This window comes from Bos mutus, chromosome 13, assembly GCF_027580195.1.
Source record: "Bos mutus isolate GX-2022 chromosome 13, NWIPB_WYAK_1.1, whole genome shotgun sequence".
Lineage (NCBI taxonomy): Eukaryota > Metazoa > Chordata > Mammalia > Artiodactyla > Bovidae > Bos > Bos mutus.
Genome location: NC_091629.1, coordinates 22,957,242 through 23,026,764, shown reverse-complemented (window position 1 = coordinate 23,026,764; position 69,523 = coordinate 22,957,242). Strand labels below are relative to the sequence as shown.

The 69,523-nt window shown below is 53.1% G+C and overlaps 2 protein-coding genes across 4 annotated transcripts; one reads left to right on the top strand and one right to left on the bottom strand.

Annotated features, from left to right (window-relative positions):
* Positions 1-20,560: 20,560 nt before the first annotated feature.
* LOC138990483 (basic proline-rich protein-like) lies at positions 20,561-22,249 on the bottom strand. The gene has a single exon (XM_070382007.1). It carries the CDS (start codon positions 22,247-22,249, stop codon positions 20,561-20,563), a length of 1,689 nt encoding a protein of 562 aa, XP_070238108.1.
* On the top strand, positions 21,034-69,215 carry RRBP1 (ribosome binding protein 1). Of its 3 annotated transcripts, XM_070381118.1 has the most exons (25): positions 21,034-21,248; positions 27,606-27,713; positions 42,100-44,488; positions 53,459-53,607; positions 54,648-54,770; positions 55,323-55,475; positions 56,066-56,184; positions 57,024-57,177; positions 58,595-58,733; positions 60,215-60,384; positions 60,512-60,546; positions 63,116-63,206; positions 63,579-63,671; positions 64,035-64,127; positions 64,210-64,293; positions 64,415-64,504; positions 64,944-65,036; positions 65,373-65,444; positions 65,910-66,005; positions 66,428-66,511; positions 66,987-67,073; positions 67,596-67,679; positions 67,840-67,938; positions 68,268-68,411; positions 68,676-69,215. In XM_070381118.1, the coding sequence occupies exons 3-25, from the start codon at positions 42,121-42,123 to the stop codon at positions 68,709-68,711; spliced, it is 4,656 nt and encodes a 1,551-aa protein (XP_070237219.1). In that variant the 5' UTR covers positions 21,034-21,248; positions 27,606-27,713; positions 42,100-42,120; the 3' UTR covers positions 68,712-69,215. The 3 variants fall into 3 exon arrangements, with proteins under 3 accessions (XP_070237219.1, XP_070237220.1, XP_070237218.1); XM_070381117.1 differs by lacking the exon at positions 27,606-27,713 and having other exon boundaries at positions 21,035-21,248; XM_070381119.1 differs by lacking the exons at positions 27,606-27,713; positions 65,910-66,005.
* The last annotated feature ends 308 nt before the right edge of the window (positions 69,216-69,523 follow it).

Here is a 69,523-nt window from a genome sequence, read left to right as displayed (position 1 = left end):
AGGAAAACACACAAAAAAGGGGCCGAAGTCTCCAAGTTTTCTAGTGGTTCCATCTCCTTCTGCCTCTGCTGCTGGAGGCTGGGAGTGGGGAACAGTCTAACCAAAGGGCAAATGGCCTTGCCTTAGAGACTGTCCTCGATGTTAGAGTCTCAAATGGTAGATTTCAAAACTGGGGGGTGGGGAGTGGAATCAAATCAGCAGTGAAAGTAAAGTCTCTCAGTCGTGTCCAACTCTTTGCGACCCCATGGACTGTAGCCTACCAGGCTCCTCTCTCCATGTGATTCTCCAGGCAAGAATACTGGAGTGGGTTGCCTTTTCCTTCTTCAGGGGATCTTCCCAACTCAGGGATCGAACCCCAGTCTCCCACATTGCAGGCAGACCCTTTAACCTCTGAGCCACCAGGGAAGCCCTGGTGGAGGGCTTGTTAAATACAGATTCCTGGGCCCCACCCCTGACGATCCTGATGCAGCAGGGCTGGGGTAGGACTGAAGAATCTGCATTTTTAACAAGTTCCCGGGTGTTGCTGGCAGTCCAGGAACTACACTTTAAGAATCAATTGCTCAAAAACGTAAAGGGTACTGATCTCTGGGGTCTGGTCCTAAAGTAGTGCTGCTGGCTGATGGCCATACTGAGGGGCTGCAGGAGAATGGACAGGAGCTATAGCTTTGAGGGGCTTCCCTGGTGGTTCAGCTGCTAAAGAATCCGCCTGCAATGCAGGAGACCCCGGTTCGATTCCTGGGTTGGGAAGATCACTTGGAGAAAGGGATAGACTACCCACTCCAGTTTTCATGGGCTTCCTGGGCTTCTGTGGTGGCTCAGATGGTAAAAAAAATCTGCCTGTAATATAGGAGACCTGGGTTCCATCCCTGTGTTGGGAAGATCCCCTGGAGAAGGGAATGGCTACCCACTCCAGTGTTCTGGCCTGGAGAATTCCATGGACAGAGGAGCCTGGCAGGCCACAGTCCACGGGGTCGCAAAGAGTTGGACACGACAGAGAGACTAAGCACAGCACAGCACACATAGCCTTCAGACCTCTGGACTCAGCCACCCTGCCCCGATGAGGACCTCTTCCTCACTGGTGCTGAGCTGTACTAGGGAGGCACAGCACCACGTGGCCTCCTGGTTCTACTCCTTCAGTGTCTGAGGGAGCCTGACCTCCAGCTGCTAGCACCTGTGTCTCTTTGATGGGTGGCTTTCTCCAGCTCCTGGAGCCCACCCTGCCTGCAGGCGATGCAGCTGCAAGGCCAGGGATTAAAGTCTCCCTGGGGACATTCTTAACCAAAGACTGTTGGCGGTTGGTACCCTTCTGCTCAGGTGTGGTCATTTGGAGGACTGCTGTGTACCATCCTCCACAGGTCCCCCAGGATGAAGCCCCTGGTGCCTACAGCCTACAGGGAACCACTTTGACTATACATCCTGTCTTTTTGCTCCCTCTCCTGGCTCACTTCCACCCTCCCCCATCAGGACCAGCCCCCTAAATAAATGACTTGCCCTTGAATCCTCATTTCAAGATCTGCTTGAGGGGAACCCAGACTAGGACATCATGAACAAGAAATGGTTTTTGTCCTTGATAAGGTCACATTGAGAGGAGGAAAGACAAACTGGCTGAGTAGCACCGGGAGTTTTTGGGAATTGTTGGCAGGTGTCGGGTCTCAGGGCAGAGGCAGGTGGTCTGCTGGTGGCCCTTTGGGGCGTCATGAGGGTGCCCTGAGGAAGCGCAGGAGCTCAGCTGAGACTCTCCGAGGGAGGCCAGTGGGGACAAGGGGACTCGGCAACCTGGCCTGAGGTCTTTTTTTCCGCCCAGGGGGCTGAATGTGGTACCCGCAGGGGACTGAGTTGCTGTGTAAATTCCTCCTGCTTTTCACCTTCCTAGACAATTCTTCCTGAAAGAAGAATTTGGAAGGGGACCTGGAACCATATTAAATATGGCTCTTGTTAGGCTTGGACACCTTTCAGATGCTTGGAGGGGAGTTGATAAGAGTCTCTGCTGACCCAATGGGATGAATATGCTTTCCTGGGTGCCCACCTCATGCCGACACTGAGGCAGGATCAACCAACTGTTTTTGCAGGGGGCTGTGGTCCCCCCAGTTCCTTTCTCTCACCCCTCCGCATTGTTACCAGTCCTCCCAGGGTCCCCCAAACAAACATGTAGCCTGAATGAAAACACTGTGCCTGGCATCAAAATACCCTTCGATGCAAGTTCTCACCCCCTCACTCGAACACTTCACGTATGGAAATTCTGGAACTCCCACTGAGGAGCCCAGTGGCCGTTTGGCTGGGCAACTGCACAGATGGTTCTTAGGGGACGAGGCACCCAGAGTTCTTCTTGTCTCACATTTCCTTGTGGCTGGAGAGAGAACGAAGCCCATTGTACTGCCACGTGGGGTCAATGAGTCTGCACCTTCTCAGCATCACCCAGGACTCAAAACGTAATTGACTTTCTCTTTCTGATAATAGGCTCTGTATAATAGGCTCACTACGAGCAAAGCTAGTGGAGGTGATGGAATTCCAGTTGAGCTACTTCAAATCCTGAAAGATGATGCTGTGAAAGTGCTGCACTCAATATGCCAGCAAATTTGGAAAACTCAGCAGTGGCCACAGGACTGGAAAAGGTCAGTTTTCATTCCAATCCCAAAGAAAGGCAATGCCAAAGACTGCACAAACTACCACACAATTGCACTCATCTCACACGCTAGTAAAGTAATGCTCAAAATTCTCCAAGCCAGGCTTCAGCAATACGTGAATCGTGAACTTCCTGATGTTCAAGCTGGTTTTAGAAAAGGCAGAGGAACCAGAGATCAAATTCCAACATCCGCTGGATCATGGAAAAAGCAAGAGAGTTCCAGAAAAACATCTATTTCTGCTTTATTGACTATGCCAAAGCCTTTGACTGTGTGGATCACAATAAACTGTGGGAAATTCTGAAAGAGATGGGAATACCAGACCACCTGACCTGCCTCTTGAGAAATCTGTATGCAGGTCAGGAAGCAACAGTTAGAAATGGACACGGAACAACCGACTGGTTCCAAATAGGAAAAGGAGTACATCAAGGCTGTATATTGTCACCCTGCTTATTTAACTTGTATGCAGAGTACATCATGAGAAACGCTGGACTGGAAGAAACACAAGCTGGAATCAAGATTGCCGGGAGAAATATCAATTACCTCAGATATGCAGATGACACCACCCTTATGGCAGAAAATGAAGAGGAACTAAAAAGTCTCTTGATGAAAGTGAAAGTGGAGAGTGAAAAAGTTGGCTTAAAGCTCAACATTCAGAAAACGAAGATCATGGCATCCGGTCCCATCACTTCATGGGAAATAGATGGGGAAACAGTGGAAACAGTGTCAGACTTTATTTTTGGGGGCTCCAAAATCACTGCAGATGGTGACTGCAGCCATGAAATTAAAAGACGCTTACTCCTTGGAAGGAAAGTTATGACCAACCTAGATACCATATTGAAAAGCAGAGACATTACTTTGCCAACAAAGGTCCATCTAGTCAAGGCTATGGTTTTTCCTACGGTCATGTATGGATGTGAGAGTTGGACTGTTAAGAAGGCTGAGTGCCGAAGAATTGATGCTTTTGAACTGTGGTGTTGGAGAAGACTCTTGAGAGTCCCTTGGACTGCAAGGACATCCAACCAGTCCATTCTGAAGGAGATCAGCCCTGGGATTTCTTTGGAAGGAATTATGCTAAAGCTGAAACTCCAGTACTTTGGCCACCTCATGTGAAGAGCTGACTCATTGGGAAAGACTCTGATGCTGGGAGGGATTGGGGGCAGGAGGAGAAGGGACGACAGAGGATGAGATGGCTGGATGGCATCACTGACTCGATGGACGTGAGTCTGAGTGAACTCCAGGAGTTTTTGATGGACAGGGAGGCCTGGCGTGCTGCGATTCATGGGGTCGCAAAGAGTTGGACACGACTGAGCGACTGAACTGAACTGAACTGAATAGGCTCTAGTTTCATCTACCTCATTGGACTGACTCACATTCTTTTTCTATAGCTGAGTAATATTCCATTGTATATATGTACCATAAATTCAGTGTGCATTCATCTGTCGATGGATGTCTAGGTTCCTCCCATATCCTAGCTATTGTAAAACGTGCTGTAATGAGCATTGGGATACATGTGTCTCTTTCGATTATGGCTTTCTCAGGGTATGTGCCCGATAGTGGAATTGTTGGGTCATATGGTATTTCTATTCCTAGTTTTTTAGGGAATCTTCACACTGTTCTCTGTAGCTGGTGGGAATTTGCTGTGTGACACAGGGAGCTCAATCCAGGGCTCTGTGACAACCTAGAAGGCTGGGACGGGGTGGGAGATGGGAGGGAGTTTCAAGAGGGAGGGGACATGTGTATACCTGTGGCTGATTCATGTTGATGTATGGCAGAAACCAGCACAGTATTGTAAAGCAATTATCCTCCAATTAAAAAAAAAAAAAAATGGCTACAAAGCTGCCATCAGCTCTGCCTTTCGACAGAAGGATTGCATTCATGAAAGGGGCCCCCTTCTGAGACCCCAGCCCAGAGCTGAGATGGGAAGGGGGCTTAGCTTGTACCTTTGAAGACACTGGTCTTGATGTTCAGTTCATATTTTACACTCCCAAAGCCACAAAAATGCCTTGGACCTGGTCATTTTATTTTTTTATTAATATAAAATAAATAATTATAATATGGAGAAAATCTATGTACTCACACATTAATTTCAGTGTTATTCAGAAATGTGGGAAGCTGGAAGTCCTATAAATGTCTAATAGAAAGTGAAAGTTGTTCAGTCATGTCCTACTCTTTGTGATCCCATGGTCTGTATAGTCCATGGAATTCTCCAGACTAGAATACTGGAGTGGGTGGCCTTTTCCTTTTCCAGGGGATCTTCCCAACCCAGGGATCAAACCCAGGTCTCCCGCATTGCAGGTGGATTCTTTACCAGCTGAGCCACAGGGAAGCCCAAGAATACTGGAGTGGGTTAGCCTATTCCTTCTCCAGCGAATCTTCCCCACCCAGGAACTGAACTGGGGTCTCCTGCATCGCAGGCAGATTTTTTACCAACTGAGCTACTAGGAAAGTCCATAAATGTCTAATAGAGGAATGTTTAAATAAGCTGTATAAAATTCCCTTGTTGAAATATTAGAAGCCATTAATACAGTGATCATGAACACTATAAGGTAGCAGAAAAGAATGGTAATATTAAGTGTAAAGTTAAAAAGCAGCGAACACAAAGAATTACAACTATGAAAACACATGCCTGTGAAACAACGCTCAACATCATTAGTGATCAGTTCAGTTCAGTTCAGTCGCTCAGTCGTGTCCGACTCTTTTCGACCCCATGAATCACAACACTCCAGGCCTCCCTGTCCATCAAAAACTCCTGGAGTTCACTCAGACTCACGTCCATCGAGTCAGTGATGCCATCCAGCCATCTCATCCTCTGTCGTCCCTTCTCCTCCTGCCCCCAATCCCTCCCAGCATCAGAGTCTTTCCCAATGAGTCAGCTCTTCACATGAGGTGGCCAAAGTACTGGAGTTTCAGCTTTAGCATAATTCCTTCCAAAGAAATCCCAGGGCTGATCTCCTTCAGAATGGACTGGTTGGATGTCCTTGCAGTCCAAGGGACTCTCAAGAGTCTTCTCCAACACCACAGTTCAAAAGCATCAATTCTTCGGCACTCAGCCTTCTTAACAGTCCAACTCTCACATCCATACATGACCGTAGGAAAAACCATAGCCTTGACTAGATGGACCTTTGTTGGCAAAGTAATGTCTCTGCTTTTCAATATGGTATCTAGGTTGGTCATAACTTTCCTTCCAAGGAGTAAGCGTCTTTTAATTTCATGGCTGCAGTCACCATCTGCAGTGATTTTGGAGCCCCAAAAAATAAAGTCTGACACTGTTTCCACTGTTTCCCCATCTATTTCCCATGAAGTGATGGGACCGGATGCCATGATCTTCGTTTTCTGAATGTTGAGCTTTAAGCCAACTTTTTCACTCTCCACTTTCACTTTCATCAAGAGACTTTTTTAGTTCCTCTTCATTTTCTGCCATAAGGGTGGTGTCATCTGCATATCTGAGGTAATTGATATTTCTCCCGGCAATCTTGATTCCAGCTTGTGTTTCTTCCAGTCCAGCGTTTCTCATGATGTACTCTGCATACAAGTTAAATAAGCAGGGTGACAATATACAGCCTTGATGTACTCCTTTTCCTATTTGGAACCAGTCGGTTGTTCCGTGTCCATTTCTAACTGTTGCTTCCTGACCTGCATACAGATTTCTCAAGAGGCAGGTCAGGTGGTCTGGTATTCCCATCTCTTTCAGAATTTCCCACAGTTTATTGTGATCCACACAGTCAAAGGCTTTGGCATAGTCAATAAAGCAGAAATAGATGTTTTTCTGGAACTCTCTTGCTTTTTCCATGATCCAGCGGATGTTGGAATTTGATCTCTGGTTCCTCTGCCTTTTCTAAAACCAGCTTGAACATCAGGCCACAGGAGTGGAAAAGGTCAGTTTTCATTTCGATCCCAAAGAAAGGCAATGCCAAAGAATGCTCAAAGTACCGCACAACTGCACTCATCTCACATGCTAGTAAAGTTGAAATATTAGAAGCCATTAATACAGTGATCATGAACACTATAAGGTAGCAGAAAAGAATGATAATATTAAGTGTAAATTTAAAAAACAGCAAACAGAAAGAATTACAACTATGAAAACACATGCCTGTGAAACAACGCTCAACATCATTAGTGATCAGGGAAATGCAAATTAAAACTACCACACACTCCAAGGGGGCTTCCTTTGTAGCTTAGTCAGTAAAGAATCCGCCTGCAATGTAGGAGACCCAGGTTTGATACCTGGGTCGGGAAGATCCCCTAGAGAAGGAAATGGCAACCCACTCCAGTATTCTTGTCTGGAGAATCCCAAGGACAGAGGAGCCTGGCGGGCTACAGTCCATGGTGTTGCAAGAGTTGGACACGACTTAGCAACTAAACCAGCATCACCACAAACTCCAAGAAAGAGCTAAAATCAAAAAGTAGCCATACTAAGTGCTGGTGAGGATGTGGGGCGCTTAGATTCCATCCATTGAAGATGCTGCACCAGTTAGAAAATTGTTGGGTAGTTTTCCACAAAGTGATACATACAGGCCTACTCTATGTCCCAGCAGTTCCACTCCCAGGTGTTTCCCCAAGGGAAAGGAAAGCATCACAAAGAGACTGGCACAAGAAGTTCATAGCTGCTAGATTCAAAATATCTCCAGACCAGAAACCAAAAACAACCCACATGTCAGGTGAATGAATAAACAAATTCTTATGTATTCTTTAAACAGAATGTTAACCAGCAATACAAAGGAATAAACTGCTGGTGCATACATGCTAACATGATAATCCTCAAGAACACCCTGAGTGACAGAAGCCAGAGACAGAAGAGCACACACTTGACTGCATTTATGTGGAGTTCTGGAACAGGCCAAACTAGTTCAAGGCTATAGATGTGAGTCAGTGATTACCTGAAGGAGGGAGGGAGCCCCGGGGGGAATGGGCTAAAGGGTAAAAGGACCTTTGGGGGGAAGGAAAGCTCTCCAGTCTTTAGCACAGCAGTGGTTACTCAGGTGCATACTTGACAAAGGCAAAACTTATCAACCTGCACACTTAAAATATGTGAATTTTAAAGTACATAAATTATACATCAATAAAGGTGAGCCTATGTGTGTATTTGTACTCGTAGTGTGTGTATATACAACACATATTACATATAATGTGCGTAGTCACTCAGTCGTGTCCGACTGTTTGCGACCCCATGGACTGTGGCCTGCCAGGGTCCTCTGTCCATGGGATTCTCCAGGTAAGAATATTGGAGTGGGTTGCCATGCCCTCCTCCAGGAGATCTTCCTAACTCAGGGATTGAACTCAGGTCCCCTGCATTGCAGGTGGATTCTTTACCATCTGATGCAGCAGGGAAGCCCATACCACACACACACACACACACACACACACACACATACACACGTTCATATATAGGTATTCTCTCTATATATGTATAAATACATAAATACACACACACACACACACACATACACACATTCATATATAGGTGTTCTCTCTATATGTATAAATACATAAACACACACACACAAATCACTTCCCTGGGCAAAAAATCAGAAGGAACTATACTAAAATGTGAAAAGTAGTTGTTTCATGAATGAGATTATAGATGATTTTTTTTCCTCTTCTTCAGTTCAGTTCAGTTCAGTTGCTCAGTCATGTCCGACTCTTTCCTCTTCTTAGGTTTGCCAAAATTTTGCCTGTATGGTTCATTTTTTACTTGATAGAATAATAAATGCTCATTTAAAAAAAATTGGCAGCTGCTAGAGACCAGCTCTCGTGAAGGTCTGCAACAGACCGAGATTTCATTGCATGTTCATGTGGTGAAGTCCTGTGATTTTTTTTTGCCTATATGTCCACCAATCAAAATCTTCAAACCAGGTACAAACCTCACAGCCCCTACCAAATCATCCATAATGTCTTTGCTGGAACAAATACTGTCTATTACCCACTACCTTTTTATATGTTTTTTCTCTTCAACTACATCCTGTGCTCATCAACAGCTAAAATAATATTTTTTATTCTTTGTATTTTCAATAGCATCAGCACAGAAAAAAAAAAAAAGAAATTTGGAGAAAACAGACCTGAGCTGACACAGGGTCACAGTATACAGTGGCACAGGCCTGCATTGTGCAAGCTCCAAGCAGATACAAACGGCTCCCCCGGCTGCGTGGATAGCTCCTTTGGAGTCGTGCAACAGAGTCCTTGGTCAGAATTCTGTCCCACCACTTCCTAGTTTGTGACCGTGAGGAAGTTACCTCCTCAGCATCAGTTTCTTCATCTGTTTGGTAAGGAATATTAATAAGGAAAATGACTGAATGGAGATAGCATATGTTTAAAGCCCTCTGCAAACTGTAACACACTCTACAATGTTAGACGTGATGATTCCTCTAATAAACCTGGTCTCTGCCTGGTGCTCATCACCACCATTTCCTCATCAGCTCTCACTCAGTTCCCTGAAGTTGTCAAACATGTTGCTGCCTCAGGGCTTTTGCACAACCTCTGCCTGGAAAACTGGTGTGCCCGTTTCTTCCCTCCGCTGCTCCTTCAGGTGATTCTGATTTTAATGACAGTGTCACTGGAAGCTTCCACTGAGAATCCTAAGACAAGCTCCCCCCACACACCCTCTGTCTCACTGTCTTGTGCTATTAGTACCTGAAATTATTTTGGTTGTTTAATGCCGATGGTCACCCCTGCCATCCCAAACTTCCTTTCATGGAGGGTCTGTGTCTGTTCTGTTCACAGCTGTCTCCAGCCTCTGGAGCATAGGTGGTGCTCAAAAACCACATACTGAGAATGAACAAATACTTATTGATAACTAGGCCACACGTTGTGTTTATTCAGTCAGTCTGCCAACTGTTTTCCGAAAACCAAAGACTGTGAGGCAAACATGGCTTTTTCCTCCTCTGCTGAGAGTGGGAACCACCCCAGTGGCTGAAGGAATCTGCCTGAGACGTGCTGGCGGCCGCAGGTCTGAACATTTGCCGGGGAGGCTCCACGTCAGCTGTGGTGATGACCAGGGAATAAGGAGGGCATTGTGCTGCCTGCAGAGACGGATGGTTCCAGAACAGCTTGGGGAAGCACCTCTGTAGCCAGGTGCTTTGTTCCTCTCTCTTTTTTGTCTCCCGACTGTGAGCGAGGAAACCAGGCCAGCCAGCCTTACCTTTGTTCCTCCCGGCTCTCAACGTGGGCTCTCTTTTACGTCTTGGTGTTGGCGCGAGCCTTGCCAAGGCCACGGTGAAATTTTCTAACCCAGGCCAAAGATGGAGCTCATTAACTTTCGTGCCTGCAAGAAAACACTTCTTTAGGAATTGGCGGATTTTGCTTTCTGCTAGAGAGTGAGACGTTTCTGCAAGGGAGATGAATCTAGGTTTGTAGGTGGGTCATTCGAGGGAAAAACGCAGCGGACCCACAGAGCTCACAGGCTGGCCAGCGCCGGGCATTGTCCATACCAGAGGCTGCCCCCTGCAGTGGCCTGATGGCCTTGAGCAAGTGCCCACCTAGTGCATTTCCAGAAAGTCCTCTGCCCTCTCTTCCGTCCCCTTCTAAAATGTGCACAATTCCTGGAAGGCTCACACCTGAGGTCAGGTGAGCCATCTCCCCTGCCTGGACCTAACACCACTGTGTGAATTGCCAGGATCTTTTTACATAGCAGAAAATAATGTAAAACTTTATTTTATTTATATATAGATGAAATGTATATTATAATGTTAAATATTTAATATGTATTGAAACAAACTATCTGTATTCATTAATAGAAAATAGGATAGCTTCCCTGGTGGCTCAGTGGTAAACAATCTGCCTGCCAATGCAGGGGACATGGGTTTGATCCCTGATCCAGGAAGATCCCCCACGTGCCATGGAGTAACTAAGCCCATGCATGCATCGTAACTACTTAAGTCCGAGTGCCCTAGAGCCTGGGCCCTGCAGCAGGAGAAGCCACTGCAATGAAGACCCAGCACTGCCCAAAATAAATAACATAAATAAAATTTTAAAAATAAAAGAAAATAGTGTAGAAGGGAAAAAGTGGACAATGTCACACAGGGAGGGTTGTGTATTCAGGTGATTTTTTTGGGAATTCAGGTGATTTTTTTTTTTTTAATAGAAGATTCCTAAGTGCCTAGCTTTATTTTTAATTAATTAGTTATTTTAACTTCTGGCTGCACTGGGTCTTCATTGCTGTGCACGGCTTTTTGTAGTTGTGGAGAGCGAGGGCTACTCTCTAGTTGAGGTGTGTGGGCTTCTCACTGCAGTGGCTTCTTTTGTCGTGGAGCACGGGCTCCAGGGCGCCCAGGTTCCTGTAGTGAGGGCACGTGGGCTCATTTGTCCCATGGCATGTGGCATCTTCCCAGATCTGGGATCGAACCCGTGCCCTCTGCATTGGCAAGCAGGTTCTTTACCATTGGACCACTAGGGAAGTCCCTTCAGGTGATTTTTTAAGCATTCAATGAAACAATATTCTTGTTTAGAAAATCTGCCTTTGTGTATATGTTGTGGAGAAGAAGAATGCAAAAATCACATGGATCTTTAATATAAACTTGAATGCCTTCCTGATGCAGATGGGTTAGAGGCTGGTGCCCCATTCTCACTGCCTGCCTTCACTTTCCTCTGCCTTTAGGGGCATTGCATGGTAAGCCAGTAATACTTTAGTGTGAATTACTCTGAGTTCATCTCCTTCTCTTTTTCTCTCTCTCACACACAGGCATACACACAGACACACATGCCACAGGTGGCACCCAGAACTCTTGTGAGAGTCTGTGAACTTACAATGGAAGAAGGAATAAAAGTTGCTTAAATTAAACTGGCTAACGAAATTCTGCTGAGGACTGGATTTTTCTGCCCTCAGGGGCCAGCAGCAGTCTAAAGAAGAGTGTCAATGGGGCCACAGGCTCTGTTCTCATCCCTTCAGATCTAATTTGTCTGCTGCTCACATTCAGATTGGAGACTGTATGCTTGGGCTGATCTGAGACAGTCTGCTTCATCTATTAGCTGGTGGAAGGGCCTGCCAGGCCAGAGGCAGAGAGCCGAGCCCAGTCACCCTCATAGGCCCTTTCTGGATTTTCTTTTCTTTTTTGCTTCTGGTTTAAAGACGTTTTTCAAAACTCTCACTAATGATTAAAAAAGGAGAAGAAGCTGATTAACAGAGTTCAAGAAGAGCCACGTGATGATTAAGAGATTCAGGAAAAAACACAGGGGAGAACAGGCTTAAGGAGCTGCAGTTTTTAGGCCTGGAGAAAAGAACCCAGAGGAGGGGATGGAATAATGATTACTAAGGGCCAGGAAGTCACTAATCAACCAATATGCACTCCATGAACACTGAACAGACACTGGAGTCGCGTTGGCATGCCTTAGCTGTGCCCTAAAGCCAAGATGAATAAGACTTCAGACAAAAGTACGTAGAAGGGATTTAAGACAGACACGAGAAAGGACTTCCCAAAGCAAAAAGCAGATCCTTGGCAGAATCAGAGATCACAGTGGATTCAGCAGGACTAATACATGACTCAGGCCTTTTATAAGTTATACTAACAGTAAAGATTCCTGTACACAGAATCTGCCAGCAAACTAGCGCTCAGTTGTGTTGGGGCAGCCTCTCCAGGGGGCCAGTGAGAGGGAAAAATGTATTCAGAAGTTTGGTGGAGGAAGTAGTTCCATGAACTGTTCAAAGGAAGAGAGAAACCAGAGTTGACCCAGCTCGGCTCCCACCATGAAGCAAGGTCTGGAGAATGCAGTGATGGCTCCAGAATGAAGGAGTAAAGACAGCCTTTGAAAGGGGGCAGGAGGGGAGGGTGTGAGACTGTGCAGAGGCACGGCGTGGGCACAGGCAGTAAGGGGCAGGGCCTGCTGAATGTCTGGGGCACCCGGCTTTGGGGAATCCACACCAGTCAGGCAGAGAAAGGAAGACCTGACATCATGGGAACCATCTGAGTCTCCCGAAGGTGAAGCAGGTGTGAGATGGAGACAGTGGTTTCAGAAGGTTGCGTTTGCTCAAAGTGAGGGGATGGATTGGAAAGAGAGAGAGAGAGCAAGAGAGAACACAGTTGGACCTCTCATGGCTCTGTACACACTTCATGCTGTTTACTTTGGAGCATCTACCTCAAGCTGGACGTTAGTCTAATGAATTATTGATTGCCTGCCCCACGCCTACCACAAGCTCACTGAGCATAGGATCCTGCTTTTCTTGTTCTCCATTGAGTTCTCAGCCCTGAGCAGCAGGGCTCGGTAAATGTTTATCAAAGGAATAAAATCAGGTGGTGGGGACAAAGTTCTGACATCCTGAGCTCTTTGTCACTGGTAATCTTAGAAGAAAAGAATCAAGGTGTCTAACGAGCTAGGCTAGTTAAGGAGGCTTTCTGCTCAGGGAGAGCCTTTCGACTTGACGGGCCTCAGATTGTGAATCTGCATGTCCAGTGTGAGGCATCTAGTCAAGCCAGGTGACCTCACAGCCACGAGGTATTGCTTATGATTGGTGCATCCCACCTGAGACAGAGGGGTGTGATTCCAGGATTCCTAGGACAACGGACCTGAGCAGCTCAGTAGGGCAATGTTTGCTGTTCACCAAATGCTTGCTGTTACCTGAGGAGCAAGCTTAACGGGGAATGCATGGAATCCCAGAAGAATAGTTGACAGGAGGAAGGTTTCATTAATTCCTGTAGGGTCTGTTATACCTGCTCATTATCCCCCTGGCTTTTCCACAGCAATAAATTTGTCATTTATAAGTGCGATGTCCTGAGTGAGCTACTTAACACATCTCTGAACACGAGCTGCCTTACTGTAAGCAGATAGTAATAGTAACGCTTCCTTCTCGTGGTTCTAGTAAAGATCGCTTGCAAAGCACTTTGGAAATAGGAAAGTACCAGGCAAATATTATTCATCTATTTCCCCTCCATATTTTCTTTGGGGATTAAGCCAGCATCAGAACAGTCCTCATTTTCACAAAAGCTTCTATCTCTAAGCTCACTTCCAACATCAGCCACACAACAAACCAAACATTTTTGACTCAAGTTATCTTTTACTACCACTAGCCAGCATAAAAATTAGTAATTTGGGATCTCTCTTGCCATATATTTTCTTTGTGTAAGTTTTCTTTTGCCAGTTACTATAATTTATCTATGGGCTTCCCTGGAGGCTCAGTGGTAAAGAGTACACGTGCAATGCAGGAGATGTAAGAGATGCAGATTTGATCCCTGGGTCAGAAAGATCCCCTGGAGGAAGAAATGGCAACCCACTCCTGTATTCTTGCCTGGAGAATCCCATGGATAGAGGAACCTGGCGGGCTATAATCCATAGGGTCACAAAGAGTCAGACATGACTGAAGCGACTGAGTATGCTCACATAATCTATCTATTGAGGTTTTTTTGGTAAGTGTATAACAACATTATTCTGATTTTGAGTAATGCTGCTGCAGAATTTAAATCGTCTGGGATGTCGTAGGTCCCCTGCTCGAGATTTTGCAAAACTATAAGATAAATGTGCTGACTGTGGAGTGTTACTGTTTCAAAACCTTTAAATTCTAAATTCATGTTTAAAGGAGCTACATTCATTCATTCATTTGTTCATTCAAGAAATATTTATCAGTTTTGGATCAACTCAGTTGGTATGCTGTTCACATCTCCTCTGCCATTCCTTTGTATATTCATAGCCTCTGATTGCAAACGCCAGCAACCTTTCTCAGGTTTTTCTCTAGGGGCATGGGCTGGAAATGCCAGGAGCAGTCTTCAACCAGCGATGGGTGGGAGCTGGTGAATAAGTATTCTGGCTTCCTCAGTTCTCAGATTGGGTACCTCTGAGGCATAAAGCTTCCTGTCTCCCAGGGCTGTTCAGCAGGATTAAGCTTCAGATGCCAGGGGTGGAAATTTGCTGGTGACACACTGTTTACCGGCTGTCTTCCTCCACCAGCTCACTTCTCCACATACTTCCTACTGATTCCTGGGATCACCTTCCACATAAAATGCTTTCACTCGCATCTTCTTCTTAAGGTCTTCTTTGGAGGAGAGCCAATCTAAAGTGGTTTTTTTTTTTTTAAATACTAGAATCAAGGCATTGGGTTAGGGGTTCAGGGAACACAAGAATCCATCAGAACAAGCTATTGCCTCCAACAAGTCCACTGCTCAGAGAGGGTGTGAGATGTGTGTTGAAATGTCACCATAAGCACATGCCTTATTTCATTTCCTGACATTTTCAAATCTTGTTGAGTCTGTCTTACACACACACAAACACACACACACACCCTCCATTCCAGTCCAGGTGACTCGTTTCTTTTTCAGATTTTTTTTTTTTTTTTTTTGTGGACCATTTTTAAAGTCTTTACTGAATTTGTTACAATTTTACTTCTGTTGTTTCTGTTCTGTTTCTTTTGTAGGGTGGGGCAGGAGGCCTGTGGGAATCTTAACTCCCCCACCAGGGATCAAACCAGCACCGCCTGCACTGGCAGGTGAGGGCTTAACCACTGGATCTCCAGGGAAGTCCCCAGGTTACTGTTATATGCAGTGGTGTGAAGGAGTCAGCTGCCTGGTAAGAGTTGTTTGTTGCATTTTCAGAAATTTTTAAGCAGTTCATTAAATACAGTCATTATTAAACATTTTTATCATGTAAACTTACAATGACATAGATTATATTAAAAACAAAAGTAATAGATACCTATCCTCATCACATCCTAATTATCTGACTGCATTTTATTATTATATCTGCCTTTAAGATTATTTATGAGATTATGTGATTTATAATAGTACTTTACCTCGAATTTCTTTCCACTTTTGTGTTCCATTACTCAGTAGCTTCAGATCAAATCCAATGGGAGTATTCACACCCCAGAAACTGCCAAATGCTACAAATTAGGAATGCTTCCCTACCCACCACCTCCCATAGCCAACTGTTAAATATTTACCAGCACATCAACCGTATCTTGCCTGGAATCTCACAAAAGCCTTCAAACTGGTCCTTGAATCCTCTATCACACATCCTAATGATTCTGCCCTCCAGGGCTGAAGTAGATCTTTTTTTTTTAGAGTGTTTTTTTTTTTAACGTGGACCTTTTAAAAAGTCTTTACTGAATTTGTTATGGTATTGCTGCTTCTGTTTTATATTTTGGCTTTTGGTCAAGAGGCATGTGGGATCCTAGCTCCACAACGAGGGATTGAGCCAGCACCCCCTGCACTGGAAGTACAAAGTCTTAACCTCCAGGACTTCGAGGAAAGTTCCTTTTAAAATACAGATCAGATGACCTTACTCTTCTGCTCCAGGTTCCCACTCCCCCTGGCTGGATGGATCCTGAGGCCCCTTATCCTATCTAGCACCTTTCTGCCTCATGGCCTTTGCCTTCCTCTCCCTTCCTCCTTGAGCTTTAGTCACACAGCCTTAAATATATGTATGTATGTATTTATCTGGCTGCACTGGGTCTTACTTGCAGCACGTGGGATCTAGTTCCCTGACCAGGGCCTGAACCCGGGACCCCTGCACTGGGAGCACAGAATCTCAGCCACTGGACCACCAGGGAAGTCCCCACACAGCCTTCTTTTTGTCCCCTGAAACAGCTGCCAAGCTCCTGTTTCAGGGCACAAAACTGACTTTTTTCACTCATTCTTCCTTCTTTACATAAGATCAGCTTCTTTTCAACTCAGCCATCATCTCCCCAGAAGCATTTTCTCTGACCACCCTTTTGCATCCTCGGCACCCCAACTCCCAAAGGCCCACCCCTCTACTACATGAGCCCCCTCTCGTTCCTTGCAGCCTTTGGCACCATCTCTGTTCACCTTGCTTATTTATCAGTTGTCTTTTTCTTTTCCCACTAGAATGCGGACTCCATGAAAAGAACCCTTTGCCATATTCAAGGCTGTCTCCCCAGCACCTGGAATAGGACTGACATGTAGTAGGTACCGAGTTGAATTCATCTGTTGGATGAATGGATCATGTTTCATCCTCACTTTGGTTTCTCAGCCCCCACAGTTTGGTGGCCACCTTTTCACCTGCCCCTTCCTCTAAAGCTGTTCTGTGAAGGTCCCTCATGATTCCTGAGTTTCCACGTTTGATACACACTTCAGTCTTCATCTTGCTGAATCTCCAGGCTGCATTAACCATTCTTCACTTTTTAAAACTCTCTCTTCCGCAACCCCTCCTTCTCCTGATTCACCTTTTCCTCATGTTTCTTGGACTCAGTGGTAGGTTGCACCAGCGGCACCTTTTCTTCACCCTGTTCGTATTTATTCCTCCCTTGAACCTGGGTTTGTCCATGTGAGGTGCTTTGACCAACAGAATGAGGTAGAAAACAAAACAGCTCTAAGCCTTCCAGGGACCTTATGGAAGTGAACCCCCTCTCTAGCCTCTGATATCCCAGAAAAGGAGTGAGCCAAGTGGAGCAGCATCTGAAATGCTCCAGTCAAACCCAGACAAGAGGTGTACCGCTCCCCCCAGCCCACCCTACGCAGGAACCAGCCAAGACTAGCCAAGCCTCAGCTGACCCATAGACATGTGAGCTCTAATAAGGAACCGGAGGACCTCCCTAGTGGTCCAGTATTTAACAATCTGCCTGCCAATGCAGGCGATAAGGGTTCCACCCCTGGTCCAGAAAGATCCCATGTGCCGTGGAGCAACAAAGCCCATGTGCCACAGCTATTGAGCCTGTATTCTAGAGCCCAGAAACAGCAACTCCTGAAGCCCGAATGCCCTTAGACACTGTGCTCTGCCACATTTTTTTTCTTTTTTATGTGACATTTTCCTTCTGTTTGTCATTTATCACCCTTTTATAGTTGTTGATAAAGGAAAAACCTCTTTTTACACTGTAAGGTATCTTCTTCTCTTTCTGCCTACTCTTAAAAAAATAATTCCTTGCAAGTTAGAAAGCAAAGCCCTGGTGAGTTAATGGGCCATACAAGATTATTATTCTTGTATGTTTAGTTTTTCCTAATAAGAATGTTTGTTTTTAATATACAACTAAGATCCAAAAGGACATCTTTTTTTTTTTTTTCCTAGAGTTAGGCTGATGGCAGAACAATTTGCTTACAAACCAAATTCACCCTCTTCAGGAGCTCATAATTTGATGGCATAACTGTCACCATCACCAAGGTGCAGCATGTCCGAATCACCTCTAAATGGGTCCCTTGGGCCTGTGATGCTCCCTTTTGAGATGCATCTCTCTTGACCCTCTCCTTCACCCTCCAGGCTTTGGCAAAACACCACAGCTCGCGGGACCCCTTGTGCACTGTGCCAGGCTAGATCACAGGCCTCTGTCCTGTTTTCCCACCTTCTGGTCGGGCTGGCTTTCCGTTCTCTTTCAAGCTACGGCTGTCACCCTCTGCTCTTCTGTCTGAGTGCACCTTGACATCTCTCTGACTTGCTTGCATGTGACAGCCCCTCACTGGACTGTCATCCTAGGGGGTGGCAGGTACCTGATTCCTGAGCTCTGGCCTGGTGCTGGCCCTGAGCAGATAGGCCCCGGAGGCTGTGCTGTGCGATCGACTGTCTCCTCCCACGTGACTTGATAGTTCTGGGTTTGCTGCAGGGCCAGGGGTTCTGAGCCTGGGGAAGCCCCTGGCTCCCTCATAAGCACCCCCATCCATCAAGTTCTGGCTCAGTTCCTGTTTTTCCGCAGACATGCCACTGGGCTGAGATATACTGAGGAGGCGGGACCAGGCTGAGGCTAGGTCCATGGGCACAGCAGTGGCCGTGAGGGAAGGTCAGGCTGGACTAGGGGTGCATTGGGGCTTTGGGGTGACCTCCTTATGGAGGTTGGACAAGGGGCAGGGACTGAAGAAAGGAGAAGGCAAAGGCAGGGCCACTCGTCCATGCCGAACCATATGTTGCACTGGGGCCAAACCAGACATCAATCACAGGAGGGAGCAGACAGAAAGCTCCTTTATTTGTAAACACCCTTCACTCGCAGGAACTTTGTAACCCTGTGATTCATTTAACAACATTTATGGAACATGCACTTACGGAGCCCCCACTCTGTGCAGGCGCTGTCTCAGCCTTGGGGCCACAGCTAGTAGAAGACGCTCGTCTGGACCCCAGATGCCCCAGGCACTCAGACTCTGCCAAGGGCTTCTTGCTGCAAACAGCTGCTTCTCTCTGCTGAAAGGCTGTCTCTGGCTTTAACTCTGGGTGAGTTAAAGTCCTTCCAGAAGAAGCCCTCCACTCACAAGGACTGGTGGGAGTCCCACCCTGTAGGTGGGACACCCCTGGGCAAGTTCCACATGGCACCCATGTGCCCAGCTGAGCCCTGCTTGCCTGCAGAGGTCACTTGCTTGACACTACTTTTCATCAGCCCTTCCCATCCTGCTGTCCCTACTAGTGTTTCCTGGGATCATCCCCCAGGTGAGTCCCTTGCATCCAAACCCTCCCATTCAGGATCTGCTTCTGGGAAAATCTGAACAGTATGAATGAGTCTTAAGAAGGAGATCTCTGCCCACAGCAAGGCTTCCCAGGGTAATGGGGTCTTTACCGGGTCTGTGTATCACTCCTGGCTGTTTGCCAGCCTGGTAATGAATTCCAGGCACTCAACAAACACCAATGAATGAATGAATGAACAGAACAATGGAAGAATGAACCTCCAAAACCCAGAGTGGGTAGTGATTGTCTTACAAGATACACCCATGTTCAGAGAGCTTAACTGGTTTACCCATGGTCAACTAGAACTAGCTGGTAACATACAACAGCAGGAAACTGGAATTTTTTACTTTTATGTGGAGCTGGAGTTCACCACTGGAAAAAAGACTGACTGTCCAAAGCTAATCCAGGTTAATTCCCCTTGATTAATCATTAATGTGCTAGGGAACTGCTGAGATTAAAAATAGGAATGAACGGTTTAACTTCAACCCAATCCCTCTTTATTCTCTGATGGCTTATCTTTGCACATCTTTCTAACAACGTGTACAGTACCAGTGACAAAGGGGGAGGGAGTATGTGAATTGTCCAAGAAACAGATATTGTGAAGAGGATGCGGTGGCCACGCAGGGGTGGGGGAGGCAGGGGAAGCGGTGTGGGGCAGAACAGCCTCCAGCAGACCCCTTGGCCTCTCAGAAACCTTAATTTCAAAGAAATTGGCTTTGGCTCAAGTTTAAAGAGCTAGCTTTTACGCGGCACTGATATCATGGTTAAACACCAGGCCTAAAATTATCTTAATTGAAAGATTAATTTGGTATGAAGAGAGAGTGTTGGCTTATATGGGGCTAGGATGGGGGTCAGGGAGGAAGTCCCGAAAGGAAACCGTTTGCTCAGTTTTCTGGGAAGTGGGCGAGTTTATTTGGCTCAGACCTCTCTCCTCCCCACAGCGCGGCGTAAATGCCATAAGTTCAGTTCAGTCGCTCAGTCGTGTCCGACTCTTTGCGACCCCATGGACTGCAGCACGCCAGGCTTCCCTGTTCAGCACCAACTCCCGGAGTTTGCTCAAACTCATGTCCATCGAGTCGGTGATGCCATCCAACCATCTCATCTTCTGTCGTCCCCTTCTCCTCCTGCCTTTAATCTTTCCCCGCATCAGGGTCTTTTCTAATCAGTCAGTTCTTTGCATCAGATAGCCAAGGATTGGAGTTTCAGCTTCAGTATCAGTCCTTCCAACGAATATTCAGGACTGCTTTCCTTTAGGATGGACTGGTTGGATCTCCTTGCAGTCATACAGAGAACTGCAATTGCGGCCCTGCTGCCAGTTGAGGTCTGGACTGTGCCTCGATGTAACCACCCTGAAAATGGGTGCAAGTGAAGCCCGCCCTCCATTCCTCTGCGCGTCGTCTGAACTTTCCGCCCTTTCCGCCCTCGATCCAACATTTACTCGAGAAAATTCTTTCTGGGGCCGATTGCAATGAACATAGGGACGAGCCCTCTCGGGACTGACCGCCGGCAAGACTTGTCCTCTCATCCAGCGCCCGGAGGGGGCGCTGCTGCGGGGGTAAGTTAGCTGGTTTTTAGACGAAGCATTTCTCCCTACGGTTCCCGTGTTGCGCAACCATCTGCTCAGGGCGACACCCACCGCCACATCAGCCCGGAGCGGGCCAGGGGCGCGGGCGGAGCGCCGCCTGGATTCGAACCTCCGCGGCCCCGCCGACCCAGAGCCTGGCCCGGGTCGGCGCCGGCGCGCGAAGCAGGCGCCCGGAGTGGGCGGGGCCGGCCGGGGCCCCCTCCCTTGCGTGTGGCCGAGCGTCCCGGCCCCGCCCCGCCCCGGCCCAGCGCAGGGGCCGAGCGCCGCACCACGCGGCCCCGCCCCCCGTCCCGCCCCCTACCCCGGCCCCGCCCCCGCAGCGCCTCCCCTCTCCCATTGGCCGAGGTGGAGGCCCGCCTCCCAGCCCAATGGGCGCCGCCGCGGCTCGGCCGCCGGCGCTCTGACTGGCCAGCGGCCGGCGGAGTGGCGGGGTGCGAGCCAATGGAGAAAGGCGGCTCGATGAATGGCTGGCCCGGGTGGGGAAGGCAGGAGGCGGCGATCCCTGCGGAGGGGGCCGTTCGCCAGCTCCGAGGCAGAAAGTGCCACGACTCCACACGCGCGCACGCAGCCAGCGAGCGGCCGGAGCGGACGGCGGACGGGGCGGGCAGCGTCGGGATCGAGGCGCCTGCAGCTGCTTAGGGGGCGGCTTCTCGGCGGAGGCTTGGCCGGCTCCTCTCTCTCCCGCTTCCGCGGCGGCGGCGGCGGCTCCTGCCCTCTCGCTCTCCCTCCCGCGTCTCCGGCTGCAGGTAAGAAACTTGGCCGGGCCCTGCAACAGCGGCGGCGGCGGCGGCGGCGGCGGCGCGCGCGGGCTGGGCCGTCGGGGCGCCGGGGCCGGGCCGGGCCGGGCCGGGCCGCGCCGGGAGTGACACGTCTCCTTGGCGGCCCCTCCCCCGGCGGCGGTGCCGCCCGCCGTCGCCGCGGTCGCGGACCTGGGCGAGGTGGGGGTGTCCCGGTGGGCCCCGGGGTTGGGGGGGGGCGTGTGCCGGGCCCGAACCCCATGCCGGGGGGCGTCGGCCGAGCGCGCCCGCGGTGTGAACCCCACGTCCTCGCCGTCGGCGGGTCCGGCCGCGGCCCCGCGGCGCGACGTGGCCGCCGGTCCCTCCCTCCCTCCGTCTCCGCCTGGCCGTCGGGCCGGCCTGCGAGCTCCGAAGTTGGGCGAAGAAAGTTGGCGGCGGGGCGGGGCGGCGCGCAGCTGGCAGAGGAAGGGGTTAAGCTTCGGGAAGCGGCCGGATGACGTTGCCGGGCTGGAGTCCGGGCCGGGCTGGGGGGGTGGTGGCGGAAGGCGGCGGAGGCCGGCGGGGAGAGGGGGCGGGATTGAATGGGGGCCGGGGCTGAGCGCGCCCACTTCGGGCTGCGGCCCCGGCTCCGCGGGGCCGATCGGCGCCGACGGGGCGGGGCGGGCCCGGGGCCGCGGAGGTGGGGTGGCCCGCCGTGCGGGGACCTGGACCGTCCAGGGCCAGACGCCCGGCGGGCCGCGATGGCAACTTCCCGGAGGGGTGGCAGGCGACTCCCTGCTCCCCCTGGCGGCGGGGCCGGGGAGCGCCGTTTTCCTGGCTGGCCGCGAGGACCCGGCGCGAGGGCGCCCGGCCGGGGACGATGAATGGGCCGGCAGTGCCAGGCCAGGAGGAAGCGGCATCCCTGGCGCGGCCGCCCGGCGCTGGCACACGGTCTGGCTCTTGCCCGGGGCACCCAGCCTCGCTCTGGGCTGGGAAGGGCGGGCTGGGGTCCGCGCTTTCCAGTGCAGCATCTGGGAAGCCTCGGGGAGCCCTCCCCAGATGGCAGATAAAAATCGGTAGCTTGGGTGGTATCATGGTCAAGGGTTTGACTTCCGCAAGCCCGCATTGTGGAGAGTCAGCCAGGCTGTTTAAACTCCGGGGTGCGGGTCCACGTCGGAAAGAGGGGCTGCTGAAGAGAGAAGCCGTGGAGACCCAGCACTCGTGGGAGTGGGCCACAGGTGTGAGAGGTTACTGTTGCATGAGTTTCTAGAGTGTTCAGAGGCCTGAAGGGAGGTGGGGTCTGGGTTTGCCTCCAGCCAGCCCGCTGCAGACGCAGCCTTGCCACGTCCCAGAATCTGGGTCCCACCCCCTGCCACGCCACAGACCCTTTGCTCAGGGTTCTCAACTTCTCTGAACTCGGATTTCCTTATCTGTGGCCTGGTGATAGAACCACCCACTCACAATGGGGTCAGGCAGGCTCCTGGTAGGTGCTGGGACATATGGGGACCTTGTGCAAACCAAGGCAGTTTGGCAATAACTCCTGGAGGTCAGAGGTCATCAGCCTAGGAAGCACCAAGGAAATGAAACTTTGCAGGCTCTTGGGAACCTCCCAGGTTTTGCCTTGTGTGCTGAAACTGTCCGGGCATTTTCTGGAGTTGGGGACAGCCAGAGAGCTTATTGGAGCTTTTTGACTGTTGAATGTCCCGAGACTCAGGTCTTTGGTCCAGGTCTTTTGTCCAGAAGGGCAGCTGTGTGCTTTACTCACGACCCGCGTGGCTGGGGAGCACCTCGAGTCCCCTGATGCTGTCCACTGTGCTGGGTCGTCTTGCCTTCCGTTTAACCTGACACTGGGAAGTTCTGGTGACCCTGCAGTGAGCTGCTCTCTGGTGACGTCTCCATTCCTTTGTGAGCTCTCCACAGGTCAGCCCCACCACAGACAGCCAGTTCGTGTTCCTTCCAGGAAGAAGCTTCCAATTCTGAGGTCCTAAACATGCCACATCCCTCTCTATTTAAGTGAAGGAGGAAAGCTGGAGGCAGATGGTGGAGCCATGCAGGGTTTCTGGGCCAGTTGAGATTGGGTTGGTGGGAGGACCAGAGAGGGGGATGAGAAAGGTGTTTCTGGGACTAGAAACCGTGTCCTGTGTGTAGAACTGGAAGTACCATGCTGTAACAGAACTCTTTCCTTTCAGAGTTAGGAGTCTGCCTTTGAACGTCTCTACAGAGAGTAAGGGATTAGATTGGTATCTTGGTGCATGAATATTTTTTGGTGATGGGAGAGTTTTAAATAAATCTTGAATCACTGAGTCACATTTGAGCAATTATGTTCTTTGCTAAAGGGTCAATAGGCTATAGTGATGATACAGCACCAAATTCCTTGTAAGTGGTTGAATGCAAACAATTTGATTGGAATACTGGTTTATTTAGTAGCTGGGAGGACATGGCAACCCAGTCCAGTATTCTTGCCTGGAAAATCCCATGGACAGAGGAGCCTGCTGGTCTGTACAGTCCATGGGGTCACAAAGAGTCGGACACAACTGAGCAACTAATGCTTTGAACATAACAGAGTAAATGTGGATGAAATGAGGCAGACCAGCAACCTGGTACATTTTTTCCAGCTGTCTCACTGGACAACTAAAGCTCAGCCCAACTTGATTTTTAAGGTTTACCGTTTAGAAACAGATTCACAACTTTGATCTCCATCTCGGGTGTCCATCCAATGGGTGAGAATATGGAGGCCCAGCAGGTCAGGCAGTCATTAGGCTAGTTCCTGCTGCCCAGCTGCTGGGTGATGTGGGCACAGCCTTCTGAATGTTCGCCAACAGGCCTTGTAATTCCACACTCCAAGGGAGCACCTCGATCTGAAAATGAAGAGTTTCAGTGGAAGGAAGGTGGGGAGTCAGTGTGAAGCATGGCAGTGAGTGTGAAGACCATGCTTTCATCTCACATCTTTCTCCACCATCTCCTGTGTGCCGGGCCTTCATATACCGCAGACAAGTGTGTGCGTGTCTGCAAAAGCTCCTGTCTAGAACTGTTCAGTAGGGTAGCCACACAGAAGTATTTAAACTTTAATAAAACGGAAGTTCATTTCTTAGTCACAAAGCCACATTTCAGTGCCCAGTGCCATGTGGTGGTCAGCGCAGATTTCAATTTGTTCCCCTGCCACAGGGAGTCCTGAACAGTGCTGGTCTGAAGGTGGCTGGTGTTCCCTGAACATTGCTGCTGCTGCTAAGTCACGTTAATCGTGTCCGACTCTGTGCGACCCCATAGACGGCAGCACACCAGGCTCCTCTGTCCTTGGGATTCTCCAGGCAAGAATACTGGAGTGGGTTGCCATTTCCTTCTCCAATGTATGAAAGTGAAAAGTTAAAGTGAAGTTGCTCAGTTGTGTCTGACTCTTCACGACCCCATGGACTGCAGCCTACCAGGCTCCTCCATCCATGGGATTTTCCAGGCAAGAGTACTGGAGTGGGTTGCCAATGCCTTCTCCCCCTTGAACATTATGCCTCTGCTTTTCCTGATCATTTAGAGACAGTGTTGCGTTGAACCCTGTGAAGTGCCCATTCTGTAGGTCAGGAACAGTTGACTAATGGCAGTTCATGCGTGTCCACCTACTGAGATGTCACCTTAGAAAGTACTTTTGGACTGACTCGGGTGCACCTTACAAATTGCACGTTCAGGGCAAGAAGCAGGAAGCAGGGTCCTGCTCTGGAAAGATTCCTGCCTAAAAGCAGCACCATCAAAATGACCCAGTGTAACAGACATGGAAAATAGATATTGTGCAGAAAGCATATGGGAACGTAAATATTTAATTCTAAGTCAGAGAACCTGGGCAAGAGGGCCATTTGACATTACCGAAAATTAACCTGGGGACTTCCTTGGAGGCTGTTTCCTTAGACTCAAAAGTTCAGGTGAGTTTCCTGAGACCGGCAGGCCGACTCCCATGGCCAAAGGCCAGGCATACATGGCCTGTTTCCTTTAAGTGCCCTGTGTGATGTGTCTCTCCCACCTGCTCAGCAACTCAGAGCAACTGTAATTTATAAAGAAGGTTTTGCAATTTCTACGTTGGATTATTTTAGCAAGGCTGCAATAGCAGCCGGTCTCTGAACCCTGCCTAGTCCAGTGTCCTGGTGTTTGCCTGCTTGACTGGCATCAGGTGTGCCCTGGCTATTGGCCACGCTCTGTTATATTCCATGTAACTTCGAAAGGATTGTTGGTTAGTATTTGGAGAGAATTTTTCTGAGCAAGCGGCCTCATGTCAGTACTGCACGTAGAGCAGCATCAATCCAGTTAACAGAGATCCCAGAGTGACTGGCAGCTGCCTTCGTGTTGGTCGGAGAGACCATGCTGGAAGTGATCACCTAGCTATTGTGATCGTGAACATCATCGGCTGGCCTCAAAGTTGGAATAAAAGACCATCTTAGACTCAGGGCTTTAATGTTGTGCCCTGACCCTGGCTGAGGTGTGAGTGAACCAGGTGTGTTTCGGGCTGACTTGAGACTGGTTCCTGGCTGGGGCCACACCTGCATGGAGGGCACTTGGCCAGCACATGAGGTTTGTCCAGCCCCATGTTGCTAAACCACTGAGCCACCTTTTAAAATTGGAGAAGCTGTTGTTAAAAATCTAGATTTTGGAGCTTTCTTGGGGACAATGGGGATTTTTGGGCCCACGGGATCTGTTTCTTGGTGGCAGCAGTGGACTGCAGTCGCCTCCCTGAGCAGGGCCTGTGCTCTTTTCCCAGCCCCCACCCCTCACTATACCTTGCTTGGGTCCCTGGGGGCACTGTCTGCTCCCACCTCTGAGAGCTCAGAGAAGCCAGAGGGCATCTGCCTGTGACCGGAGTAGTCCACCAGGGTCTCCCCCGAGCTGCAGCTTGGGGTGGCGGGAGAAGGGTTCTAATCCCCAGAGTAAGTGGTATGACCTTGGACATGACTTTGCCTTCCCGGGGCTTCAGTTTCCTCCTCATGTAAAATGGAACTAGGCCAGGTGGCTCCATCTTCCAGGCCACACACCTTGGTTTATCCTTCACTCTGTGCTTTCTCATACGTGTATTCTTCATGCCGGCAAACCTACCAGCTCCGTCCACTCACCCCGTCCCCCCCAGGCTGGCTGGGTGTGGAACCCTCATCCCCTGGTGTATTTCACTGGCTCTGGATGGTCTTCCTGCTCTGTCCTCACCCTCGCCTTCTGGTCTGTTCCCAGGGCAGGTCGAGCCACCCTGCATTAAGACCCTCCAAGGCCCCGCCTTCCCTCTGCCGCACTGCCGGCCCCACCCTCCGCTCTGGTCACACCGCTGCCCTCTGTTTCCTGGGCGTGCTCTGGCCTCAGGGCCTTTGCATGCACTGTGGTTCTCCCAGGGGAACTGGTTCCCAGACGGCCACGTGGCCACTCTACCTACTGTCCTCAGGTCGGCTCATGGGGCTGTCCCACTTCTCTGCACGATCACCACCTGATGTGTCGCATGTGTGACTGACTTTGTCACTTCTGTCCCTGGAGCATAAGCTCTCCCAGTGCAGGGACGTGTCTGCTCGGTTTCCCCGGGCAGCCCTGGCGCCTAGAACAGCAACGTATGGTAGATGCCTGTCCTGCCAGGCTAATGGAGAGGTGATTTTCTAGTGCGTGAGTTCTGTGAGTGTATTATAATTCCATCTCAAGTAGCCTGGATTGCTTAAGCATCAAATATAAACATGAAACATAAAATTCCAAAGCCAAGTGACGGTGGGGTTCCCTCCAGCCTGGCTCCTGCTGGGAGCTGATAGTTACTCGTGGCCACGCTGCCGCACGTGGGCCGTCCTCTGGTCAGCAGAGCCCAGGGCTCTGGAGTGACCCTCAGCAGAGGGCTCGGGCATCTGCTGTTCCCCCAGCACCCTGCCCTGCAGGCCATTGGATTGGCCTCGGTGCCACCTGTTCTCCGCTGTCTGTCACCCATGCGGGGCCTCGCTGGACTGGGCCCTTCCCAGGTGCCTCTGCTCGTTCCGGGAGGAGAATTCGCCATGAGATCCTTACCTCCCGACCTAGCTGAGGAGTTAGACTGGCTCGTGGGGCAGCCGAGCATATCGGTGACGTACCCTTACTAGGAGCCAAAACACTCTTTTTGGTTTGAACAATGTGCTGCCTCTGAAAAGAGGTGGATTTTATGTTTTGTGAGCAGGAGTGTTCCTTAGTGGCAGGAGGGTAACTGACATTCCATCCCCGCTCCTTTTAGACAAACTCTGTGGGGCCGAGGAGCACAAGGGCTTGATGAGGCTAACCTCCTGCCTCCCCAACCGTGCGTCCTCGGGGCAGGGGCATGGGAGCTGAGAGGGGGGTGCTTGAGCAGGGGGTCGGGCTGGTCGTAGCCCCTTCCAGGCTGAGTCCACAGCCCTCGTCTCCTCCTGCCTTTGCTTTTAGGCAGAGAAACAGTTGATCCTAGACTCCGACCCCTTCTGATGGGAGGAACTGGCCCACTCATTTCACGCAGAACCCTGAGAGATCAGGTTCTGGCCCTCAGCCCAGGTGGTAAGTTTTCCTGGCACTTTTCATTCAGTGGTTAAAAGGTTCAACTCAACTGTAGCAAAACCGATTTCCTTTTTAATTAAGACTCACCCTGCATAGGAATTAAAGGTAACTTTGTTTCTGTTGAGTATGTTTTCATTTCCCAGGAATTCTAGACCAGTTGTAGTCATAAGAAAGAAAGATAATCCTGTGGGGAATTTTGTAGTAACCACAGTGATCGGGGGAGGTGGTCAGTACAGGAGAGTGACTGGGTGACCGATGCCGAACCGGCAGTCTCAGCAACACGTTGGGGCGTGGACGGGCCGGCAGTAGCCACGGCCAGACCCAGCCACCTCTTCCCTCTTAGGTTGGAAGCCCCAGGCCTTGTTCTGAGCATTCTGGTGTCAGAAGCCACCAGGGACAGTATGGGCTGTGGGGAGTTAAGGCAGGAAGTACCCGCCCGCAGGACCTTGGTCTCCACTTCCCCTCTCATGGGAGCTGCATGGTCAGAGCACGTGAGCAACCTGAGTGGTATAGGAGTGGCTGAGCCGGTACAGACCCGCAAGGCATCAGAGATGCTCCTTCCAGAGTCACCTGGACTTATTTTCCTACCACATTGGCATACGTATATTTATATGCATTAACTCTTTACTAAAGTGAAGTCACTCAGTCGTGTCCTACTCTTTGCGACCCCGTGGACTGTAGCCTACCAGATTCCTCTGTCCATGGGATTTTCCAGGCAAGAATACTGGAGTGGGGTTGCCATTTCCTTCTCCAGGAGATCTTCCCGACTCAGGGATTGAACCTGGGTCTCCCGCATTGTAGGCAGACGCTTTACCGTCTGAGCCACCAGAAAGTCCTTACTAAAGTAAAACTCTGTACTAAAGTAAAATACAAATATCGCAAAAGGCACCACTGTGTCTACAGCTTAATAAAGGTCCATGGGGCAGCACCGTGTTTAACCAGCAGACTAAGAAATGTGATCCCCCAGCAGTTCATCTGGTGCCCCTCAGCTGTTGCCCCTCCTGGAGGGTCACTGCCCTCCTGACCTTTAGCTCGCGGGTCCCTCCGCCCCCAGGTGAACTCAGGGGGAATGAACTCACACGCGTGTTGCTCTTTGGGTCTCCACTTGACAATGCATGTGAACGTGAGGTCCGTCCGTGCTCTGGGGCTGTGGTGGGTCATCCCTGTATTGTGTGTTCTCCATGTGTCACTCTGGAGGGGCACTCAGGTAGTTTCCAACTTGGGGCTTCTGTTACGATATATAACAAATTACATTATAAAGTGTAGTCTTGCCCCTGACTTTGATGACTGACAGTGCGGACTTTTCCCCCCAGCGCTGGTCCTCTGTTGTACCCCTGCCAGTGTTGTAGAGCCTGGACTGTAGTCCACAGTGGCTGACTGCAGAAAGGAACCAGGTGAGGCTGAGTTACCACTTCTCCTGATGACAGGTCCCTGCCTCCCGCCACCCTCACCCTGTCCTAGAGGTGGCAGTCCTTGGCTGCAGAGTTCTTCATCAAAGATGAGCCTTTGCAAAAGCCTTGTGGAAGGGTCAGATTTTACCAGTGGTGGTGTTTTAGTTGCTAAGTCGTGTCTGATTCTTGCAACCCCCAGGACTGTAGCCCACCAGGCTCCGCTATCCATGGCATTTCTGCCCACGAGCAAATGCTGTCCCAGCAGAAAGGAAGCCCCTTGCTGTAAATGCGGGAGAAGCTCGCAGAGAAGATCAACAAAGCCAGAGTTTCATTTTTAAAAAAGATAAGTCATGGTGACACGTATCAAGCAAAACTGGTCATGGAAAGGGAAAATAATATTGAGTGTCAAATGGGACTTCACTACAGATGTGGTGACATTGAAAAGATGAGTGGTTTTCATGAACAACTTGTGCCAGTAAGAGTCTACCAGTGTCCTAAGTGTTTATTAGAACCTGGAGGATCCAGGGGAGGAGGCTGCACCACACTGTACATACTAGACATCTTTTTTCATCCCAACGTGGCAATGATTTTGCAACTTTTAGCAACATAAGTCAATTTCTAGGAAAACGTAATTTAACAACACAGCTAAGAAGACAACCAAGAACCTGATGAAAGGGGTGCCTTCAGGAGCTCTATACTGAGCATCACACTAAATAGCAAGACACCCAGGTATTTCACTTTGAGATGAGAAAGAATGGGGTGCTTGCTGACACTCCTCTCATGCAGTGTTGGCAGTCCTGCCCTGTGCCAACACTCAAGAAAAGTGAAGCTGAAGATAGAAAGATGGGAAAGAAAGGAACAGGATCTACAGGCAATATGCTTACATGTGTCGAAAAATTTTTTAATCTATACTCTTAGTAGAAACAGGCAAGGTTGCCTGGAGTGGAGGGGTGGGCAAGAATCACCAGAGATCAATTACTTGTCAGTGTCACCAGCAACAGAGAAGGAAACTTAAGAGAGGCAATGTGTGCAATAGTGTAAAAATGGAAAAACCAAAAAAAAATACCTTTCCCCGGTAAGACTGCATGGCACGCGTTCTCTTCCCCGACCAAGGTACCTGTGCTGTTGTGATATGGTTCCCACCTGACCGATGTTTAGCGGAACTGTTGTAGGAAGGGGGAGGCCCCCCCTTCAGGGCCTCAAAAGCCGGCTCTTGTCTGACACTCGGAAAAGAATTGTCTGAGGAGACAACGTGCTGACAAAGCAAGAGATTTTATTGGGAAAGGGCACCCAGGTGGAGAGCAGTAGGGTAACGTAACCCAGGAGAACTGCTCTGCTACATGGCTCGCAGTCTTGGGTTTTATAGTGATGGGATTAGTTTTCCGAGTGGTCTTTGGCCAATCATTCTAATTCAGAGTCTTTCCTGGTGGCGCACGCAGCGCTCAGCCAAGATGGATGCTAGCGAGAGGGATTCTGGGAAGTGGACGGACACGCAATGTCTCCTTTTGACCTTTCCCGAACTCTTTTGGATGGTGGTGGCTTAGTTCCATATTCCTTACCAGGATCTCCTGTCATAAAACGACTCGTGTGAATGGTTACTAAAGGGCCTGGCCAGGGTGGGCGGTTTCAGTCAGTGTGCTTCCCCTAACAGAACCTGCATTCAGAGATGCTCAGGAGCATGCATGTGCTGGGGTTAGACTGAACACAGTGGGAAACCATTGATCCCACTCCCTGGGAGCCCCGTGTCCGCTGCAGAAAGAACTCTGCATGTCTGAATAGCCTGTGTGTGTCTTGAGGAGTCGGGGTTCCTGATTCCTACCTTGTGGGGTATGGTCTTCACTGATGAGGCAAGAAGATTTAGATCTATTTATGTACCTAAGTTTTCCAAAGACTATTATTCTGGAGAAACACAAAAACATGTCAGTGGTTTATTTATTTATTTATTTATTTATTTTTCCTTAGGCAAAGAAATTGAATCTGAAATGGCCAATGAATAAGCCAAGGCTTGGAATAGAGTACATTTCTATTTTTGGTGTTTTAGCTTTCTTTAAAATGAATAGCATTGTTTCTTGAAAATAGGAAGTCAGTTATTTCCATCCTCTTAGAACATGAAATAGATTATTTCTGAATATATCTTTCAGTTACCGATTTTTCTCTTAGTTTTTCTGGGTTTAAAAAAAAAAAAAAAAGAATTAGAGGTTGCCCTTAAAATTTAAGATGAGGTGATCTGAAGATTTCATGTTAGATGGAGTTAATAAGGGAAGTGAAGTTGCTCAGTCGTGTACGGCTCTTTGTGATCCCATTGACTGTAGCCTACCAGGCTCCTCCGTCCATGGAGTTTTCCAGGCAGGAGTACTGGAATGTGTTGCCATTTCCTTCTCCAAAAGTGAAAGTTGCTCAGCTGTGTCTGACTCTTTGCGACCCCATGGACTGTGCAGTCCTTGGAATTCTCCAGACCAGAATACTGGAGTGGGTAGCCTTTCCCTTCTCCAGGGGATCTTCCCAACCCAAGGATGGAACCCAGGTCTCCCACTTTGCAGATGGATTCTTTACCGGCTGAGCCACAAGGAGAAGCCCAAATAAGCATTCTCTAAAAAGTATAGCTGGGCTTGCAGGGTAGTAAAAGAGATTGCCAGAGGCCATAAGCCCCCTGGGAGGGGGTAAGTGGCAGGGACACGGAGGCAAGCTGGCCCTGTGGTGTAAGCTGGTGTCATCATCCAGAGTCTGGGTCTTGGGTCTTTGGCTTTTACGTCCAGGTGGGAGCTGTATCGGGGGAACGGAATCTCCTCCATATTCCCGTGTAAAACCTGCGCTAAAAGGGCTGCTGGTTGGGGTGGGGCGTGGCGTGGAGATGATAAGATGATCTGTCCTGAGGCAGGAGAGGCTGGGAATGTTTGGCCGGGGATGATGCTGCCGCTAAAACTCTGTCCTCACTGCTGCTTTCTCCTAAGGCCTTGTTGAAGCAGAGATAAAATAGCTCTTTGGAGACAAGCCTGAAATTCAGACCAGACAGGATTACCACTGATAAAATCCCCCAGAGACACTATTAAGAGGTATAAAAGTACTGAAAACCAATAATGGGGAAAAAATAGCACCAGGGAAAAAACAAGGCAAACTTGGGGAAAAAAAAAAAAAGAACCTCAAAGGACTGATTGATTACAGAGCTGGTTAGATTCAGCTGAAGAGACAATCGGTGAAGTGGAACACAAGTCCGAGCATCTCTCCTGAGTGGTGGCAGAGGTTGAGGTGCAGTTAGGAGTTACTGAAGAAAAGCAGGAGCATTGCTCCCCAGAACCCATGAAACGTGAGAAAGCACGGTGAGCCTGAATTAGACGATTAAAAAGAACTACATACCTAAAGGTTTTGTTGAATCCTCAGAACCCAAAAGATGGATCTTAAAAGTAATGAGATCTTTTTTTTAAAAGGTCTTATAAATGATAAATTGACAACATGCCTTTTAATACTAAGCACGTCCGCCCCTCCCCCCCACCAAAAAAAAAAAGAGAGAAATAAAACAGTATCTTCAAAGCGGTGAGAGTAAGTAACTCTCAGCATGGAATTCTGTACTCAGCTAACCATTCATGGTGAATGACAGTGAAGGAAAGAAATCCTTTCAGGGCTGCAAGAACTGAGAATGTTGCTAAGAGGAGATTCTTGATGAACCAGGTGGTCAAGGATGTGCTTTGGGGAGATTCAGAGATGCAGGAGGCCTGCGACGCAGGAAGCAGTGACTAGCAGACAGACGGGGGACCATTTGGGAAATAGAAGCATGAGTGTCTGGAACTGCAGAGTACCTGCAGGTGGTCCAGGTGTGTGTGAGGGAGAAGCAGCTTGGGGGGAAAGGAACCCCTCTTCATGGAGGCCCCAGACCCAAGCCTTCTGTGGCGCTCCCTTTGCTGGGAAGTGTCTGCTGTCAGGTGTGTGTGTTAAGAGAATGTAAGGGGAAAAGGCATTTTAATCACATTTTTTTTTTTATTAATCACAATTTTTTAAAAGAGCACTTGCACATAGACACACACAAAAGCAGAAGAGTGTAACTTTCAAATGCAGAGGACAAGATGTCTAGTGGAATGCAAAATAAGAAAATAAGTGAGGAATAAGCAAAGAAAAAGTACTGTAGACAAGAATAACAAGATGAAGGTGTAAATGAGTCCAAATACACAGCAAATCACAGTAGATGTTGATGAACTGGACCTACCAGTTACAAAGACAAATTGCCATGCTCGTCTTAATATAAAATCCAGCTATATGCTATTTTTAAGAGTTCCACTTAAAACATGACCCCAGAAAGGTTGGAAGTGAAGAACAGAAAATGATTCTAGGCCAATATTAACCCTCCCCAGAAATTGATGTAACTTTTAAAATAATCAGACAATGAAGTGAAAAAAAATCATTAGGGATAAAGAGGATCACTTTATAATAGAGGATAAAATAGTAGACACTTTATTAGGAAGATGTCACAGTTCTGATTTTTTTTTTTTTTTTTCGTATTAAAGACACATTCTTTAATGACTGAAGAAGGGTCTTCATCATACACTTAAAATAAGGCAAATGCTCAGGACTGTGGCTCTGCACTCTGAGTCACAGCCACAGTGGGCACAGGGGTGAACATGCCTAGGAGAGCTCCGCCTTCAGTGCATTTCTTCATAAGTTTTGTTCAAGACAAAACCTTCCTTGACCCCAAACAAACAAACACAAGACTGACTTCAAGTGATGGACACAGCACATGGCCACGGAGGACCTCAGAGCTCCCTGTACTGATACACTAACGCCAGCGTCAGAAATGGGCCTGTGGCCTTGGGGAACGATCCAAAACCTGACTCAGCTTTCTGAAGCAAATGGTGTGACGAAGGCAGGTCAGGGGAGCCGAGTCTGCAGGAGGACACGGCGGCCCGACCTGTTCTGGCGACAGTGTCACCGGTGGCTCCCGTGCCTGCTGACACAGACACCACCAGGGCAGACACCCCGAGCCACCAGGCAGGACGCCGGAGAGGCCAGAGAAGTGGTGCGGGTGGGCAGCAGGGCGCCCGGTTCTGGAGGAGACGCTGACTGCAGCCCCTCACGTGTGCAGGGTGATTTTATATTCTAATAAGATGCCCTCCCAATAAAGCACAGATTGACAGATTCCCAGGAGAAACTGACAAATCCATGCTCATGGAGGGAGATTCTTAAAGCTCTCAATAGCTGTTAGATTAAATTGACAGAAAATGAATGGGGTTCTACAGAAGGTTATACACTGGAACATGCGGCCTTCAGTCCACAGGGTACATTGTGGTTGTTCAGTCACTCTCAGTCCGACTCTTTGCAGCCTCATGGACTGCAGCACGCCAGACCTCCCTGTCCCTCACCATCTCCTGGAGTTTGCCCAAGTTCACATCCATTGAATCGGTGATGCCATCCAGCCATCTCATCCTCTGCCACCACCTTCTCCTTCTGCCTGCAGTCTTTGCCATAGGACATGTTCGTAAAAGCTGACCACAATCTAGCAAAACACCCCAACACCATAATCCAAGCCAGTGCTTTATCAGACTGCAGGCCCAGCGTGTCATGACCCTCAAAGTCAATTTAATTTGTTGTGAAAAACTTTAAAAAAATGTTGATGGCTTAGTAGATACCAGTGCATGACACATGCAAATACTGAGTTACTGTTTCATGAAAGTCTTATTATTTATATGTTCATATACATACTGTTGGAGAAGGCAATGGCACCCCACTCCAGTACTCTCGCCTGGAAAATCCCATGGGCGGAGGAGCCTGGTGGGCTGCAGTCCATGGGGTCGCTAAGAGTCGGACACGACTGAGCAACTTCACTTTTCACTTTCATGCATTGGAGAAGGCAAGGGCAACCCACTCCAGTGTTCTTGCCTGGAGAATCCCAGGGACGGGGGAGCCTGGTGGGCTGCTGTCTATGGGGTCGCACAGAGTCAGACACGACTGAAGCGACTTAGCAGCAGCAGCAACATACGTACTGTTGGAGAAGGAAGTGGCAACGCACTCCAGTATTTTTGCCTGGAGAATCTCATAGACAGAGGAACCTAGCAGGCTACAGTCCATGGGGTCACAAAGAGTCGAACACGACTGAGCGACTTCATTTTCACTTTCATACATATTGTGCATATAAGAGGGTGCATATATGTGTCCTGGGTCAAGTTATCTTCCTGGATCATGGTTACAAGTGTAAAAGCTTCGACCTGTATCACACAGAATGGATCCTCTGATGGACAGTGCAGTTGAATTAGGATTGTTGATGGTAATTCAAAGCCCTCACATGTTAGAAATGTTAAGAATGTTAGGAATGTTAAGTTAACGCTGCCACTTTGTGAGTCAGAGGTCTTTTGGGAACTGGAAGATACTTCAAACTGAGCACCGATGAAAATAGTGCATTGTAGCTTGGAGGATGAAGCTACAGTAATACTTTACAGGAAAACTTATTACCTTAAATGTTTCCTACAAGAAAAAAGAAAAAAAGGCCTGAAAGTTTATAAATGTTCATGTCAAGCAGTTAGAAAGAACAGAAGGAACCAATGAAAGTTAGAAGGAGTGATGAAAATTAATTATGTAGACTGAATCACAAACCCATAAACGGGTCCTGGAATCATCACTGAAATTGAAATAGCGGTTAAAGTCAGCTCTCTACCAAAGGGAACCTTCATACACAGTTGGTGGGGATGTCAATTGGTGCAGCCACTGTGGAAAAGAAGAGTATAGAGGTTCCTCAAAAAACTAAAAATAGAACAACCATATGACCCAGAAGTTCTGCTCCTGGGTATGTATCAGAAGGAAAACAAAAGCACTAGTTCAAAAAGACACATGCACCCCAGTGTTCCTAGCAACAGTATTTACAATAGTCTAGAGGGGAAACAACATGCATGTCCACAGACAGATGGATAAAGATGTCAGATACGTATATTATATATAGTGAAATACTGATGGAATACTACTCAGCCATTAGAAAAAGAATGAAATTTTGCCATTTGCCACAACATGGGTGGACCTAGAGGGTGCTGGACCTAGAGGGTATTGTGTGAAGTGAGATGAGTCAGACAGAGAAAGAAAAATACCGTGTGCTATCACTTATATGTGGAATCTAAAAAATACAACAATCTAGTGAATATAACAAAAAAGAAGCAGATTAACAGATAATAGGAAATAAATTAGTGTTTACCAGTGGGGGGATGGGAAGGGGGAGGGGCTGGACAGGGAAAAGGGATTAAGAGGTATAAAATAAGCTACAAAAATAAAATGAAATAAAACAAGCCCTAAAAGTATATTGTACAACATGGGGAGCATAACCAATCTTTTATAATAACTATGGATGGAGCAGTTTTATACTTAAAAAACCTTTAAAAATTGTGAATCACTATGATGTACATCTGTAACTTATATAATCTTATACAGCACCTATATTTCAATTTTTTAAAAAAGCAGCTCTATACCCACTCCTCCCCCTCCAGGAACAGATCGCGAAAAACCAGACTCTGACGGTTTTACAGGCCATTTCTTCTGAATCTGCAAAGAACAGAGGGAAAGGGGTGATCCTCAGCTTATGAGACTGAGGCGACCTTGCTGCCAAGACTGTGGAAGCACAGTCTGAGGACGATTCTGCCTCCCCTCACATGAGAGCTCACCCCCCCGAATCCCCCAGAAAAATGTCAACAGACCAAATCTAGTGAGGGATTATGAAGGAAAAGACTCACCATCAAGAAGTGTCTACACACTCAGAACCATCTGTGAGTTAACACTAGAATGTATGTTATTTTAGTTCAACCCATTTCAGATTAGAGAAAATGTCGAGTGATAAAGAAAAAGCACTTGTTCAAACTTAATGCCCAGTTATTAAAAAGGAAAGGTAACTAGGAATATAAGACAGCTTAACCTGACACTCATAAAAAGTTTTCTACCAACACAGCATCGAATAGTGACACATCAGAAATGGAGACTCAGCGACAAGACCAGCAAGCCTGCTCAGAGTTCTTGCCGGGCTCAGGGACATGAGAAAAAGAGATGCTATGATACGGCTTAGAAAGCAAGAAACGGCTGTCTTTTCTCATAGGTGATTTTTTTTTTTCTTGAAGAGAATCCATAAACTCCTGTATTTGAGGAAAGTTTAGCGTAATATCTGGGTAAACAACACACGTGCAAATATGAATAACTTTGCTGGATGCCTGTAGCTAGAAATAGAAAAAGGTATCTTTTTCTTGTACACTTAAAAATAGCAATAACCTTAAAAACAAAAAAGACGTGTAAGACTTTCTATAGAGATCATTAAAGCTCTTTGCAAGTATAATATAAAAGGATATTTAAATAAGTGGAGTGCTACACGCTCTGTTCAGTGACAGTTCCCATGGTGTACAGTCAGCTGTCCCCACCTTCATCTGTAAATTCAGTCTGTTTCAAAAATCCCGATGGAATTGGGATTTGGAGGGGATGCGTGGGCCAAAATGTGGTATTGATGCTGGGCACAGATAAGTATGCAGGTGGGACAGAGTGTAAGTCCATCAGACCTGGTGGCACAGAGGCAACTGTGCAAGGAGGAGAAGGGAGGAGAGTGGACCAGTTCAGAAGGGGTGCCAGGTAATTTAAGCCATGAGAGAAGCTGACACTGTTTCCTGTCATATGCCAGAGTAAATCCCAGGTGATTAAACCAAACTACGAAAAGCTTTCTGAAGTGTGTGGCAGAAAATAAAACAGTAAAGGGCTTCTCTCCCAGTGGCTGGGACCTGGGTGGCTGAGGCAGGGGTGTAGGGAGGTTTTCACTCTGTATCAGCTGTTTTGTGCCTTTCAAGTTTTGGCCCCTGGGAGTGCATTGCCTCTTTACACGACTGAGTGATTATTTAGATTGAAAGGAGAGCAAAAGTTTTTTCCTTAAAAGAAAAAGGAAACAGATTATCTTTGACTCTGTGGCTGGTGTGCTAAGTCGCTCAGTTGTGTCCAACTCTTTGCAACCCCATGGACTGTAGCCTACCAGGCTCCCCTGTCCATGGGATTCTCTAGGCAAGAATACTGGAGTGGGTTGCCATGCCCTCCTCCAGGGGATCTTCCCGACCCAGGAATTGAACCTGCGTCTCTTACATCTCCTGCATTGGCAGGTGGGTTCTTTACCACTAGTGCCACCTGGGCAGCTCCAGACTCTGAGGCAATAGCTGTGATACAAGAAAACACTGTAAAAACAAGATGGTTTAAAATGAAACCAAAGACTTGTTATTCAGTTGCTAAGTTACGTCAGCTCTTTGCACAACGCCATGGACGGCAGCACACCAGGCTTCCCTGTCCTTCACCATCTCCTGGAGTTTGCTCAAACTCATGTCTGTTGAGTCAGTTATGCCGTCCAACCATCTCATCCTCTGTTACCACCGCTGTCTCTTCTTGCCCTCAGTCTTTCCTAGCATCAGGGTGTTTCCCAAGGAGTCAGTTCCACAGACTTGGATACATTGAAAACAACAAATGGTTCATATCCAAGCTATGTAAAGGACACCTATAAATCAAAGAAAAAGGCAGCCCTTCAGAAGACAGGCCAAGCATGTGAGCAGGCTACATCACAGGAGAAGCGTGAAATGCTTTTCTCCGTGGGAGGCCCAGCATCACTGGCATCTGGCGGGGGCATGTCTAGAGGGTGAGGGGAGGATGGGGCCTCGTGTTGCCCCAGGGAGCAGTTGGCAGCATCTGGTGGCACAGTGCCCACCCTGGGCCAATGGTGTGTTCTGGAGGATAAAATGTTGCCCAGTGACAATCGCAGGGCTGGTCCCATGCAGCCCTTGCCAGGGTGGTCCTGGGCTTGACCGGTGGGCACCCATGGGTGAGCTTGGGGGCACGTTGGGTGTTGGTCCTCTGTGGAAGGAAAGATGAGACACTGAATGTTTATCTAAAGTAAATGGGGGAAACGTTTGGATTTGCTAAACCTGGGTGGTGGATAAATGGACTTTCAGAGTATTTTTCTTAATCTTCTGTATATTTGAGATACTTGATGATGCAGTCATATCTGCTAACGTCCCTATTCTGTTGTCATTCTGTTTTAGTTTTGTGCCTTCCTGGTAAGTCACCTTACACCCAGGAAATGGGGCTGGGTCTCTTTGACACCCCCCTCCCCACCCCCTGCTATAGTTTCTCGGAGTGCCCACACATGGCCCCCCATGGCACAGCTGGGTGGTGACACAACCCAGCCCCAGGAGTGCTGTTGAGAGTCCTTTTGCAAAACCACCCCAAATCCCTGTTGCCAGATTGGACTGACCTCGCTAAACTGCACTAGCCTGGTCAGACTGAGTGAATCAGCAACAGTAGTCCATGCTTGGGGTGTCCACACAACCTCTGTTCCCCAGTCCTTACTGCCAGGAGCAGAAGAAAGCCATGCCCTCAGCACCTCCAAGGTGGGCCCAGGGTTTCAGCCATGGAGCCTGGGAGTGGTTCCTGAGCCTCGGGGTGGCCGTCTGTTCCCTGTGCTGGCTGGCCTTCTGCTTCACACACTAAGCAGATCGGCCGTTGTAAATAAACGTGTACATTTCATAGAAGTTTCTGGGATCAACAGCACAGATTCTCTGTGGTCAGCCCACTCGGGATGCAACGGCACACAGCACAGTCTAGTGGAAAACCTTGTGGGAGGTTTCTGCCAGGGTCCTTTGACTGTGTGTGGAGCACCTGGCAGGCTAACCTCGAAGACTGACCTTGAGTGTATTTGGAAGCGTAGGAAGTGATGGCCTCAGATGTCCGTCTGCCCATGCAGAGGGAAATACTCTCGCAGCTGGCTTCTCTCCACTCTGCCCCCGACAGAGAATATCTTGTATCCTGTGTTTGCCTAACTTGAGAGCCAAAGCCAGCTTTTCATCCATGGCTTTTCTGCCCAAACCACTCGGCTGCAGAATCCATGGTGCTAGAAAGGGGATGAAGTTGGGGGTGGCAGTGGTGGGGGAGCTGAGATGGGGCAGGGCAATGCCTGTCCTGGGGGCTGGGGGCCCAGGGCCTCCATGGGACCTGCCCGCCAGGGCACGTTGGGGACCCAGGGCTTGCAGACCCGCAGCCGCATGACCCGGGCCCCTGGCCAGGTGCTGCCTCTGGAGAAGAATGTTGCAGAGGGGTTTTGTATCCACTCTTTCTCGGGTTCTTTTCCTGGATATTGGGTAGAGTTTCCTGTGCTGCACAGTAGGTCGGAGGACTTTTGTCACCTAAATAGGATGATGTCATGATTATGCTATTGCCTCATACCTGAAGCATGTCCATGTTGGCAGAGTTCTGAGGGGTCCTTGTGAGGACCCAGCATTTCAGTTGTGGACGCCCACCGAACAGCAGGGATTAGAAGGGGATGGTGGAACCTTCCAGCTTCTTGTCCTCACCCTCACACTCAGCTGTGAGTGTGGTCCCGAAGGCTCCTGACCTCTGTGTGTGTGGCACCCATGGCCAGAGGTCAGAACTCACTGCCCCAAGACCTGGAGGCTCCATGAGCCCCCTCGGGCTTGTGGACGAGGATGTGGAGTTTGACTCAGAGCTGCAGGCCCCGGCAACAATCTGGGAGAGGTAAGTGTCCAGCTGCCCCTGAGGAAGGTGCTGCCCTGGAGAGCAGGGCATACATAGTCCACCCTCCTCCTGCAGGGGTTTCGTGGAAAGACAGCAAAGTCATACGTTTTTCCTACGATGAGAGTGATTTTCCTTAGAATAGGATGCTGAGCTCAGTCCCTCCTCTCAAACCCGCTAATGTCAAAATTTGGATTCCATGGCTGTTTAGAAGCCCCCACTCGCACAGGAAGAGAAATCTCATTTTAAGCCACTGAGAAGCCTGGGCCTGGCCTATCCCAGCTCCAGAGATTTGGGGGACCGCTTAGCTCTCCTCCTTTGCCCCTGCCCTCCCCCAGCCTCTCACACACGCGTTCCCATAGCTACTGCACTGCTGGTCCTCCTGGGTCAGCAGGTCAGGTCTGACCCCAGGTCAGGGACTGGAACTATGATACCAGCAGCAAAATTAGTTGGTAAACGTTGAGTGTATCCAAGAAACAGACCCCTTGGAGTTCCTCGCTGAAGTCAGGTATAGCCCGGCTGACAGCTGTTGGGTGTGGACCTGGCCACCTCCAACCTTGTGGACTTTGGTCCCCAGCCAGCGAGAAGGGTAGTTCATACTCGTGGTTGGGAGTGTGTCAACAGACAAAGGGTCCTCTCCCCAAGGTGAGGAGTGGACCTGGTGACGCTGTCCCCCTCCCTCTTTGCAGCCTCTGGATGTGGAATTCAGACCTGAGGTCTTACTTGGTCAGCCTCCCAGGACTGATATTTCCTGTTTCCTAATGTGCGGATTCACAGGCTCCGATTTTCCTCACCACACGTTGATCACCTTTGGGATTGTAATGTGCAGGTTCTCATCTCTGCCCCTGGGTGGGTACTTGTGTTTATCAGGCCTGGGGAAAAGGGGGCAGCAGAGAAAGAGCGCTCATGAGACCCGCTGGCCTGGATGCTGTGAGCGAGAGCCAGCAGCTGTGTTTGATTTGACTCACATGGTATTCTTAATATCAGTCAACTTGAGTTGAGGAGGGGAAAAATCTGTCCTGATATGAGAAGGCAAAAGATACATCAACCTAGTGCTCACGTTTCTGCAGTCATCACCTGTGACCGGGTGACTCCTGCTCCTGATGTAGTTGGCACTCTGACACAGTCCTTACCACTTCCAGTTACCTAACACTGCCCGTGCTTGTGTTCATGTGCATCTTTGACCCTGTGGTGGGGAACATCTTGACCTGGGGTCACGGCTCCTGAGTCGCATGGGCGCCACATGCCCTGGTCATGGAGCTGCCTGCTGCCATCTCTCCATGGCTTCATGTGTCCCAGCTTGTGTAAAAGTTGCTCACTTCTGAGGGGGCAGGGAGAACAGGTGACAGCAGAGATTGCCTGGTTTGTTTCTTCTTTGATTTTATCAGTCTGAAGGATTAGTGGAACCATATGTTAGGTGCTGCGAGTGGGGACGGTGACTGTCAAATGCCTCGGTTTCTACAGAAAGTAACTGCCGTGTATGTATTTGGCAGGTGAAAGGAAAACCAGCCAGGATGGATATTTACGACACTCAGACCTTGGGGGTTGTGGTCTTTGGTGGATTCATGGTTGTTTCTGCCATCGGCATCTTCCTCGTGTCAACCTTCTCCATGAAGGAGACGTCGTATGAAGAAGCTCTGGCCAACCAGCGCAAGGAAATGGCGAAGACCAACCACCAGAAAGTGGAGAAGAAGAAGAAGGAGAAGACAGTGGAGAAGAAAGGAAAGACCAAGAAAAAGGAGGAGAAGCCCAACGGGAAGATACCTGACCATGAGCCCACCCCTGGAGTGACCATCCTCCCCAAGGACCCAGTGTGGGCACCTGCAGTGGCGGTGGCTCCAACCTCAGTCCAGTCCCCTGTGGTCACTGCCCCTGTAGCCACAGTATCAGCCATGCCTCAAGAGAAGCTGGCTTCTTCCCCAAAGGACAAAAAGAAGAAGGAGAAAAAAGTGGCAAAGGTGGAACCAGCAGTCAGCTCTGTAGTGAATTCCATCCAGGTTCTTGCCTCAAAGGCTGCCATCTTGGAAGCTGCTCCCAAGGAGGTGCCTATGGTGGTGGTGTCCCCAGTGGGCGCCAAAGGTAGTGCCCCTGCTACTAGCTCTACACAGGGCAAGAAGGGAGAGGGGGCCCAGAACCAGGGCAAGAAGGGAGAGGGGGCCCAGAACCAAGGCAAGAAGGGAGAGGGTGCCCAGAACCAAGGCAAGAAGGGAGAGGGCGCCCAGAACCAAGGCAAGAAAGCAGAGGGCGCCCAGAACCAAGGCAAGAAGGCAGAGGGGGCCCAGAACCAGGGCAAAAAAGCAGAGGGGGCCCAGAACCAAGGCAAGAAGGCAGAGGGGGCCCAGAACCAAGGCAAGAAGGCAGAGGGGGCCCAGAACCAGGGCAAGAAATCAGAGGGGGCCCAGAACCAGGGCAAGAAATCAGAGGGGGCCCAGAACCAAGGCAAGAAATCAGAGGGAGCCCAGAACCAAGGCAAGAAATCAGAGGGGGCCCAGAACCAGGGCAAGAAGGTAGAGGGTGCCCAGAACCAGGGCAAGAAAGCAGAAGGGGCCCAGAACCAGGGCAAGAAATCAGAGGGTGCCCAGAATCAGGGCAAGAAATCAGAGGGGGCCCAGAACCAAGGCAAGAAGGCAGAGGGGGCCCAGAACCAGGGCAAGAAGGCAGAGGGGGCCCAGAACCAAGGCAAGAAATCAGAGGGTGCCCAGAACCAAGGCAAGAAATCAGAGGGTGCCCAGAACCAAAGCAAGAAATCAGAGGGGGCCCAGAACCAAGGCAAGAAATCAGAGGGGACCCCCAACCAGAGCAAGAAGGTAGAGGGGGCCCAGAACCAAGGCAAGAAGACAGAGGGGGCCCAGAATCAAGGCAAGAAGGCAGAGGGGGCCCAGAACCAAGGCAAGAAATCAGAGGGGGCCCAGAACCAAGGCAAGAAGGTAGAGGGGGCCCAGAATCAAGGCAAGAAGGCAGAGGGGGCCCAGAATCAAGGCAAGAAGGCAGAGGGGGCCCAAAACCAGGGCAAGAAGGCAGAGGGGGCCCAAAACCAGGGCAAGAAGGTAGAGGGGGCCCAGAACCAGGGCAAGAAGGCAGAGGGGAACCAGAACCAGGGAAAGAAATCAGAGGGAACCCCCAACCAGGGCAAAAAGGCAGAGGGGGGCCAGAACCAAGGGAAGAAATCAGAGGGGGCCCAGAACCAGGGCAAAAAGGCAGAGGGGGCCCAGAACCAAGGCAAGAAAGCAGAGGGGGCCCAGAACCAGGGCAAAAAAGCAGAGGGGAACCAGAATCAGGGAAAAAAGGCAGAGGGGAACCAGAATCAGGGCAGAAAAGAGCAGAGTACCCTGGACCAGGGCAAAATGGTAGAAGCGGTTCAAAACCAGAGTAAAAAAGCAGACGGGACCCCCAACCAGGGCAAGAAGGCAGAGGGGGCCCAGAACCAGGGTAGGAAGGCAGAAGGGACCCCCAATCAGGGCAAGAAGGCAGAGGGGGCCCAGAACCAGGGCAAGAAGGCAGAGGGAGCCCAGAACCAGGGCAAGAAGGCAGAGGGGGCCCAGAACCAGGGCAGAAAAGTGGAGGCAGGCCAGAATCAGGGCAAAAAGGCAGATTCAGTTGCTAATCAGGGCACAAAGGTGGAGGGTATTGCGAACCAGGGGAAAAAAGCAGATGGGACCCCAAATCAAGGGAAAAAGGCAGAGGGAATTTCAAACCAAGGCAAAAAGTCAGAAGGGTCCCCCAACCAGGGCAAGAAGGTGGATGCATCTGCCAATCAGGGTAAAAAGGCAGAGTCAGCTCCTACCCAGGGCAAAAATGCAGACATGGTCCAGAGCCAGGAAGCACCAAAGCAAGAGGCTCCTGCAAAGAAGAAGTCTGGGTCAAAGAAGAAGGGTGAGCCTGGTAAGTAGCTTTGGTTTCTTTGTTAATGTGGAGAGACGAGCTGTCTCTAAGTGGCTTGTAGATTCCCTGTGGGGAAGCCATCTGTATCAGTCAGCTATTGCCACAACAAGGCTGCATAACAAACATCCCCGAACTGAGGGCCCTGCAGCATCAGTCATTCATTCTTGCTCATGTTTCTGTTGATTTGGGTGGAAGTTGACTGGTCTGTGTTACCTCTAACTAGTTTGGCTCCTGCCACAGGTTGACTTGTGGGTCAACTTCCACGTGTTCATTCTGGGGCCCAGGCCAAGGCATCAGTGACTCTCGAGGGCAGAGGACCTTCTCATGGTTGTGGCAGAGCTGTAAAAAGGCGCTTCTCAAACCAGGGTCCTGTTGCCTAGAGCAAGTTGTGAGACTGAGGCTGAGTCAACAAGAGGAAGTCCAGTGGGGAAAGGTGTGAGTTCGGAAGAGGTGACAATTCCCTCTACCACACTGTCAAGAACGAGAACAGTTCTGTGTCTTGCAGTCTCTCTTGAAAGTCTGGCAGCGTTCTGTCAGCCTGTTCTGCATTCTTGCCTCCCGCGGTGCTTTAGCATAGCTTTGTTCTTTTCTCCATGTTTATTGAGTGAATGACAGCAGGATGCTATTCCTAAGAAGCAGTGGTGTCCACACCCCCTGCCTTCCAGGTTTCCCTCTTTGCTACCTCCCATCCCAGTTGTGGGAGGGAGCATTATAGAACATTAAAATAGATATTATGTATCAGATACACATGTTGTTAGATAATGCATAGAACATGGATTTCCCATTACCTTTTCAGAGCAGATCACTGTAGAAACTCGACCTGTGAGTTCCTGTTTCATGTCCACCCCTCACTTGATAGAGTAGTCCAGTGTTTCCTTGCTCCCTCCGTCCCCTTTCTCTCTTTTTCTCTTGCTAGATTTCTTTCTTTCTTAGATTAGCCATTAGTCAACTCGGAAGATTAATTGCATTTGTCTTGGTGAGGCATCTTAGGGGCCTGAAATGTTGGGGTCTCTGCCAAGTTAGGCAAGCCCTCTGTTTGTTGCTGTCTCCCCTCTCTTGTCTTTTTCTGAAGCTGTATCCGCTTTTCTGCTGGGGGAACATTCTCTCAGACCACACTGTGCTCTGTGTGAGGTTCAGGGACCAGCCTACGTTTGCCCCACAGGTCATGACAACCTCTCAGGCCCTTTAAAAACCCACTCAGCCTTGGCCCTGGCCCCACGGGTGGAGGGAGCACACTTCCCTGTCTTCAAGGCAATGCTGTACCTGACCCGGGGCCAAGGGCCCTGGAGGCAGACGGCAGAGATGTAGGTGAGAGCTGGTCTGTTCTCTGGCTTCTCCTGCATCAGAGCTTCCTGGGATCATCATGACCCTGTAAGGCCGTGGACATTTGAAATAAGGTATGAAACAGAAACTTCACATTAGAAAGGAAGGCAGAATTGGCAGGTAACAAAAAGCGTTGTTGGGAGGAAGACCTAACTTTTGACCTGTGTGAACCCACAAAGCCGCTCACCTGAGGTGTAGGATAAGAGGAAGTTTGAACAGGAAAAAATACTGCGGTTCAGGACAAGAAAGATTATACATGATAGAATGATTATCACTCCCTGGTTACTTAGTAGTTTATTATTCTTCCCGCCAAAATTTCAATGGGCTTGAAAGTCGCCTCTTGAGGGAAAAATAAGTAAGAATACTGAATAGATTTTTAAGTGACTGTTGGAAGGCTGGTTCTGACTGATATGTGAACACTTTCTCAAACTGTTGGAATGACAATAGGGTGCTGGCCCGAGGCCAGCAGGTCAGGAAGAAGGATGGTCCTGAATAGACTGTGTTGTCGTCCATGGCCTGAGCATAATGTAATGTATTTAAATGCTCTGAAGCAGTGAGCCCTTCTGTTGCTGCTAAAATTAACTGCCTCAGTGACGTCCGTGTCCCACCAGGTGAGGGTCTCCATAGCGTCAGGTCCTAGATGTGTTGCTGCTTCATCAGAAGGCAGGTGCGTTTTTAACTTAGGGAGACAGCCCCATCCACCTTGCCCACCAAAGGCCTGGCACGGCGGACGGTCCCCTCAGTGATGAGCCCACGTGAGCATCTCACGTGGCTGTGTGGAGATGCAGGTAACGTTGGAGGCCATTAGGAACCCAGGTGTGGACTAGAGGAAAACACTTGGTTATGAAACAGAAGGTTGGGTTCTCTTCCCACTGTCTGGAGAAGAGGGAATTCATGGAATCCTTGTGAAGTAGAAATTTCTGGAATTGAAGCTCCCGAGCGTTGGTGGCACCATCCAGGCCTCCCCTGGTTTGCTGTCTTGAGAGTCACCGCAGCTAGCGTCTGCGTTGGTCAGGAAAGCAGCTTCTTGCCCAGGAAGTGTGTGGCTGTGGGTGTGCTTTGGGACCCTCTTGACAGGGCTGTCTCTCCAGCTCCTGGACTCGCGTCCACGTGAACGTGGCGCAGACCAGGCCCCCTGAACCGGACACACAGGCTTGGGCTGGACAGGAGGCACCTTCTGAGTTGGGCCCGAGCCCTTATGCTGCCAGGGGGCTTGGTTTGTGGGTGTCACTGAGGTGGGGAGGGGGGCAGGAGGGCGCCTGGGGGGCCCTCCTCTTAGACTCTGTGCCCTGGCTTTATGCCAAATGCCATCCATCCTGCAGACTTGGGCCTAAACCCTGGGCCAGAGACCATACCAGTTGGGCCCCGCCAGCCTCTGGGATGTGGAGATGCCCTTAGGCCCCACGAGTCATATGCTCACAGGTCTACGTGGGAGAAAGGCCGTCTTTGAGGGGAGGTCTGTGAGTGACTTATTTTCTTCCCTTCACCCATCTACACTTTCTAGTTTTTCTATAACATGTATTCTTGTTAGTGGGAGAGAAAAATTCCACATTTGTCTGTGAGTTGAGGAAACAGGCCCTCATTGGACCATGGTGGAGCTTGCACCCCTTTGGGTGTCAGGAGGCAGCCCAGCCCTGACCGCAGGACCCTGAGTGGCCTCTGAGCAGCGAGAGGGCCTCCTGCTTCTTTGGGGGCCCCGGGTGAGGAAGGAAGCGGCCAGTCCTTCTCAGTGTGTCCCCACCCCTGGGCATCCAGCTGACGGTGGGCACTAAGGTCGGATGAGAGAGAAAGGAGGTTTTTGCATCCTGGGGCCATCAACTCCGTGTTGTGAGAGGCCTCCTGCTGCTGCCAGACCCCGGGAAACGAAGGACTGGAGCCGTGTTCTGTGACCCAAAGTGGCCAGGAGAACATCACTCCAGGTGTGTGTAGTCTGCAGGGCCCCATCTCAGGCTGTATGACTGGACAGGAACTGCACCCCGGGGTCCTGCTGCACCCCAGCCTGGGGTGAGGGCAGGGGTCCTTCTATGCGTTTATCCCCCAGCGTTCTATAAGGTGGGCTTGTATCTCTGCCTGTTCTCTGACAGCAGTAACTAGAGTTCAAGTCTGTTTTGAGATTTCCCAGAAGGGGTGGGGGGGTGAGGCACCCTGGGCCTGGGTCTCCATCTGCGCCCGCCCCTCTCCCCAGGATACGGGGGCTGGTGAAACCATGCTTGATCCTCTCTTTCAAACTAAACTCGGTTTCTCAGGGTTGGAAGCTCTGAAGAAAACTACCGGCTCATGAGCCTTTATTTAATTCACTTTCTGTGTAAGTTCTTCAAACCCAGCTTTTCCTTTTCTTCTTTTTCAAAAGAACAAAACATCCCCTGGGGAGGCGAGTCTCGTGTCAGTGCGGCACTGTCACGCCTTAGAGAAGCTGCTGGAAGACGTTCTTCCAGAGCTTTCCGGTCATTCCTGGTCAGCCCTCTCACACGTGGCAGCACCGGGTCTCCCATTGTTGCCGGGACAAGGGCCCAAGGCTGTCCGTCCCCCGTCCTTTCTGCCGGCCGTAGGTCAGACCTCATGGCTGTCTGAGGCCCGAGGAAGGATCTCGCCCACAGGTCCTCCAGGGTTGTATTTCTTAAAGAAATACTGTGATGTGTTCTTTTTTTTTTTTTTCAGATCTAAAATGGATTTTATTAAAATTGGTGTGGGGGTAACAAAAAGTATATAAAGAGAAAAATAAAGTCATTCAATTTGTAGAATTAAAAAAAAAATTCCATGAGGCATCATTATATGGACAAGCTCCCAGTCTATCAGCAGATGACTTTTGTCTCTAACCAGATGAGAAGGCCTGACTCAGAGGCCCGGGTACGGTTGCTCTCGACATTACTTGTGCTTTGCTCCAGTGCCCTCGAGATGCGAGGTGCCCGGGGCCAGTGCACCACCGTGCAGGGCCCTCACCCTGTCAGGGCAGACGGCCCGGGTGGTGCTGGGCTCTGGCCTGAGACGGGCTTGCAGTCGACCATCTTTGTGCTGCCAGGGGCCGTCCACTGCCATAGTCTCAACCCGGCTGGAGCCACAGCTGTGCCTCTGCCGCATCTGGGGGCTCGTCCATTGAGGGCCTGGGGGGGACCCCTTTCCTGAAGGCTCAGGAGAATCCTTCACGGCCACTGTCCGTGCTCCTGGAGGGTGGGGGCCGTGATGGTGCTGGCTCAGGTTCCTGTTTCTGGAGATGGGTGGCCTGCCGGCCACTCTGAATGGGGGCCGCCCTCTGCCCTTGGGGTCAGTGGGAGTCAGGAGCTTGTCTTGTCTCTGAGTCTCATGATTGGTCGAGAAGTGCTGGCTTCTAGGAGGGCAGGGGGCCCTTCCTGGGGGCCTGGGCCTGTGGCCTGGGTATGGCTCAGGTGACTGGGGATGTCCTGGAGGGCTTCCCGAGGCTGGACTCTGGCTTCCTGTCCAGGGGACCATGCACGGCCCCCCACCCACACAGTTGGGATGACAGCTGTGCAGAGGCATTGGGGACTGGTCTGGATGTCCTCCCCTAGCCCTGACACTGCACTGTGTGTCCCGCCCTCAGAGCCCCAGGCTTAACACAGGGTCTCTGTCGCCGCCCAGTTTCCTAAGCACGCTCAGCCCCTGGCCTGGATTCGTCCCTGACCTGCCTGGTCCCCCGGCGTCCTCAGGTGCAGACCCGGCTCACTCCCAAGTGATGCTCCCTTGCCCACGAGGTGACACCTGGATCCCCAGGGCCCGTGACGCCTGGGACCCACTGTAGCCCTGCCTGCCTCTGCTCTGCCGCCTTTGGTGCCTGTCTTTGCTGCTCCCTCCCTTCCTGGAGCCCCAGCCCTCGCTGCTCTCTGCCCAGAGCATTTGGCATGAGCATCTCCTGCGATAAAAGCCCTCTCAGCGTTGCTGCCATGGCCGCTCCCTAGGGGTCCTTGGGGCTCTGTTGATTCCGTGTCTGGGGTCTCCTTCCTTCTCCTGCCTCCTTCCCTCCCACCTGCATTTTGCCGACTGCAGGGTACATAGTCGATGCTTACTTGGTGTTGGGAGACCCCCTAGGCAGGGCTTAGGGAACCTGCAGCAGCGACCAGCATGGAGCTGGCACCTCCTGATGACCATCCTGGGGCCTGGCGACCACCCCAGCTGGATCCCAGCTGTCTGTCGCAAGTGCGGTTCCTGGAGCAGCTCCGACGTCACCCTGTCATGGGCTGAGCCAGGCATGAGCAGGGCAGGGCTTCCAGGGACCGAAGCAGCGCGGGGAGCCCACCAAGCGCCCATTGGCTGAGACCATTCACGGGCTTCTCCCCGAGGGACCCCCCCAGTCGACACTGAGAGGGAGACTTCCATGCCCTCTGCAGGACTGGAGTGATGTTGGGTGATTAAGCCTCCAAGCGTGGTCACAGACGGGAGTGCAGTTCTGGAATTTGAGGCTTGTGCATATTATACGAGTGGTGTGTGCTTCGGGGCTGAGGGCCCAAGGAGACCCAGGCTCCTAGCTTTTCTAAACATGCTGCCCCCGTGACCTTGTGTGCAAGGCAGGGGCTAAAGGGGCACAGGCCATGGCGCTGGCTTGGCATGACTTATCTGCAGCGATCATCGGGGGGCAGAGGAAGGGGACCCCTTGGAACAAGTCCCCCCTGGGGTGCTGTCTGCTCAGGGAGGGGCCGGGTCTGGGGTGTGCCTGGCCCTGCTCATGGACCCTGCGGTGCTTTCCCTGTGCCCAGCGCGTTGCCATTTAACCTGTCATGTGGGGGAGGAGTGATTGTCACCCTTCCTCATGGATGAGGAAATCGGCGCAGAGAGGTGAAGCCGCTTGCCCTAGGATGCCCAGCTGGCAAGGAGTTGAGCCAGAATTCAAGCTCAGGGCTCCAGGGCCCTTGTTCTGACAGGGTACCCACTGCCTGCAGACCTGCAGACTAAAACCGGCCCGTGGATAGGTTCAGCCCTGAACTGACTCCATGAGACACTGGCCCTGCCTGGCCACCTTGCCCTCCTGGCACCTGCTTTCTCCCCTAGGCCTCTGGCCTGTCCGCACCTGGAATTTCAGATGCACCATCGTGCGCAAAGCCTTGGCTGCCCCTGTCTTCAGGGAGTTCACGGCCACATGGTCTTGGTGAGGCCCGTGGCTTCACAGAACAGATGTTGAGTCTTCGAGAGATTTATCTCGGGGCCTTAAGATTTACCAGCCCCAAGGATTCTTTCTAGCCTTGGAGCGTTTGCTGGAGGAATGTTAGTCCCATGTGTGGGTCAGTGTGCCGCCTACCGCCCGCCCCCAATACCCAGTCCCCGGCCCCTGTGGGCTTGAGCTTAGGGCTGGGGGTTTGGCCAGAAGACCTTGAAACCCAGAAATAAATGCCACTCACGTGGGGCTCAGGTTCCTGCTTCTTGGTTCTTTTCTTTCAGTTTTACTTCCCCTGATTTGGGGAGACTAGAGATGGTACCGTCCTTAGCCTTAATGGAGAAATATAACGTGACGTCTCTGAAAATAATTTTGAAGTATTTATATGGGGGTGGAGAAGGCCGTGAAATTTTCTGTTGGGGTGAGCAAGGGGAAGTAAACTTCACTATTGCATAGCTTTACAAGTTTTGTATTACTTTGTTTGATTAGGAAGTCTAATACAATTGAGTGTAATTACGTGAGACAGTTTTAACAGACATGTATTAGGATGACACTCTCCCAGTCTGTGCAGCAGGCCCTCCAGAAAAGACGCACGTGTGAGACCCCTGAGGTGACACTGTGAAGGGAGAGGTGTTCCTTATGGACACATAGCTGCATCGTCCAGCTGCTGAGTCCCCTTCCCCAGACCACTCCTGGGCCTGGGAAGACAGGCAGTCTGGGGCAGGCAGTGCTTGGGGTCCCCAAGGCTGGAACAGAGTAGCCAGTCTGTCCGGTGGAAATACACTGTGAGCCACATTAAGAAAGGCGAACGAAAGACAAATGGAATTCGCTTTAATGATGTATTTCACATAACCCAGTTTACCCCAAATGCTGTATCACTTCAGCTTGCAATCAGTATGAAAAATTTTTGCAGATCCTTGACATTCTTTCTTTTCATACCAGGTTTCAGAATCTGGTGTGTGCCCCTCCGGGAACCACTCCTGTTCCCACCACCAGCCCCCTGGCAGGTGCCCGCGAGGCTGGTGGCTGCGTGTGGGCAGTTCAGGGGCAGGCCTGCCTCTCTGAGTCCAGAGAGCAGGAAGGAGGTTTGAGTGGCCGGCCTCAGCCAGGCTGTCCTGGCAGGTCTGACCCAGTGGGCGCCCTCTTCTGGAGAACCCAGGCAGGAACATCGGGCTTCCAGCTGACCAGAGGAGAGGAAGCCCAGAGACCAAGGCGCTGACTGTGGGGCCTGCATCCGACTCGTTCCTTCTCTCTGGGCTTAGCTGTCCTCGAGCTGTCTCTTGGGTGCAGAGTGAGTAAGTGAAAGGTGCTCAGTCGTGCCCGACTCTTTGCTACCCCATGGACTATACTGTTCGTGGGATTCTCCAGGCAGAATACTGGGGTGGGTAGCCTTTCCTTTCTCCAGGAGATCTTCCCAACGCAGGGATCAAACCCAGGTCTCCGCATTGCAGGCAGATTTTTTACCAGCTGAGCCGCAACGGAAGCCCCTTGGGTGCAGAAGTTCTCCATTAAAATTATTTAACATACATATTTCAGTGACAACTGTGAAGACTGAAGGGCGCTACCCCTCCACCCCCAGTTTCCATGACACCTTGAGCTCTAGGCCTGAATGTTAGTCTGGTTATCTTTCATTCCCGAGCTTTGCAGGTCAAGAAGTTCTGAGTGAAGGTACTTGTAGCAACCACACACCCCCACCCCCTCGTCCCCTTTACAAGGGCATTCTGCCAAGTGTTTTCACGTGTGATGAAAATATTGTGACAGGCAGAGAATTTCGTGTTGCCATGGAAACCTCCGCCTCGCTCATCCTTGGCGAGGTGGGCTTGGCGGCAGGTGCCGCTGTGGGCAGCCACTCTGCTTTGTTTCGGCTCGTTTGGGGCCCTGTTTTCCGCCGAGGGCAGGTTGGAGCCGCAGCATGAGAACAGGGGCGTCCCTGTTCACCCCCTCTTGCCTTTGGGGCTGCATGAGGGCCTGTGAGAAAGCGGAGCTCTTGTAGGGATGTTGGGGGTATCCAGGGGTGACAGCTGGCTGTTGGCACCTGGCGCTGTGTCCTCTAACAAGTCAGGTGCTCCCAGCCCAGCAGGTGGCCAGGCCTGGATGAGGCTGGCCCAGCCATCCCTCCTGGAACCTGCCTTACTCTTCATCCGGGGAGAGCTGCAAATAGAGGGTCTGGACCGGGACACGTGGGAGGTGGCTTCCCCCTCCTCAATGTGGGGCTGCAGCCGTCGGGCTGATGGGCTCGCTGGTCAGTCTGGACCCGAGAGCCACGGAGTGGGTGGGCGGTCTTGGCAGGGCTGTGAGCCTCTCTGGGTGGTGAGAGCCCGAGCTGGACCGGGCCGTTGGCTGGGGAGAGTGTGCCTTGCCCACGTCTGCTCCTGATGATGAAAAGGTCAGGGGTTGTCTCCTCCAGCCCAGGGACGCTCAGTGTTTCTCTACTGGGGACCATCTCTGTGCTGTCTGGGCAGGACCCCAACTGGCTCCTGCTCCGGGGTATGCTGGGCTTGGCTGTTGTGCCCGTGTGTGATGCCCACCCTCCCCTCCATCCACAGGGCCCCCAGATGCCAATGGCACTCTACACTTGCCCTACAAGACGCTGGTCTCCGCTGTTGGAAGCATGGTGCTCAGCGAGGGAGAGGCCCAGCGGCTCATGGAGATTCTGGCCGACAAGGCGGGCATCGTGCAGGACACGTGGCACAAGGTGGGCCCCCCTGCCACATTTGGTGCCACTGCAGCTGCAGGCAGCTGGCCAGGGGCCACCCCCACACCCAACGTGGTCCCAGGGCCCCGGCCTCCCTGGGGCTTGTCCAGCTGCACAGAAGGTCCTTGAAACCCCTCCACCTGCCTCCTCGCTGCCCCTTCCTGGGATGGCTGGGTGAGTCAGCCCAGCTGCCACTACAGGAGGGGCATCAAGGCGGGCGCAGGAGCTGGCCCACTGGTTTGTGGCCAGGGCTTGGGGGCAGGAGGGAAGATGCTTGCCTGTCTGGATTTTCCCCCTCTGGTGCAGAGGCCACGAGCTGCCCCCAGGAAGTGCTGTGGGGCACGTTTGTTCCTTACACAGAGCCTGCATCATAGGTAATTTTGCTAGAGGATTTTGTGGTGCCTCAGAGGTGAGAGATGTCTGGGGAGTGTTCTGAGAGCCAGCCTGGTGGTCCCTGTCCCAAGGCCACTGGGTTCTTTCAGCCCTGGCCCCCGCTGAGGGGAGACGGGCCCTGGGGTCACAGGAGCTCTTTGCTCAGTGAGCTTCTGTCCGTCTCCTGGGCTTGAGTGGCTGGATGTCATGCTGACCACACCCCTCCACAAGAGAGGCCTGGCCTCAGGCCGGTACACCCAGAATACACCCTCCCCACCCCCAGCCCAGCCTCCACACTTCAGCTGGCCCCACACCGCCGCTCAGGGCTGGGCACTGAGCCGGGAACAATGGCCAATGGCCTCCAGCAGGCCTGGGAGAGGCCCTGACCACCATCAACCTGGGTTAGGGAAACGCCATGCTCCCCACAACTGCCCCCGGGGTCCAGAGCTTTGGGTTCAAGCAGCTCCTGCACCCGCGGGCCCAAGGCCTGACGGGCCGGGCAGCTGAGGTGGGACCTCCCCTCCGCGTGTGTGTGTGGTTGGCAAGGAACCACTCCTACACCATCCAGCCAGGGCTCTGCTCGTGGGTCAGGGTTTGAGGGCTGGACTGGGGCTCAAACCCCGCATCTGCGTGCCTCCTGTTAAATGTGGCTCTGTGGGCCTCTCCAGGCCACTCAGAAGGGCGACCCTGTAGTGATTCTGAAACGCCAGTTGGAAGAGAAGGAGAAGCTGCTGGCCACAGAGCAGGAGGATGCAGCCGTCGCCAAGAGCAAGCTGCGGGAGCTCAACAAGGTGGGGCCGGGGTCTAGGGCCAGTGAAGACCCAGGACTCCAAGAGCCTGGGCTGTGCCCATGAGCTCCAGTCTTGGGGGTCTGGGCCACCCCGACACAGGGTAGGGGTCTTGCTCAGGGGCAGTTGGCACATGGCTGCTCCTGTCACAGCTCACCTGGGTTTTTTTGCCCTCGTCTCTCCTGGGGAGGAAGCCCGGGTCCCTGAGGGGCTGGCAACACCCCTTGTCTTGTGACAGCCGTGCTTTCCCAGCAAAGTGCTATGTGTGGCTGTCGCCTCCTCTCCGTGCGCAGCCTCTCTGCGGGGCAGCAGGTGCAGGGAGGCGGCCGGGGCCTCAGGGCACCCTGGGCCCTGAGCCCTGGATCCTTTCATTCACAAGGAGTCCGAGTTTCTGTCCTGAATTAGGGCCTTGGCTCCAAGCCAGGGGGGATGGTGTGTTTTGTGGGGGATGGATGGACAGACAGCCGGAGTGGGGGGCTTATCAAATGCTCTGGGTGGTGCTGGCCTTGGTTTCACCTGATGAACTCCTACCTCCCTGCCCTCTGCTTTCTCCAGGAGCTGGCAGCAGAAAAGGCCAAGGCAGCCGCCGGGGAGGCCAAAGTGAAGAAGCAGCTGGTAGCCCGGGAGCAGGAGATCACGGCCGTGCAGGCGCGCATGCAGGCCAGCTACCGGGAGCACGTGAAGGAGGTGCAGCAGCTGCAGGGCAAGGTGGGCACAGTCACGGGGCGGGTCCTCCCAGCCTGGTTTGTTGGGGGCTGGGGGCGGGGCAAGGGGCTGTTCTCTCTGGCTGGTGAGACGTGCATGCGTTTAAAGAGCACTTTCTGAAAATACTCTGGTCCTAAGTGGTCATGTTGGGACATGACCATCCCTTACTCTGGGGGCCTGTGGGTCAAGTTCGCAGCTTCTCCATGACCCTGGAGTCCTGCTAGCTCTGCCTTCTCCCTATGAGATTGGGAGGACCCAGCAAAACAAGGGGCCTGAAATCTGCACGGTCCCAGTGCGGAGGGCCTGGCCAGCTCTGGCCTGAGGACTTGGAGCCTTGCACTGTCTCCTCTATCCCCCTGGGGTGGCAGGGGCTGCGCCCAGGGGGTCAGAGAGTAGGAAACAGGCGTCCTCGGGGTGGCTGTGGGCTCTGTGCTGTCTCAGGACCTTGGTCAGCAGCCGAGTGAACCAGCACGCCTGGGCTTTGGGCTGAGCTCTCTGCTAGGGGCTTTTGTCTGCGAGCTGGGAGCTTGCCGACCTTGCTCCTGAAGTGGCTGTCCTTGCGAGGCTCTGATGCCCCTCGGATGCCCTTTTAGATCCGGACACTGCAGGAGCAGCTGGAGAATGGCCCCAGTGCGCAGCTGGCCCGCTTGCAGCAGGAGAACTCCATCCTGAGGGACGCCTTGAACCAGGCCACGAGCCAGGTGGAGAGCAAGTAAGCCCTGCATGCACCCCAAGCTGCACTTGGCTCCCAGAGCCCGCCAGTTGGCCTCCCACCCCAGCCCCGGGGGCTGGGGGCCATGTCTGTGCCCCCCAGTCAGCAGAGCAGAGCTGGTCTTGGCCAGGTTTCTTGCCTCCCAGGGTTGGGGGACAGTTTTGTCTGTCCACTTCACCTGGTCTGTCACTGTCGCTGGCTGGGCAGTCAGTCCTGCCGTGAGGAGGTGCCAGGGAAGGAGGTGGCAGGCTGACAACCTCCTCACGCTGGGAAAGGTGGGCCTGGACCTGCCCCCCCGGACTGCCTGCCTGGTCCTGAGACCCAGCTTCTGTGCAGCACTGAGGGGTCTCTTCTGTAAAATGGCACAGCCTCCCGCTTTGTGTGGCCTCCCGGCCTGGTCGTGGTCCCTCTGGCCAATGAGTCCTGTGTGTGGACTTGAGCCCGCCAGCACCCCTGCCCTCGGGGTGGAGAGGCCCGTCCACCTGTCTCCCAGGGCTCGTCTGGGCCCAGATCAGCCGTGAGGAATCAGCCGCTGCTGTCGGCTCTGTGGGCTGCTTTCAGGCCCGTGTTGCTCTTGGCTCTCACTGAGCCACCCCACCCACCCTGCTCGTGAAATACCATTTTCAACAAAACACATCTCACCCCATGTGGCTAATGATACAGAGGAGCTTCAGCGGGGTGGGGTCCAAGACTCGGGCAACGACTTAAGAAAGAGCTGGGGCCCCAGAGGATGGCTCAGGGCCATCTGTCCCCATCACCCTGGGCAGCTCTCAGGGTACGCGGGAGCCGACTCAGCCCTCTCCTGTCCGTCATTCTGGGGGCTGGTGACTGTCTTGCAGGCAGAATGCAGAGCTGGCCAAGCTCCGGCAGGAGCTGGGCAAGGTCAGCAAGGAGCTGGTGGAGAAGTCGGAGGCCGTGCGGCAGGAGGAGCAGCAGCGCAAGGCCCTGGAGGCCAAGGCGGCCGCCGTGGAGAAACAGGTCCTGCAGTTGCAGGTGAGGGGCGGCGGCACCCCTCGTGTATCCTGCCCACCAAGCCTCTCCGCCTGGCCCATCCGGCCACCTGGGGTCGTCTGTCCTCAGCTGTGACTGTGGCTGCCGGAGACCCAGGCAAGGCTGGGACTGGAACCCTCAGCCTTGGTCTTGTTACTGGTGATGCCTGGTCAGCGTCAAGTGGGCGCCATCTATGTGCTTGGCATTTGTTCTAAACACGCACCAGCGTTAATTCTCAGCTAATTTTCCTTGTAACCCCGTGGAGATACTGGTATTATGTGCCATTTCTCCAGAAGGGACGGGAGGCAAAGAGTTAAGCAAGGCCCCCCAGTTCACTTGGAGCCAGGACACGAGCCCCCAGGCAGTCACCCACCCTGTGTCATCACAGGTCCCCGCACAGCCTCTGGCTTCAGCACCCGGTGGGGCTTCTTCCCTTCTCAGCCCTGAGTGTGGCCTGGGAGCTCATAGTTACCCAGGGGGACACCCGTTCCCTGAAGGGAGGAACCCCCACAGGGCACCGGGCAGCTCCCTGTCAGCCGAACGAGCCCCACATCCCCCGGCCAGCCTGTCTCAGGGCAGTTGTCACCCTTCTGTGTGTGTGACTTCTTGGGGAGAACACATGAACCCAGGAGACCCCCACGGCTTGGCTCCTGTTTCTGCTCGTCACTGAAGCTCGGCTGTAGCACATTGTAGTGTGTCACGGAAAGGACTAGAAGGTTCTTTTGAGACTGCTATGTGCGCAGGGGACCCAGGACAGGCACAGATAAACAGGGGGATTGTTTGGGTGGAATTGAGGTGGGTAGTTTGGTGTAAAGTGGGTCTGGCCCTAGTGAGATGGGACTAGGACCCCTAGGGAGAGCCTGGTGCGTGTGCTCTGAAAGCCCTTGGGTGGTCCCGATGCTCCCAGGGCTGGAGCCACCCCTCCGGTTCCAAGTTGTCATCGTCACTCTTGTCAGGAAGCCCCAGGCTCTGCGCATCTCCTGCTCAGTCTTGCCATCCTCAGTCACACAGAGTCCCCACAGTGTTGACCCTGAGGCCCCGGTTTTTCCACCTGTAACGTGGGTGTGATGGTGGTACCTGTGTCTTGGGGTGGCCGGGACTCACCATGCTGACACATGGGCGCCTCCACAGCACCTTGCCCAGAAACACTCAGCAGCTGTGACCATTCCCAGGTCCCACTCAGGTGAAGATGGGGCGACTGTTGGTCTCATCTGCAGCGTCTTCCGTGGGTGCCCACTCTTCAGGGGTCAGGATGGCTCCCTGGCCTTGTCTAGGGGGTGAACTGACCCAGATATCTAGGCAGCTTTTCTGCTTCGTCGGTACGGGGCGGCAGGGAGTGAAGAGCTCTGGACGGCAGAGCCGAGAGAGTCCAGCCTCCCGCTCACACGCTCACAGCCCCCTTCCCTCGGCTGGTCCCCAGGCATCTCACAAGGAGAGCGAGGAGGCCCTGCAGAAGCGCCTGGACGAGGTCAGCCGGGAGCTGTGCCGCGCGCAGAGCAGCCACGCCAGCCTCCGGGCAGACGCCGAGAAGGCCCGGGAGCAGCAGCAGCAGATGGCAGGTGAGGGCGGTAGGGGGCCAGCCCCGTGGGGCAAGAACACCTGGGACCCTAGACTCCTGCACCTGTCGGGGGACACACGGGGGTGCTTGGGATCAGGCCTGGGGTCTGGAGGACTGGCCGTGGTGGCTGGATATGGGAGGTGGGCTCGGGTGGAAGACGCTGCCACGAGGGCTGCCGCTGGCCTTCTCCTTCCTCCAGCTCAGTAAGGCCCAGGGCCAGGTCTGGAAGTGGGTCATGGTCCCCCATGCTCTCAGGGCACCTGCCCCCTCAGGAGGTGGTGAGACCCCCAGGGCACTGAGGGCCCCTGGAGAGGCAGGGCAGGCGGTCTAGTGACCAGGTTGCACAGCCTTGTGCTCAACAGACTTCCAAGTGGCCGCTGTGACCTGGAGCAGGTCCTAGAAGCGGCCAGTTATGTCTGTGAAGGGCCACGCAGTAGTGATCTCGGCTTTGTAGGCCAGATGGTGTTTGTCACAGCTGCTCAGCTCTGCTGCCACAGTGCCCACATAGCCCAGGACAGACAGGCTTGGCCGTGGGCCAGGAAAGCTCTATTGACAAAAGCAGGCTATAGGCCGGGATGGCTCAGGGTTCTGGGCTGCCACCCCCTGCTGTGATGGGCCTGGTGTAGCTTCAGGTGGTCAGGGGAGGCCTCTGGGGAGAAAGGTCTGGATGACTGGAAGAGGTCTGCCTCACAAAGGCCAGGAAAGGGCAGAAATGCCCGGCACAGAGCCCCTGAGGAATGGGGACAAACTTGAACTTAGACTGTACAAGAAACAGACCGAGGAGGTCGGCGCGCAAGGCTGGAGATGGCAGCAGTGGCCAGTGTAGGGGCAGACAGGCGGGCCCAGGTGACCATCCTGTGGAGTGATGAGGGCTGGGAGTGTGGGTGGGGGTGGCGGGACCAACCCCACTTGTCCTTCCGGATGCTCCAGCTCTGGCTCAAGAAAGGACCGAGGCGCAGAATGGCCCGGGGACCAGGGCTGGGCCAGGCAGCCACAGAGGTGCCCAGAGGATTGGGCCAGCAGTGGATGTGGATCCCCAGGCCTCAGAGATGAATGAGGGGTGGGGAGGAGGACACCCTCAGCATAGCCCTGTGTGTGTGGGGCGAGCCTCGGGCCAGGGGCTGTGCAGAGTCAGATGAACGTGGCTGGCATTCTGAGCCATGGTGGGATGTTGTGGAGGTCGCCAAGGGGAAAGGACACGCCAGGAGCTCCCGCCTTTGTCTCAGCAATGTGAGCCGATCTCCCAGGAGCAGAGTTTAGACTCTGCAGCAGACACCCGTTCAGATCCCATCTTTGCCAAGTGGTGGGGGCACTTTGTTGTCCCCCGGTGTGCAGAAGCCTGGTGGTGACTCTCCACCAGCTAGCTGGTGGGCTGCCCCTGGTGCGCCATGTGTCTCGAGCCCATGGGTGTGTGCTGGGCAGCCTGGGAGCGTCTGTGTCAGTGACCCCCCACCCCTGACCCACCTGCCACCCCTTCTGCAGAGCTGCACGGCAAGCTGCAGTCCTCCGAGGCTGAGGTGAGGGGCAAGTGTGAGGAGCTGCGTGGTCTCCATGGGCAGCTGGATGAGGCCCGGGCGCAGAACTCGCAGCTCACGGAGAGGATCCGCTCCATCGAGGCCCTGCTGGAGGCCAGCCAGGCCCAGGATGCCCAGGTCAGCACCCCTCTCCCGGGGCCCCTCCACCCACCCCACAAGCCCCGCCCCCCCCCTCCGCCCCCCGCAACGACCTGCCGTCTGAGGCATGTGTCCTGGTGACCATGGGGCTCTTCTCTCGTTCCAGGCCAGTCGAGTGGAGGCCGACCAGCAGCAGGCCCGGTAAGAGGGGCCAGGGGCCCAGTCTGGGTGTGGGATCCCTCCCCGGATCCCGGGGAGGATCCCTGAGAAGCCCTGTCATCCCCCCCCCTCCTCCAGTGCCTGTGGGGAGCAGGAAAGAGGGTAGGACCCAGCCTGTGGGGAGAGTGGCCGGGCCTCCTACTGTCCATCCATTCATCTTTCCATCCATCTCTGGAAGGGAAGGACTGGCTGGTTGGGGGTTTCTCTCCATGTCTATGGGAAGAGGGATTTTAGGGCTTGAAGTCATAACTCAAACAGAAAATGGGTCACACTCCCCGAGTGGAGAACCTTGGAGGTTGCCCAGACCTTGGCACAGCTCTGGCCATGGTGCAGGGTCCCAGCTGACCAGACACGGGCTGGTACTGGGTGACGTCAGCGGCCAGCCCCAGGCTACCGAGACTGGGGGAGGTGCCCCAGGCCAGGGGGCTGGATCCCTTGGAGTGACCATCACCTCCAAGTGTGTGTCCCTCAACAGGTGCCTGCGGGCTCACGGGGTGGTCCTGGCTGCTGTGGCCGGGGGCCCTCAGGGCAGCCATGTGGGGTGAGGCCTGGCGATGTTGTCCGTCCCTGTGCAGGCGGTCGGCCTTGTCCTGGGCTGTCTGCTGACCAGGCTCCCTTGTTCTGGCTGCTGCCGCTGGTGGGTCACCTCCCTGGTGCCTCTAGACCACGACCCGCATTCCCGGCTTCAGGTCTGAAGGCTGGGGAAGGAAGCTGGCCTCTTGGAGGCCCCACAGCGCCTTGCTGGAGACTCAGAAGCAAACCCTCTCCTTGCACCTTTCCAGACAGCTCAGGGCAACTTTGTTCCTCATGGTATTTGTGGGGGTAGAGAGGTTGTGTTTATTTAGTGTTTTGTTCTTGTATTTTAGGATCAGATTCTTGGACCACACTGCTAATTTCTAGGTACTTAGGTCATGTTGTAAATAGGGTTGATTCTAGTATTTTGCATCCTGCAGATGTTTGACAGAATGAGGGGTTTTTAAAAATTTTCTTCTCAGACTGTTTATCTGGAAGTTGTGACTAGGCCAGGCCATCCTATTCTGGGGTGGAGGTGAGTGATCCAACCCCATACATTCTGGAATGTACTTCGGGCAGTGGCCACCAAGTGGGGTGACTGTCAGCGTGTCCTTGTCACCCGCCGGCTGTGTCTTCCTCCTTGGGGGTGCTCTTGCAGGGATTTGCAGGGGGCCAGCTGCTGCAGAATGCCGGCGGCTTGACGGAGAAGCTGTGAGGGGTCCCAGTGGTGCTTTGAGGGTGGGGTCAGGTTCTGTGGGCTGAAACTAGCATCTTAGAAGTCCACAACGGCCATCTTCCAGGCTGGGTGCAAACTGTACTTAGAATGAAGGTGAGGGTCAGGGCAGGCAGCACACAGCCCTCCCCGAGGGTGTTGTCTTCACACACTTCCTTAGGGTGGCGGTCCTCAAAAAAGCTGTCCACTGTGGCCCCTGGTGAGAAAATCAGAACACATGTTCCCACTGGGGGCGTCCTCGGAGGGACTTCCTTCCTGACCCTAAGCGGTCCTGGTTGTGCTACTTCAGGTCAGCACTAGTGGCTTCCTGTCCTGTTCTAAATCGAGACTCAAAAGATGACATGTTAAAGTGTCCATTTGCAGCCTCTTTCTCAGGACAGCCAGAGACGTTCTAGAGTGTCCACCCCGAGCTATCTGGGTGACGGGGCAGACAGAACCACATGGCCTTGAGTCTGGAGGGAAGCGTGAGGAGGTGGTGCCGCTGTCCTGCCAGCTCCCCTGGTGTCTGAGGTCCTCTCGGGCCAACGTCTCAGAGCCCAGGTGCAGGACTGAGGGGGAGCCTTCGGGTCCCGGCAGAGCCAGGTTTTGGACACAGGGCGGTCGCGGCAGGGAGCCAGGGCCTGCCGGGCACCACCAAGAGCAGGAATGTTCCTGATGGACTGCGGGCAACTGTGCTGCCTGGTGTCCTCCCAGGAGGCCCAGCCGCGTCTCTCCAGGGCAGCTGTGGCCGTAGGGAAGGGCCAGGGCCGCAGGCTGTGGGACAGAACGGGACCAGGCAGCAGAAGAAGTGAAGTGAAAGTCGTTCAGTCGTGTCTGACTCTTTACGACCTCTTGGACTGTACAGTCCATGGAATTCTCCAGGCCAGAATACTGGAGTGGGTAGCCTTTCCCTTCTCCAGGGGATCTTCCTGACCCAGGAATAGAACTGGGGTGTCCTGCATTGCAGGTGGATTCTTTACCAACTGAGCTATCAGGGAAGCCCTTAGCAAAAGAAAGAGCACCCCAAAAAGCAACGGTCCAGGGCCTGTACCGGCACTGGCCACGCGGCTGCTCTGACCTCTCCGTCCAAGCAGCTGTGTCCCCAAGTGGGATTCTGGTGGCCTCTGGGCCCTCGGCTCTCGGGGAAGGGGCCTGGGCAGTTGCCCAAGCTCCTCTGAAGCCTGTGCCTTGTGAGGGAGGGGCCTGGCCCTCGTCCCAGACCCCATGTGTGCCCCTGGGCACCTGGGACAAGGAGGGGCTCCGAGACAGGCCCTGGGGGGGCTGCAGGCCTTCAGAGCCAGACAGTGACCTGCTGTCTGTCCCCAGCCTCATGGAGCTGGAGTCACAGGTGTGGTGCCTGGAGAAGGAGGCCACGGAGCTCAGGGAGGCGGTGGAGCAGCAGAAGGCGAAGAACAATGTGAGTGTGGGGCCGGGGCGCCTGCCGTGTGGATGGGGAGGGGCCACCTGCCGTGTGGACAGGGGCCTCGGCTGCATCCTGGCCCAGGCCGTCTTCCAGAGCCTCTGACCGCGCCTCCCGAGGCCTGGCTGGGCCAGAGTCGGCCTCCAGGTGACTGGAAGCTCTTCACTGAGGAGCCAGTGACTGCCCTCATCTCCCCACCCCCAGCCCCGCAGACGAGTCTCTCTCTAAAAGGCACCGGGTCACCCCGAGCCATCAGGCGCCAGTGCTGCCTAGCATCCCCTGTGGGGTCTGGAGGCAGGTCAGGGGGGTTTGCATGCCCTGCAGAGACCAGCCTGGCTGGGCATGCTGACCATGCCCCTCTCCTCCCAGGACCTCCGAGAGAAGAACTGGAAGGCCATGGAGGCTCTGGCCTCGGCCGAGAAGAGCTGCGAGGAGAAGCTGCGGTCCCTGACTCAGGCCAAGGTCAGTGTGGGCTCCGGGCTGGCGTCAGTCAAGCTGGTCAGCAGAGCTTGCAGCCACGGGCAGGGCAGCCCTGGGCTCAGACTGGCTCCGGAGTCCATCCAGGGCCCATCCCTGCCTCTTCTTACGTGTTCTCTGCCCACCCTCCCGCCTGTTTCCCCTGGAGAAGTGGGGAGCAGTGAATCCTTTGTGCTGCTTCTCAGCTGGGCCTTGCCCTCCAGGGCCACCGGGGGCCCAAGCTTGGTCTGTCTGCGTGGACTTTGTTTGTATTGCTCTTCTGCCCTGACATCTTGTCTGAACGATCCCCCTGAGCACCCAGGCTGACCACTGCACTCCCCCCGCAACCCCTGCCCGGACTCCCCACAGGAGGAATCGGAGAAGCAACTCAGCCTGACGGAGGCCCAGACCAAGGAGGCCCTGCTGGCCCTGCTCCCGGGGCTCCCCACCTCCACCAACCAGGTAGGAGGCGGGGTGGCTCCTCTGGGTCCCCCCGCCCATGAAGGGGTGCATCCCGCCCAACTGCAAAACATTTCTGTTTCAGAGTTACGCTGAGTGGTTGCAGGAGCTCAAAGAGAATGCCTGTTTGGAGTTGTCGAAGCGGCCGCAGGCGAGCCCGGAGCCCTCGGTGAGCACGGACAGCCATCCAGCCTCACAGCCTGCCCTGTCCCCCGGGGGTGCCTGGAGCCGGTCGTCAGGCTTTGGCTCACCAGCCCCCCTCACCCCTCCCCTTCTGCCTCCGCACTCAGGACTTGGCCGCTAAGCTGAGGGAGGCGGAGGAGACGCAGAGTGGCCTGCAGGCCGAGTGTGACCAGTACCGCAGCATTCTGGCCGAGACGGTGAGGCCCGGTGGGGAAGTCCAGCGGTTGGGGGGCCCGACCGGGTCGCTGGCTCTGTGACCTTGGGTGGGCACGGCCCCCCTCTGGGCCCTGTTCCTGTGGCTGAATGGCGAAGAGGGGTGCTCAGGGTGAAGGTCTGGGGTGAGTCTGAGGCGGGAGGGGAGTGGTTGGCTCTCCTATGACACCAGGAGCCCAGCCCTTGCGCTGGGGCTGGCCCTTCCTGGGCTGCTGAGGTCCACCTGCTGCAGACCCATCAGAGACGAGAGTCCCAACGGCTCTGTCTTCTGCACGCTGGCTGGGGGAGCCCCGCTCCAGGGCCGCCCCTTCCCCGCTGCGTGGCCGGCAGGGCTGGGATCTGAACAGGGTGGCCGCTGGGGCAGGGAGGGAGCTGGGGGATGTATGTGGGGTCTGCAGGCCATGCTCACGGCTGCCCCAACAGGAGGCCATGCTCAAGGCACTGCAGAAGAGCGTGGAGGAGGAGGAACAGGTGTGGAAGGCCCGGGTGAGCGCCGCGGAGGAGGAGCTCCAGGAGGTACGGTGCCCGAGGCACCCAGGGTCCACCTGCCCAAGCAGGCTGCCAGGGCAGAGTGCCATCAGTGCCAGGGGGACGCCCACAGGGTCATTTGGGTCACTTGGGGAGTCGTTTCGGTGACGCCACATGAAGTGTGGTCACAGAAAGACTCGACAGCTGAATCCTGGTCTCTAGGAGACCCCAGCCCTAGGAAGAGGGGCTGGTCACTCTGTGGGGCAGGGGCACCATGGGCTTCCTGGGGTGGGTCCTAGGACAGCTGTGAGGAGACGCAGCAGTGCATCCCTGGTCAGATCCCCCAGGGCTCATGCTTGACTGCCCCTTCCTTGTGCTTTGTAGTCACGGGTCACCGTAAAACATCTTGAAGAGGTTGTCGAGAAGCTCAAAGGGGAACTTGAAAGTTCTGATCAGGTGCGTGGGGGCTCTGGGCAGAGAGCGCCGTCCTCTGACGGAGGCTCCTGTGGTCGTTTTCTTTCCTGGTCCACGTGTCCCTGCTTTTCCTTAGTGAGCGGTTATGACCTCGGGGTGGCCGGAGGCAGCATGCCCAGGGTGGTGCACCGTGGCTTCTGCCGTCGCCTCAGGAACTGTGGGAGGAGGGTGCGGGATAGCCCCGCCACACTCGTCCATCCACCCTGGCCTTGGAGCAGGTCCCCCAGCACCGACCTTGCAAGTAAATCTCTAGGCCTGAGACCTCATCCTGTCCCGGGGTGCCTGTGTGTGGCACCATGTCAGGGGTCTGGCCCCGGGCACCTCCTGGAACCGTCGGGCCGTGGAGGCCCCCTCCAGCCCCTGTCCCCGAGCCGGCCAGCCCTGATCCCCGTGGTCGTCCCTTTCTCATCCCACCCGTTTGCGGCCTCTGACGCACGTCCTGTCCAGGTGAGGGAGCACACCTGGCGCCTGGAGGCCGAGCTGGAGAAGCACGTGGCGGCTGCCAGCGCCGAGTGCCAGAGCTATGCCCAGGAGGTGGCGGGGGTGAGTCCTGTCCCCGGCAGCCCCGCAGGCAGGGCTGGGTGAGGCCGGCCAGCCTGGCAGTGCGGGAATTCCTCCACCTGGTGCAGCGACGCCATCCTTATGGGCAGGCATTTAAACGTGACAGGGCTTCATGTTCAGGCAGCAGAGAGGACAAGCTCAGCACCCCGATTCTGGAGTGATCTCAGACTTCTACCTTTGCTTTGTAAGACACTCCATAACTTGTGAAGGCCTGGGAGAAGCCATGTCCTGAATGCCATGCTTCCCAAGTCTTAAAAACAGCAGAAACTGCTGGAGGCTGCCTCCCCCTGCCCTCCCCTGCAGGTTCCCGGGGCGGGTGCCTGCATGTATTGGGTTCCCTGAGAGGTGCTCACAAGAACTGGTCGTCTCTTCTTTTCTCCCGCCACCCGGCTCTGTTTTCTCAGTTGAGGCAGCTCTTATTAGAATCTCAGTCTCAGCTGGATGCGGCCAAAAGTGAAGCCCAGAAACAAAGCGACGAGCTTGCCCTGGTGAGTGGCCATGGTGTGACTGCTTGCTCTGTGGGGGCTGGGTATGCATGTTCCCATGCCCAGTCAGAGGGGATGTGGGTGGGCTGCTGGAGGGGCTGCTGGCACGTTTGCTTGACCCTGGGCCTGTGGCTGCTAGGACCACAGTGTGGCCTGGGAGGTCCCCTCCCTTGCTTTGCGCGCCTCTGTCTCGCATGTACCACATTCCCTGGGAGTCACTGGGCTCCATGCCACTGGCCTTGCAGTGAGTGGAGTGTGTGCACAAGGGCAGTCTGGTCCCTCAGCTGCAGTTTGACTCTAGCAAAGGGTCTCGGTGCTGGCCTCCCGCCCCCAGAAACCTGCAGGGGAGCCCACACAGGCCATGCTCATCAGAGCAGGTCCCCTGAGGGGCTGTGGCTGCCGAGAGTGCCTGTGGTCCTCCTGGGGAGCTGCGTGCATCCAGCCATGCCTCAACACAAACCCAGCCTCCCTGTTCCAGGTCAGGCAGCAGCTGAGTGAGATGAAGAGCCATGTGGAGGATGGTGACGTGGCTGAGGCCCCCCGAGCAGAGCAGGACCCCGCCGAGGTTAGGAGGGCGAGCCGGGTGTTGGTCACTGACGCTGCGTGGGCTCCTGCACCCAGTGCGGGGCGGGGACAGCAGCCCCGACGCTCGCTGATCACCAGCCCCGCTCTGCCTAGACACCTGCTTCTGAAGAGATGCAGAGTGGAAGGAAGGGCGAGGGCTGGGGTGTCTGGTGGGGCACTCACCCTCCGGACCCCTGATCCAGCCAACTATCAACAGCCTCCCCATGGTGGTGGCGGCCTCAGGGTGGGATGGCCTCCTGGGCCAGGGCTCGCACAGGGCTGATGTTCTCTGTCCTGGGGTCTCAACAAAGGACCCCGCATCCCATTGGCATCTCTCCCCCATCACCCAGCTCCCTTCCCCAGCTGCTGGGTCCCGCCTCCCCCAGGGGAGCGGGACCCAGGGGAGTCAGGACTGGCTGTAGGGCCCAGGCCACCCTGCGTGTCCATGGCAGGGCAGGGTGGGGGGCCCTGGGTGCCTAAAAGGGTCCTGCCTGCCCCAGATTCCAAACGTGTTTGCCTGCAGCTGAAGACGCAGCTGGAACGGACGGAAGCCCTGCTGGGGGACGAGCAGACGCGGCGGCAGAAACTCACAGCCGAGTTTGAGGAGGTCAGGGTGCTGCTCAGCTGACAGTTGTCTGTCAGGGCCCTTGTGGGTCAGGGTGGCAGGGCTGGGCCAGCCGCAACCCACCTGGGGGATTGTCACTACATCCTGTCACTTGCCTTCTGTATGGGTCCTGACCGCCCCCCACCCCCACCAACCCCCCCAGGCTCAGCTCGTGGCGAGTCAGCTGCAGGCGGAGTTGGAGAAGCTCCGTTGCACCAGCGCCCTTGGGTCTTCGGAGGTGGAGGAGGCTGCACAGCTGAAGGTACTGGGCGCCATCACTTCACGCTCCCTGTTGTCCCTGGAGGCCCCTTGGGCACAGTCCACCCTAGTTTAGGGGAAGGTGAGGTGGGGGAGTATTCCTGAGCCTCCAGTATCACAGACAACTGGATCAAGTAGAACTTAAGGCCAGTGCTCAGCAGCCAGTACGTGACCTCAGGGGCTACAGCTTCGAACAGCCCTGTAGAGACACTCCTGATTGTGGCCAGGAGACCGTGTCCTCCTGGGCCTGGTGTGATCCCACAGGCACAGCCAGGGGGCCCGTCCTGCTGCATGTCATGTGTAGGCTGATCCCCTTCAACCCTCCAACCGCAGGAGAGGCTAGAGAAAGAGAAGAAGTTAACTGATGACCTGGGACGTGCGGCCACCAAGCTGCAGGAGCTTTTGAAGACGACCCAGGAGCAGCTGGCAAAAGAGAAGGACACGGTGCAGAAGCTGCAGGAGCGGCTGGACAGACCAGTGAGCGCTGACCCCGAGGGGCAGGGGGTAGGGGTGCACAGGACCCTGGGGAAGGCCAGCAAGGAGGAGATGTGGACTCGGGGGCTGGAGGGGTGAGAACAGAGATTCCTGAAAGCTGACCTTGGACCCCTGCCAAGCCCTCGGTGTCTCCTCCAGCCCCAGGCCACTCTGGTGTTGGGCTGCAGGCCGTAGTTAGGGTGGGTTAGGAGCCGGGGTGAGTGCGCCCCCGCCGGCCAGCTTCTCCCCTTCACCCTCTGTCCACAGGAGGACGGCAGCTCAAAGGAAGGCACTTCTGTCTGAGTCTCCTGCAGAAAATGAAATTACTGTTCAACTTACCAAAATGCCTTACACATTCCTTACAAATAAACCAACCGACACAGCGTTATCCGGGCCCAACTTCGGTAGCTCTGAGAAGCCATAAAGACAAGAGTTTCTTAGCACCAGAAGTAGATCTTCCAGACCCAGTTTGTACAAGAAGAACCTTTGTCACATTCGAGAAACACTATCGCCCTGGCCCGGCCCTGGACCACCAGCCAGCAGACGCCAAAGCCCTCGTCAGCCGTGCGACAGACCCAGGGCTTGTTCTGGGAGGCGGGCCCGGGGTCTGTATGTCAGTCAGTGCAATTGTGTCTTTCGCGGGGTTGGGGGTCGGGTGGTTCTAGTGCTGAGTCCCTAAGGCTGCAGAGCAGACTGGAAGGTCACAGCCAGCGAGGCAGCAGCCCCAGTCCCCGGAAGATGCTGCCCCCAGAACCGACGCGTGACTCCTGGGTGTTAATGCCATTAAAACCCGCGTGTCGCCCGGCACTCTGGTCTTGTCCCATCTTCCTTGGGGGCTCCTTCCAGGAGAGAATGAGTGTGGTTTCTGGTCCCCCAGTGCCCACTGGGCAGGGTGAGGGAGCAGGGCCTGAGATACCTGGTGGCCTGATGGATGCACGGACTGGTCCCCACCCTGAGGAGCAGGGCTGCGGATGGCCCAGGCCATAGTGTGAAGTGAGTTCCAGGAGTGAACAAGGGACTCTCTATCCTTCTGGCTGGACCCGGGCAAACATCCACTCCTCAGGAGGGCTGTAGACGGCATCCAGCTTAACTTGCCATGATCCTTGGACCCTCAT

Coding starts and splice junctions, on each gene's coding strand:
- LOC138990483 (XM_070382007.1), bottom strand. CDS start 22,249: ATGCTGCACTGGAAAGCGCGGACCCCAGCCCGCCCTTCCCAGCCCAGA.
- RRBP1 (XM_070381118.1), top strand. CDS start 42,121: ATGGATATTTACGACACTCAGACCTTGGGGGTTGTGGTCTTTGGTGGA. Junction 54,771..55,322: donor AGCTGCGGGAGCTCAACAAG/GTGGGGCCGGGG, acceptor TGCTTTCTCCAG/GAGCTGGCAGCAGAAAAGGC. Junction 63,672..64,034: donor GGTCCCTGACTCAGGCCAAG/GTCAGTGTGGGC, acceptor GACTCCCCACAG/GAGGAATCGGAGAAGCAACT.